The 62,051-nt window shown below is 37.9% G+C and overlaps 7 protein-coding genes and 1 long non-coding RNA gene across 10 annotated transcripts; 2 read left to right on the top strand and 6 right to left on the bottom strand.

Annotated features, from left to right (window-relative positions):
* Positions 1 to 746: 746 nt before the first annotated feature.
* Positions 747 to 2,505, bottom strand: STR18 (sulfurtransferase 18). Its single transcript, XM_068475253.2, has 6 exons — positions 2,250 to 2,505; positions 2,067 to 2,147; positions 1,635 to 1,714; positions 1,484 to 1,554; positions 1,327 to 1,380; positions 747 to 1,070 (listed from the first exon to the last, which is right to left on the bottom strand). The coding sequence occupies exons 1-6, from the start codon at positions 2,264 to 2,266 to the stop codon at positions 906 to 908; spliced, it is 468 nt and encodes a 155-aa protein (XP_068331354.2). The 5' UTR covers positions 2,267 to 2,505; the 3' UTR covers positions 747 to 905.
* A 1,325-nt stretch (positions 2,506 to 3,830) lies between these two features.
* On the bottom strand, positions 3,831 to 7,246 carry LOC137732174 (receptor homology region, transmembrane domain- and RING domain-containing protein 1-like). Its single transcript, XM_088685414.1, has 7 exons — positions 7,145 to 7,246; positions 6,895 to 7,045; positions 6,232 to 6,459; positions 5,627 to 6,025; positions 5,025 to 5,122; positions 4,843 to 4,896; positions 3,831 to 4,477 (listed from the first exon to the last, which is right to left on the bottom strand). The coding sequence occupies exons 2-6, from the start codon at positions 7,013 to 7,015 to the stop codon at positions 4,867 to 4,869; spliced, it is 876 nt and encodes a 291-aa protein (XP_088541540.1). The 5' UTR covers positions 7,016 to 7,045; positions 7,145 to 7,246; the 3' UTR covers positions 3,831 to 4,477; positions 4,843 to 4,866.
* A 153-nt stretch (positions 7,247 to 7,399) lies between these two features.
* LOC137709946 (uncharacterized) lies at positions 7,400 to 10,798 on the top strand. 2 transcript variants are annotated; one of them, XM_068448923.2, is made up of 9 exons: positions 7,400 to 7,687; positions 7,963 to 8,107; positions 8,226 to 8,316; positions 8,682 to 8,879; positions 9,003 to 9,232; positions 9,411 to 9,542; positions 9,787 to 9,854; positions 9,949 to 10,010; positions 10,432 to 10,798. In XM_068448923.2, the coding sequence occupies exons 1-9, from the start codon at positions 7,566 to 7,568 to the stop codon at positions 10,563 to 10,565; spliced, it is 1,182 nt and encodes a 393-aa protein (XP_068305024.2). In that variant the 5' UTR covers positions 7,400 to 7,565; the 3' UTR covers positions 10,566 to 10,798. The 2 variants fall into 2 exon arrangements, with proteins under 2 accessions (XP_068305024.2, XP_088541209.1); XM_088685083.1 differs by lacking the exon at positions 8,682 to 8,879 and having other exon boundaries at positions 7,490 to 7,687.
* Positions 10,799 to 17,691: 6,893 nt separating this feature from the next.
* On the top strand, positions 17,692 to 20,018 carry LOC148690809 (uncharacterized). Its single transcript, XR_015957079.1, has 3 exons — positions 17,692 to 19,441; positions 19,535 to 19,621; positions 19,709 to 20,018. It is a non-coding gene; the product is annotated as an uncharacterized LOC148690809 (long non-coding RNA).
* Positions 20,019 to 20,393: 375 nt separating this feature from the next.
* Positions 20,394 to 22,196, bottom strand: LOC137709700 (thaumatin-like protein 1). 2 transcript variants are annotated; one of them, XM_068448685.2, is made up of 3 exons: positions 21,796 to 22,195; positions 20,986 to 21,658; positions 20,394 to 20,841 (listed from the first exon to the last, which is right to left on the bottom strand). In XM_068448685.2, the coding sequence occupies exons 1-3, from the start codon at positions 21,878 to 21,880 to the stop codon at positions 20,640 to 20,642; spliced, it is 960 nt and encodes a 319-aa protein (XP_068304786.2). In that variant the 5' UTR covers positions 21,881 to 22,195; the 3' UTR covers positions 20,394 to 20,639. The 2 variants fall into 2 exon arrangements, with proteins under 2 accessions (XP_068304786.2, XP_088542666.1); XM_088686540.1 differs by lacking the exon at positions 20,394 to 20,841 and having other exon boundaries at positions 20,982 to 21,658; positions 21,796 to 22,196.
* Positions 22,197 to 39,519: 17,323 nt separating this feature from the next.
* On the bottom strand, positions 39,520 to 41,697 carry LOC137714451 (thaumatin-like protein 1). Its single transcript, XM_068453666.2, has 2 exons — positions 40,905 to 41,697; positions 39,520 to 40,205 (listed from the first exon to the last, which is right to left on the bottom strand). The coding sequence occupies exons 1-2, from the start codon at positions 41,657 to 41,659 to the stop codon at positions 40,073 to 40,075; spliced, it is 888 nt and encodes a 295-aa protein (XP_068309767.2). The 5' UTR covers positions 41,660 to 41,697; the 3' UTR covers positions 39,520 to 40,072.
* Positions 41,698 to 47,620: 5,923 nt separating this feature from the next.
* On the bottom strand, positions 47,621 to 48,880 carry LOC137742283 (uncharacterized). Its single transcript, XM_068482112.2, has one exon. The coding sequence runs from the start codon at positions 48,736 to 48,738 to the stop codon at positions 47,950 to 47,952; it is 789 nt and encodes a 262-aa protein (XP_068338213.2). The 5' UTR covers positions 48,739 to 48,880; the 3' UTR covers positions 47,621 to 47,949.
* Positions 48,881 to 56,559: 7,679 nt separating this feature from the next.
* Positions 56,560 to 59,380, bottom strand: LOC137736122 (ferredoxin--NADP reductase, leaf isozyme, chloroplastic). Its single transcript, XM_068475452.2, has 9 exons — positions 59,060 to 59,380; positions 58,680 to 58,917; positions 58,347 to 58,480; positions 58,060 to 58,138; positions 57,795 to 57,886; positions 57,612 to 57,689; positions 57,358 to 57,420; positions 57,033 to 57,267; positions 56,560 to 56,795 (listed from the first exon to the last, which is right to left on the bottom strand). Exons 1-9 carry the CDS (start codon positions 59,162 to 59,164, stop codon positions 56,728 to 56,730), a joined length of 1,092 nt encoding a protein of 363 aa, XP_068331553.2. The 5' UTR covers positions 59,165 to 59,380; the 3' UTR covers positions 56,560 to 56,727.
* Between the last annotated feature and the right edge of the window lie 2,671 nt (positions 59,381 to 62,051).

Raw genomic sequence — 62,051 nt, 5'->3', positions numbered from 1 at the left:
TCAATTTTAACCCAATTGTAGTAATGGTCCTTCCAACATAACTCATTTTGACGGATTTATGACAGAGTTGACGAAATTGACCATAACTGCATGTTTTGATAAATTAAAGGACCGATAGTCATGAATTTTTAGTTAAGGAACTAATGTTCCAATTAAGTTAAAATTAAAAAACCATGCTATAAATTTTTCGGCCTAGAAAGTCTTTTGCATGGGTACTGGATTGTATTAAGCTCAAGCTGGGCCAGGTGCTTCTCTAATACTGTACAAACTAAACTGTGCCGCACCAGACACATCAATTTTTTCAATTTTGAGGTTTGAAACCGAACCAAGAGCTGAGATATCTTATCCTTATAATCTGGATCAAGACTCGCCTAGAGCTGAAAGATCTTATCCTCTTCAGCTCGTTTCAACATACTTTTGAGATATCCCAGATGTTGAATGAAGGGTTTGCCGTTTCGACAGCTTGCTGCAATGGTAAGACATGGAACTTTCTATGAAGAGTCATCCGTTGGAATTCCACTTTCCGTAGCTTAAATGAATTCAACATAGATTATCCTATCGTTTGTCAATAAAAAGAACTGCAGTTCGAGTCAACAGAATGTTTGCATACTTGTGAATTCATACATTTAATCTAGGAAGGTATTCAATTCAATGTAATCATGGCCGCCTTTGATATTTTAGAGCTTCGTATATTCTTTTTCTTTCTTTTCAAAGTTTAACTAAGGTTCAACGCCGGAATAAGAGGATGAGAGTCAAATTGTCGCCAATATTTGCAATTACGTAACCATGATTTTATTCCCCTTCCTCATACTTGGAAGTGATACATTCTTCTTCAAGTACATGCCATACACCATATGCACAGAAAATCAGAGTACAGATATAAATATTACTTGCTACCCAAGAAATTAGAGCTCTGCTTCTGTTTCCTTCTGCCGGTCCACATCTTCTGCCTTTTTTGGTAGCACATCTTCTGGCTTTTTCTGGTCAGCATCTTCCGGCTTAGTAACAGGAAAATTATGCTCGACCCAAGCAAGATAGCCTCCTCCCATGTTGCTCACATGCTCGAAACCCTATCATTTCATTGACAATCTTCTAAGAATTTGATAGAAATGAAAGAACAAACATGAACACGGTGAAAGGTGGGATCATATGCACAAACAAAACCGGTTACAAACTTTTACTAAAAACATAAAGTAGGGGGACACCAAACCGTGGTTTTTATAAGGCTTATAGTCGGTTTAGTGATCCCCAATTCTATTTTTTTATTAAACATCTGTAATCGGTTCTAAAATATGCACAAATCGAAACAGATTTGAGAATACGAACAGCAGCCTGAAGATCAGCAGTTGCATAAAGGGACCTGACACCACTTTGACAACCCTGTAAATATAATATCAGTCAGATATTTACCAGAAATATGTTCTTGATTCTTAGTAAAACTCTACAAGATAAACCATGAAAGTTGACAGTAAAAAAAAAATACCACAACAAGAAGGTCATCTTTTTTGCAAGCAGATGAAACCTCTTCCAAAAACTGGGGATTTTTTACCCTTCCTAGGTAAAAGAAGACATGAAATTCATTACTTTCAAGGTAAATACGAATAAAAAGTAGTGAAAACAGAAGTTACAGCCACCTTCAGGTGTATTGAACATGTAAGGAATGTTCAAAATCTTCTTTACATCCACATGCCCTTTCTTGTACTCCTCCTCCGTCCTATCACAAATAACATAAATTAAAAACCCAATTGAAAAGTTTGAACTTAGGCTATTTGTGTTTGTTTGTGTAGGAAGTCCTTCTGCTCATAAACGCTTTTACCATAAGTGCACTATTAGAAACACGTTGAAATTTTTATTAAAATTCAAGTAATCCTAGTAAAGCAATTGGAAGTACTTATAGAGAACGCGCTCCTTCGTAACACTTTTAAGTATGCAAGAGAGTTTCTAGTTGTCAGAAAACACTTTTAACTCTTATAGAAGCAGTCCGTAACGTGCCGTTGCTCTCGTAAAGTTCACTAATTTGAGGAAAAAAAAAAAGGAAAAAATAAACCGGAAAGAGAGTTCTTTACCTAACTTCCAAATAACCATAGCCAGATTGAAGCAGATGTTTGGCTTCTTGAACATCAACGGTGACAACCTCCGATCTCGAGCTGCAACATAACAGAACAACACCCAGCAAACCCCATATAAGAATTTTGGAAAAATAAAATTTAGAAAATAATTTTACTGCAAATCTGGATAGAAAAAGTCACCTTCCAAAAGAACCCATGAGGAAGAACTGCTGTTATATAAGTAGCTCTGGTTTTTGTGAGATCTGGTGGCTGTCTGGTTAATTTTCCCGGAAAAACCAGCTGAGGATAGAAAATGTGGGGTGAGAGGAATTTAGTGCTGCTGTGGTAGTTCAATTTTTTTTTGGGGAAGAGTGCCTATAGATAGGGAGTTAGCTAATTGCAGTTCCTGTCACGTAGGGCCACATAACATCTTGCCACCCAAGGATGAGAACCCACCCTTGATGTGAACTAGACCGAATTCATGGCTTCTGTACAAAAGTGGGTTATGTCTGTTAACACCTTATGATAAATTCTTTGTACAGAATGTCCGTTCTTTTTTAAACGGACAACTAAAATTTGAAAGAAATTAGTTAGTCAATAATTGAAATCCGAGTTTGAAAAAGGTTAGTAGAAATGAGATTTTCTTAACATCATTTGGTATCACTTGAACTTAAAATGTGTTATATTTCTTGAATCTTAATCCTAACATTCGATTCTAGAAACATTTTATTTTAACGAGTTATTTTTGTATGTGCGTCAAACTGTGATTCACATAATTATTATTAGGAGAAATTATGTTCGCGTCCTTCATTTTGTTACTCCATTGATTAAAATCTTATTTCTTTTCAATTTTTGATCAAAGTCCTTGGTATTAATAACATCATTAATTATTTCAATAATGAAATATTTTTTTTATTTCTAAATATATTCATTTAATGTTAAAAATGTTACAATTAGTATATTTATATTTATGACTAAATTTTTTATCATATATATTTTTTTTTTAGTTTGTACTCATTTTTAATTTGTAATTCTTTTTTTAACTTGTACCAATTTTCTTTTAAGTTTTAATTTGTACCCATATATTAATTTCTTTTTGTGCCCATATTTTTTAAAGTTTATTTGTATTTGTACCCATATATATATATATTTTTTTTTTTTTATTTGTACTTTTTATTTTGCTAAATGTACCCATGCTAATTATATGTACCCATTCATGTAAAACTTTTTAATCTTAAAATGTACTCATTCTTAAATATACCAATTTGTTATATGTAAAATGTACCTTTTTTTATTTTATATATATATATATATATATATATATATATATATATATATATATATAATCTATTCAGTTTTTTTCTAATCCATTTTTAAACTTATATGGGTACATTCTTTTTTCCTTGATTTTAAAATGTATACATGTCAAGTTTAATCGAAGAAAATTACTAATGTTATTAAGCCTAATATCTTTTTTTTTTTTTTGGTGATGTTGAAGAATGTACCCATGTTTTGATACAATAAATTTTTTGGTTAATTTTGATGAATGTACCCATGTTTATATACACACACACATAGTATATTTATATTTTAATATTTTTAATCCCACAAATTATGGTTTTTTTATTTAAAATCTCATTTATATAAACAACTAAAATTTCTAAATTTTAATTTAAAAAATATAGTAAAGTACATAGAAATAAATTGTCACATTAATTTCAGGGACCTCAATCAAAAATTAAAAACCAACAAGGTTTCAATCAAAGAATATTCATAACTAAGGACCGCATACAAAATCTCCCTTATTATTATTTATTGTAATATAATTATACAGTTATTCAACCAACACGCTTGAGAATCTTTTTTTTTTTTTCTCGCAAACGATAGAGTTAGTGAGTTAAATTGTTAGTTGTTAGGGGAGAGGAGAATCACTAGAGATCAACCCTGCAACAAGGTGCACATGCATCATTGCTTTGCGCTACTTCCGTGAAGTGCCATCTTCAAAGATGGAGTTGGCCTTTGTGCAATCCACATCCACATCCACTAATGACTATCTAAATTATATCAAAGTCGACTATACATTTACACCTAAATTATATAATCCTACTGTGTAATCCATTCAAGAGCAATGGGGCAAAAGACACCTGAGCTTCAAGCAACACATGCGGATTTGCAGAGGATCATTAAACTTTTTGTCCCTGTTTGCTGAGCTGGTGATTCATACGAACGGATTTGCGTAGGAGAGCGCCGATCAATCTTTGTATTCAAGTTGCGTTGAAGGCTTACGCTTTCACGGAAACTTTGAAACAGCAGCTGTTACAGGTATTTTCATGGCAGTGCAGACAGATATCATCCTTACGTCTCTTCAATCCACGCGATGGAACACATTCGGGTGGAGTTATGGATGTTCACAATAAACAGGAGGAACACTGAAAAGAAACCATAGCACAACGTTGGATGTAAGTATAGCAATGGTGTTAATGACAGAACAAGCCTCACAGACTCAAAGGTAATAGAAAAAAGAGCATGCTTTAGGCGAGGATCATGACTAGCAAGCATTTGAAAACCGAAAGGAATTGCTGATATAGATTTGAAAATAATTTTTGCTTTGATTTTGACATCTGATTCACCAAAATGGCCGATGAAATGGTCAACTGGCAACAGAGACACGGGCGTGACCAATTCCGGCCACTCTAAACCGACATTCCATCTCGTTCACAAAAAGGTTATTCATCCTTTTGCGGAAATACGAGGTTAAAACAAATTCAAACTTCAAAATAACTGATCTCGATACCTTGAAAGTCATATTTTCCATTCACTAATTGTATAACCAGGATTTTCTCTTGATCTGCAAGAAGAGAGTACCCAAAATTTCAGTATAATAATAAAAGTAACCCCATAACCTGAGCAATTCAAACGCTAAAAAAGAATCAGCCATCAAACATGAAAAAGTGAGGACGGACCCAATTCTCTTACCTCGGCAGTCGCAATTTTCTTTCGTATATCATGCTTGCACACTGGGCAGTTTCTTCCCCATTTTCTCAGCCATGAATCCACACAACTTGAATGAAATTCTGCAAGCAGATCTCAAGCTGATTAACAGAACTCTACAAACTTCGAATGACAAGGCGAGGAAGCAAATCTAAACTACGAAATCACCCTTTTGATTAAGGCCAAAGTCAATTGCCTAATACGACGATAGTCATTTATAATCAACATTAGAATTTAACAGCATTTGAACAATCAAACCGTTAACATGATATATCTACTTATATGTACTTTATGGCGGACATGGCGAGAATAGCAGCTTCCTTGAGTTCTTTCTTCTTAGACTGGACTCGGTATTCTAATATTTGTGATGAGAACTTGCACATGTCCGCAATATGAAAGTTCATACCTCGAGTTCTTCAACATTGTAATTTATGAACAGTTGGAAGTCTTCTGAGGTGTTATCAAGGTAAGAGGCAAACATGTACTATGATGTCTACAAGTAAGACTTTGTGGCTTGATGAAACTGACACCAGCAACTATGATGAAAATGCAAGGGATATAAACGTGAGGGAACATCTTAAAATTACCATGCTGGCAGGGAAGAACTTTAAGAATTTCGGAATCTTTGTAATTCTCAAGGCAGATGGCGCAAGTTTCTTCAATGTGGGATTCATCCAAACCAGCAGAACTGAATGTGAAGCAAGGGAGAGCATTAACAATCTCGGTATCCGCACTTTTAGGAAGCTGGTTTCTTCCTTGAGAATAGGGCCAGCGCCAGTCTCTCTGAGCACAGTAGGCAATTATAAGGAGACCCAATACGGTTAGAAATGAGATCGATACAGCAAACACCAACCAGGCCTTTTCATTTGGCAATAGGAAGATGCAGCATTCCCCTTCTTCCCCACGAGCATGCTCCTTTAGCATTTCACCAGATGCTTTCGAAACAAATACAGAACGAATTGTAACATTCTTGCTGTTTATCGTCACTGAAAAAAGAGGACAAAAATCATTATAAATTATAACAGCCTCAACGAATATCCACAATTTCACAGCAGGCAAAGGGTAACATGTACAGCAGACTTGGACTCCAATACAATCTTCAACCACATAAGAGCAGCCATAACTACATATGAAACGAGCAAGGAAAATGTAAAAGAAGCAAACAGAAATTTCAAGGGACACGGTTACTCACTGTGAACCAATTTTTCTTTCCTATCATCATAAACAATCACAGCATGAAATCCAGCATTTTGAGCGTGTTGCACTTTATCCTCGAAAGTGCATTCACCTCTTTCTACTAAAGCAAACCTCGTTATATCGGTTTCACTTGCTTGAAGACCATTGCGTAGAGGCGAGCAGGCATGCAAAGGGTCGGACACAAGCAAAACTCCACATATTTCTGAGCTACTGACAGCACCAGCTATCACAGTATTCAGATTTCAATGATTAGTAAAAGCATTTAGTCGAAAAGCGAATTAAGTCCAAATATAATCCTGAAAGTAAAGGGATAATATGATTTTGTTGTTTCATTTAGAGCCCGTTCGACAACCATTTCAGTTTTTTTACTTTCCGAAAACTTGTTTGGCAACATTTTCTAGTTTTCAATTTTCAACTAAAATTTGAAAGCTACTTTAGTGAGTTTTCAAATTTTGGTTTTGTTAGACTGGAAACAGTTGCCAAACTGAAAACGAAATGGTTATCCAACACCTTAGCTTGACCAAAACCCCAAAAATCGAAATTCATTTAATTCAAATCGAAAGCTGATGGCAGCTGAAGAAAACAAAAGGAAGGAAATTTATTAGACTAGTTATCCCACATTTTCTCAGCAACCAAACAGCAAAAGATGGTAAGTTACCAAATTTGGCGGGAAGGTCGGCGACAAGAATTCCAGATGGTTGGAGAACAACATTAGCAGTGCTTAGTTGGAGAAGGAAAAAGCAAGCAATCACAGAGAATCCCACTACAGCTTGCCCCATCTTCCTCTCTCTCTCAGAGCTCCAAATTACCTAAATTAAACACAAAATTAATCAAAATTTAGTTTAAGCAATTAGTGATTAAATAAACCAAAAATTGAAAGCAAAAATAGAAAATAGCAAAGGGCATACCGATTCAGTGAGCTTATGAGACTAGCGAGACTGAAAAACCTCAGAATCAGATGGAGAGCTGAAAAATGCCAAAGTTTCCAACCTGTCAACGGTTTTTTTTTTTTTTGAAGGAGTTTTAATGAAAATTTTTTGATACTGTTTATTTTAACGAAAAATCATATTTTTATATTAAAAAATTAATTTTAGTACTATTTACTTTATCTTTTATTTTGTCCTTATAATTAAAATTCAAAATTTTTAAATCGTTTTTATTAATTTTTATTTTTTCTAATTTATTTGATCCATACGGTGCCGTTTCGAGTTTTAACCTAAAGCGCCGCGTTTGATCAGTAACCGTTAAGCCGCCAGAGTAAAAAATGCTTTGGTTTTCAGCACTGATTTGATTTATTTGTTGAAGCTTTCGAATCTGTCTGCGAATTTCATGGAAGAAGAAGAAGAAGCTTCGAAGCCGGCGCTGCCGGACGCCTTCCTCGATTTTCTGAAGGAGAACGGGTTGGACCCTTCCATTTATTCCGAGAGCCACTCTACCCCTCGTTACATAAGGTACTAGTAATCCTCTCAATGAATTTTTTTCGAGAGAATGTGAACTAATTTAACTGGTTACGAGTTTTTAATAAAAATTTAGAATGGGATGAATATTAAACGGACAATAAATTATATATAAATTATAATTTAGTATTTTTGTAGTATTTTTAATGTTTTGGTTTAATTTTTTATTAAAAGTTTGGAACTTTGTTGATTTGTGCATGTTTACCCTGCTATTTTTTGTTTGTGTTTTTGTAATGGAAGAATTGGGTTTTGTTTGTTTTGGCTTGAAGGTTAAAGCCTGGTTTGGAAGCTCGAATCGAAGAGATTGAAGCTGAGATCAAGTGGAAGCTTGAAGAAGTGGAATGGTTGCCTGGATTTTATGCTCTTCCGCCGGATGTACAGATTGCTAACTCAAATGCTTACCGGGAAGGGAAGGTGAGGGGGAAAATCGAGCAGTTGCGGTGTTTTTTATTTTACCTTATGTGGCAAGAAAAAGTCCCCGAGTTTTGATTTCGAGATTTTGTGTTTGTGTTTGTTTGATTTGGATTTTTAGATATATGGAATCGACGCAGCTTCTGGTGCTGCTGTTTCAGCATTGGATATCTCAGCTGGAGATCATGTTCTTGACCTTTGTGCTGCTCCTGGTAAGTGGTTTCTGGTTCCTGTTTGTTACTATTATATATTGCATTGAATTGGAGTGAATGATTTCGTATATGTTGCAGGATGAGAAAATGCAACTAATTCTTTAGCTGCTATGGTTAAGTAATTATGTAATCTGATTCTAAAACATGAATAGTAGCGAAATTGCAAAAACACCTGTAGAAGTTTGTTAAATTTTATAAAATGGCAAGAAAAACAAAGAGATAGTTACCGTCTATAGTTTCAGAAGCATCCGTACAAACTGTATTTGACAACCTTCGCGTGAGAACAGCAGATTCAGTTGCACTGATGACTTTCATTTTCTGAAAATTGCTCACCATGTTTTCTCCCGTGTATATTTTGGCATTAGGTGCTAAGCTTTGTATGATATCCGACCTTCTTGGTGATTCGGGTTCTGTAACTGGTGTTGATGTTTCAAGCCATCGTTTAGCATCCTGTAGGACAATGTTGCAGAAATATGCATTGGGCAATCGCTGCCGACTATTTGTTGCTGATGGGACAAATTTTTCCCTCATACCCAGAAGAGTTCATTCAGATCCAAAATCATGTAACTGATCTGAATCCACATACACCTGAAGCTTCATATGCGATACAGTGACATCTTTGAGAATGCTATTTATGGGCATATTGTTGTTGTTAATATGTTATCATTCTATCTAGAATCTTGCAGGTGAATCTGCTTTGGAAGAGAATTTGACATTCAAGGAGTGGACATCTAGGAGACCATGGAAAGAAAGGAAACAAGCAGCTAGGATAAGAAAAAGTGATGCCGTGCGGTCAGGGAATCAACTTCCAGACCTCATTTATTATGGCTGCCACTCTGGTGTGGTTGGACTGACTAAAAGTGAATTATACCAAACTTTTCATGACGACGAATATTTGAGCTATGGCTATGACAAGGTAATACTGCATTTTGGTTCGTTATTTAAACCCCTTTACAGATCTCTGCACTCTCTATTTCCTTACGTTTTTGGACAATTACTAACACCCTTTCAATATCAATTATGTTACCTCTTTGTTGTTTAACATCACTTCTAGTTTGGTTGGATTTTGCTAAGTTAGCTGGATGTTTATTCAGGTCCTAGTGGATGCAGAGTGCACACATGATGGATCAATTAAACATGTCCAGAAATTCGAACAGTGGGGCTGGGAAACTCTTCAACGCCGTGTACTGGATGCCGAGAGAAGTGATAGCCTCACTGTGCTTCAGGTATCTGATTTCAGTTTCTTTCAAATGTATTTGCGAACTTTGCTACTTTGCTTATTGTTGAAGTTCCATTAGATGAGGAAACAACATGTCGGTATCAATCCAATGTAGTTTTGTATATGATTATTACTTCGCTATTGTAATTTTTCCCATGTGCATTTCATGGCAGAGCTTCCTTATACATCGTCCCCTTTGACTGATAAAAATGCTTAGTAAAGTGATGACTATATCTGTCTTTGGCTTGCAGTTGAAGCTCCTAACAAATGGTTTTCGATTGCTAAAAGCTGGGGGGATTCTTGTTTATAGCACTTGCAGGTGCCTTTTGTAGTTTGCTCCTTTTAACTTTTAGTACGTTACGCATAAAGGATATCTGCCTGTATTTTGCTAATTTTCGTTTTTTATTGATTAGTTTGACAGTTGCTCAGAACGAAGATGTGGTAAAGCAGTTTCTCGAGGGAAATCCTTGTGCAGGTAAATTAACGGTTTAAGTATTTTACAGCCTGCAATTTATGAGTATGGTGACTGTTAAATGACTAAGTATCATTTTACCTGTAGCGGAATGGCTAATCAAAATTGGTTTACCTTTCATGATGGTTTAAGTACATTGTGTTTTCATTACCTTTTTTCATAAAGAAACCAGAATATAATAACTGATCTGTTGAATAATCCTCACCATTATCGGCTCTATTTGTTTGAAAAACTCATTAATCTGTTAATCCCGTACTATCTAACATTATGAGCCGAAGTTGTTTCTGCTACATTTTCCTCCTCGAGGTTGCTCTTGCATCTGTAGTTCTTACTCTATAAACAATTCATCATTATATCAGAGTCTAATCATATCATTTTACACTTTTATAGGCTTGTGGTTCACCGGTTCCTTGTTATTCTGCAGAATTGCAGGTGATAGATGCTGCTGAAAATTGGCCTTGCAAGAACGGGCGAATGCCGAATACCCTGCGCTTTGATCCCTTGACTTCAAAAACGAGCGGACTGTTTGTCGCAAAGTTCTCGAAATTGACCATTTAATCAAGTTTTTCGTTGTACTACATTTTTTTTTTCCGTTTCCTGAAGCTGCTGATCAATTCCGGCAACCAGTAGGAGAGGAGAGGATCACAATTAACACCAACATATATGCTGTATCTCTTTATATTTCTTTCCAGTAGAAAGAAATCATACAAAAGCAGTGAACATTTCATTCAAGCAAGGCAAATGGCATTGCTGGTTTCTTCCTCTTTTTATGTAAATTTTCATTGATGTAATTTCTCGGAGATTAGCGTAGAATAACCAAACCAATTCGGTTAGACTTTGTCAAGTTAAAAGAGAAATACCATTAGAGCATAGAATCCAGTATCAATCACCCAGACATTGTTATGTTACCATAAGACCTAAACTAAATGAAACTGAACTGTAATTTAATATTAATTTAACTGCTATTTGAGGCTTATATCGAACCAAATTAGATAACGTTCGGAGGGCGCATTTAGGAAGTTTTGTTTTTTTTTTTTCCTTTCCCAAAGTTGGTATCCCAGATCATGAAAGGTAGGACTAATCTTTTTACCAAAAAAAAAGGTAGGACTAATCCCCAATGGGGGCCGAAAAGGCTAAAGACATTTCAACCTACCACATGGCATGAACTTTCGACCAAAAAATCACCCGTGTTTTTGTTAGATTCGTTCCTCGAACCTTAAGACCAAGAAACAAACATGACTTGAAATTTTACCCGCCATGTAATAACAAGTGGACTTTACCCGCCAAATGATTGGAACGTGTTTTTTGGTCTATAAACTAGTCAAGACTGAATCTGAATCAGGAGATGTACGTCGCCGGAAATCAGTACAGATTCACCGCCGACGTCTCTCAAAAATAACTAGTCAAACCCAGATTATTGCTAAACAAACCCACACACAAGCTCCGATCAAAAAGCCTGGAATCCTTGTTTTTTCGGAATCCAAAACGTCGACGTTTCATATTCTCGTTCAGCGGTCGGAGGAGCAGATGACCAGCGGCGGCAGCGGACACGAAATCGCAGCTCCACCCAGTAAGCACACCCTCAAATTACAAATTTCTTGTTGCGTATTTTTGCTCGACTCACGCGGACATGTTCAGGTTTACAAATTATGCCTTGCACTGCTCTTTTGGAAGTTTTTGTTTGCTTGTGAAGTTTCGACATTTTGGTGGCACTCTCAGTGTCCATTTTGCTTCGGCATCAGAAGTTGGAATTTCAGATGGGAATCAGCTGTCAAAAAGATATGGTCGATCCCTTCTTTCCATCTGAAAGATATGGAATTTAGACTTGGTTGGTGCTATGGTGTTGTCGCTCATGATACCCCAACTTTGCAGAAGACCACTTTACATTCTTGGATGGATATGGTCGATTCCCTCTTTGTTTATTTTTAGTTATTACTTTACGATGAGTTTGGGAGATGATTGGTGAGGAAAAGTTGCTTGTTGGTTGCAATTTTTGGTTGACCCGGGGAAACTTAACCTCTTGGTTTTCTTCTCTAACTGACAAGAGGCACTTGTACGAAGTATGTAACATAAATGCACCGTAATGTGTTGCTAAATCTTTATGTTGTGCTAGGATAGCACCAAATCAATTTTTTGGAACCAACTCAAGCTAACCCACAGGAAATATATCAAATAAAATGCAAGAACAAAATATAAAAGACACAAAGATTTTAACGAGGTTCCTCCACAGTCAGTGTAACTAGAGTACGTCCTCGGAGCAATAGGAGCTCACCCAATAATCCACTATCAACCAAATGGGAGTTTACAAAGTGTTGGCAATCTCCCAACCCAAAAACCCAATACACCCAATAGCTCTCACACACCAAAGAAACAAATAGAGAAAGAAATATAATGAATAATTTCTTCTCTATACATATAGCTCAAAGCTATTACAACAACAACTATTTTGGTGGATGATACCAAATGAAGCAGCAGCTTCTTCTTCCTTTTGGGCTCTCTGCAACTCTCCTTGCTCTCTGCAGAAAAATGAGCTCCCTCTTTCTTTTTTTCTGCAAAACCGAGCTCTCTCTTTTCTCCATCGGTATCTATATTCACCAAAGGCAACAAGTGGGAGCTAAAAGCCGAAATCTCTGCCAACAACAAAACCAGCCTTCCCTTTTTTCCCCCAAAACAAGGAAGGTGTTTCCCACCTTCTTTTTGTTTATAATTTTTTATAGCCAAAGTTGTTTGGATTGTTGTGTAGCCGAAAGCAATGCAAGTTGGCCACTATCCAACAATCTCCACCTTGGCCAAATTCCGAAAAGCGCCATGACAAGCCAACCAACACAATTAACACACAACATCACTCCCAATCACTAGCAAGAGAACAACTCATGCCGAGCCAAATACTCCAAAACTCCTACTGCTCAACGCCTTCTTTATATAGGCAAAATGTGAGCCAAGTTCAAGCAATGAACAAACTTGGCTACACCAACAACCTTAGTCAACATATCAGCGGGGTTGTCTTTAGTTGGAATCTTCTGGAGAATGATTTCTCCTTCACCAACAACTTCACGAACAAAGTGATATCGCACATCTATGTGCTTGGTCCTCGCATGATGAACCTGATACTTAGCCAAATAAATGGCACTCTGACTATCACAATGCACCTCCACCTGCTTCTGATCAACCCCCAAATCTCTAATCAGCCCATGTATCCAAATGGCCTCCTTTATAGCTTCAGCAACTGCCATATATTCAACCTCTGTAGTAGACAAAGCAACAGACGACTGCAAAATGGACCTCCAACAAACTGGCCCTTTAGCCATAGTAAATACATAGCCTCTAGTAAACTTTCTTCCATCCAGATCACCTGCATAATCTGAATCAACATAACCAACTGCAAAATGACCAATACCAGAGTCATCTCTCTCAAAGCATAAACCAACGTCTCGAGTACCATGGAGATATCTTAATATCCATTTAGCTGCTTGCCAATGCTCTTTACCTGGATTATGCATATATTGACTCACCATGCCAACTGCATGAGCAATATCCGGTCTAGAGCATACCATTGCATACATCAAACTACCAACCAAATTTGCATATGGTATATCTTTCATTTGCAGCTTCTCTTTATCAGTTTTAGGACACTGTAGAGAACTTAATTTAAAATGAGGAGCCAAAGGGGTACTAACCGGTTTGGTTGAATCATGAACTCCAAACTTCCGAATCAACTTCTCAAGGTATTGTCTTTGATTCAAGCATACCAAACCTTTCTCTCTGTCTCTAGTGATCTCCATGCCAAGGATCTTCTTTGCTTCACCAAGATCCTTCATCTCGAACTCATTCTTCATTTGCTTCTTCAATTTCTCAATCTCTTCAACATTCTTTGAGGCAATCAACATATCATCAACATATATCAACAAATAAATGAAAGACCCATCTTGCAACTTCTTGAAGTACACACAATGATCATATTGACTTCTAGAATAATTTTGGCCTCTCATAAATTTATCAAACCTCAAATACCATTGTCTTGGAGATTGCTTCAAGCCATAAAGTGATTTCTTCAACTTGCAAAACAAATTTTCTTTCCCTTTCACTTTATACCCATCCGGTTGACACATATAGATCTCTTCATTCAAATCACCATGTAGGAAAGCCGTCTTCACATCGAGTTGCACAAGCTCAAGATCATATTGTGCAACAAGAGCTAACATAATACGAATTGAGGAGTGCTTCACAACTGGAGAAAATATTTCGTTGTAGTCAATGCCCTCCTTTTGTGCATACCCTTTAGCAACTAATCTTGCTTTGAATCTCACATTGCTTTTCTCATCAGCATCTTCCTTCTTGGCATACACCCATTTGCAACCAATAGCTTTCTTACCCTTAGGCAATTTAGCTAACTCCCAAGTCTTGTTTTTCATGAGAGAATTCATCTCGTCGCCCATGGCATTGCACCACTTCTCATTTTCCTCACTCTCAATGGCTTCCTCAAAATTGGATAGAATCTCATCAGTGATAATAGGAAGAGCAAAAGCAACATAGTCACTATACCGAGCTGGCTTGGTAATTTGTCTTTTTCCTCTGTTCTTGGCAATAGACTCTTGAGGTGAAACTTGCTCTTCAACTTGACTAGAATCTTTAAGTTCAACTTCTTCAACATCCTCATGGTCTCCCACTTCTTCACTTGTAGTGGTTTCGACATCAGCGGAAATAGGATTTGAAGTACTAGAGGCAATTTTCTCAAGCTCCACCTGTTGGACATCTTTCACATTCTTCTCAGAGTCTCTAAACATATTTTCTTCGTCAAATGTCACATCTCTGCTGATTACAAGTTTTTTCATCTCTGGGCACCACAACCTGTAACCTTTGACACCACTACTAAAACCAAGAAAGATAGCCTTTTTGGCTCTAGGATCAAGTTTATTTTCAGTTACATGAAAATAAGCAGGTGAACCAAAAATACGAATATAGTCATAATCAGAAGAGGGTTTTCCAAACCATACCTCCATTGGCGTCTTACCCTGAACAGCAGCTGAGGGTAATCGGTTGATGATGTGACATGCATAAGTAACTGCCTCTGCCCAAAACGACTTGCTCAAACCCGACTGAGACAACATGTATCTAACCTTCTCAAGCAAGGTTCGATTCAATCTTTCTGCAACTCCATTTTGTTGTGGAGTTCCCCAGACACTAAAATGTCTCACAATCCCTTCCTCTTTGCAAACTTTAAAGAAAGGGTCGGATGTGTATTCACCACCATTATCCGATCTCAAAATCTTAATCTTTCTCCCAGTCTGGTTCTCAATCATTTTCTTCCAACCCAAGAAAATGCTCAACACCTCACTCTTGTGCTTCATAGTGTAGACCCAAGACCTTCTTGAATAATCATCAACAAAGGTCACGAACCAATGTCTACCACTCAAAGAGGGAGTCTTTGTAGGACCCCAAACATCCGAATGCACATAATCAAGAATGCCCTTCGTCTGATGTACAGCAGTACCAAACTTCACTCTAGTTTGCTTCCCCAAGACACAATGCTCACAGAAATCAAGCTTACAAGTCGTGGCACCTTTTAGAAGACCTTGTTTCACAAGCCCTTGTAGAGCTTTCTCATCGGCATGGCCTAATCTCATATGCCACAGTCTAGTAGTATCAGAATCGGATGTGCCCATATTTTCTGAGACTACAGATGCTTCACCTGTCACAGTGCTTCCTTGCAATAAATACAAATGGCCACATTGAGGAGCTTTCATCACAACAAGTGCACCATAAGTCACCTTCAATGTCTGCCCATCTGAATGAAACCTGAAGCCCTTGGCTTCCAAAATTCCCAAAGAAATAAGATTTTTCTTCAAATTCGGTACATACCGAACACCTGTCAACTCTTTAACCATGCCATCATGCAACTTCAAACGAACTGTACCAATCCCTTTTGTTGTGCAAGGATTGTCATCTCCCATGAACACAACGCCGCCATCAAACTCTTTCAAGCTTGAAAACCAATCCTTGTGAGGAGTCATATGATGAGTACAACCCGTATCCAACACCCACTTAGTAGCACAATCAAATGATGATGAAGTGGTTAAAGCAAAATCAGGAAAATCTGTTTCAACTTCAGCAACATTAGCTTCAGAACTTTCTTTACCTTTGGTCTTCAATTTAGGACAATCTTTCTTCCAATGGCCCTTATTACGACAAAAGGCACATTCATCCATTTCCAAAGGTTTTCTACCTTTAGAGTTTCCTCTAGGTCGAGACTGTGATTTTTTTCTACTAGAAGATGATCTTCTCTCCGATGATCTACCTCTAACAAATAAAGCTTCCGAGGTACTATCATGATTTTTATCTCTATGCCTCATTTCATAATTCATCAAGGCATTTGACACATCTTCAAATTTCACAGTTTCTTTACCATGCATAATAGTGGTAACAAAATGCTCATAAGAGTCTGGCAAGGAATTCAACAATATTAAGGCCTTATCTTCATCCTTAATATCCTCATCTAAATTTAACAAGTCGGCAATCAACTTATTAAAAGCATCAAGGTGTCTAATCATTTTTGTACCTTCTTTGTATTGGAAGCGGTAGAGCTTTTTCTTCAAGTGTAGCCGGTTCTCTGCACTCTTCGTCATATACTTGTCTTCCAATTTTTGCCACAACACACTTGCCAATGTCTCCCGCATCACAAAATACTTCTGATTTTTTGCAAGGCACAACCGAATTGAAGAGCAAGCCCACAAATTTAATTTCTCCCATTCCGGCTTCGACATAGCTTCCGGCTTCTCTCCCAAAGCGGCAAGTAGATCTTGTTGAGCCAACACATCTTTGACCTCACATTGCCACATCCCAAAGTTGTTTGTGCCATCAAACTTTTCAACTTCGAACTTTGCGTTTTGCACCGTAGTTCTTGCAAATCCGGAGCTGCTTCCAAAAGGATTCTCATCTTGCCCGTCTGACATTTTTGGCAATTAGACAGTACCCAAGAGCAACCAGTGCTCTGATACCAATTGTTGTGCTAGGATAGCACCAAATCAATTTTTTGGAACCAACTCAAGCTAACCCACAGGAAATATATCAAATAAAATGCAAGAACAAAATATAAAAGACACAAAGATTTTAACGAAGTTCCTCCACAGTCAGTGTAACTATAGTACGTCCTCGGAGCAGTAGGAGCTCACCCAATAATCCACTATCAACCAAATGGGAGTTTACAAAGTGTTGGCAATCTCACAACCCAAAAACCCAATACACCCAATAGCTCTCACACACCAAAGAAACAAATAGAGAAAGAAATATAATGAATAATTTCTTCTCTATACATATAGCTCAAAGCTATTACAACAACAACTATTTTGGTGGATGATTACTAACCAAATGAAGCAGCAGCTTCTTCTTCCTTTTGGGCTCTCTGCAACTCTCCTTGCTCTCTGCAGAAAAATGAGCTCCCTCTTTCTTTTTTTCTGCAAAACCGAGCTCTCTCTTTTCTCCCTCGGTATCTATATTCACCAAAGGCAACAAGTGGGAGCCAAAAGCCGAAATCTCTGCCAACAACAAAACCAGCCTTCCCTTTTTTCCCCCAAAACAAGGAAGGTGTTTCCCACCTTCTTTTTGTTTATAATTTTTTATAGCCAAAGTTGTTTGGATTGTTGTGTAGCCGAAAGCAATGCAAGTTGGCCACTATCCAACACTTTATGCTCTATCTTGTTTATATTCATTAACTTCTCAAATTCTCAAATTCCTGCTGGGAAAAGTGCAGCCCTCTGAAGCTATGTTCTTCGGTCCTAAAAGGGGCGACTCCTTGGACGAGTTCTTAGGGAGAATCAAAGAATGTGGTTTGCGCTTCAGCGTAACAGAGAATTATGGTGCAGAAATTTGGAAGCATCATAAGGAGCTTTTGGATGGTACTGGTTCGTGGCCTAGCTATCAAAAAGATCACTGCTATCCCTTATCGATCAAAATTACAGTATGAACTTTTGAACCCATATTCCTTCTTCAGCTGCTCATATTTCGGGCAATGTAGATTCTGTGTGGTAGCATGGATTGTGTGCGCGAATTGTTTTGTTATCGTAAGGAACAGGAAATGGCATGTACAGCCAAAGTGTGATATTGTTGCCCCCGCAAATGGTGGTGGATACAGATCCATAGTCACTAAAACACATTATTCCTTCCTTATCATTGCTTCGATCCTCCCTCATTTGTAGCTACCAATTGGAATGGAAAGAACGGCATTACCCATTTTGGTTGATGTAAAACAATTGTGATTTCCATTTTAAGTCTATAGGTAATGGCAGATTTATAGTTTACCAATTGTAATGGAAGAATGGGATTTTGCTTTTTTTCCTTATTGATATTAAATACTGTTGATTTCCCTTTTAGCATGTTCTGGGAGGGTGCAATGAAAGTTATAAACTTTCGTCTGAAGATTCCTTATCTTTATTTGAGCATCAAGTCACATATTTAGCTTTAAAAATATAGCCATCCCTCACTGAACATTGACATGGACAGTAAAGGACGCTGCGGAACAATGTCAAAAGCGATATACTCTTTGGATCGGTTAAACTAACTTATCATGGAAATGGGAGATTACTTGTTTGCTTTGAAGCTATATGTCACTGCTGGCTCACAGAAAGGAAGAACCCTTGTCTGCATAGTGTCAAGACGACACGTCCCGGATCAAATCCAAAGCTTTTTTAAAGGTGAATCTATCTCTATTCTCCTTGCACTATTGCTTTACGCTGGTTGGTTCCGAGTGCCACTTGTTCATATGAAATTTTGCCACTTAACTCAAAAACTATACTCAAATTCGCAGTGCACAACTTCTTTGAAGAGGTAATGAAAATTTATGAGCGTTGATTGATATGCATGATTCGATAATAGCGTGCAACTTTGGGAATGTTATATTAGCAATTTTATTGTGAATAATACCGTGGCTCTCGTACTCTTGCAGTAACTTAAACTGCTTTCCTCTTGTTAGTTTGATCACTTAAATTATATCACGAATTAATGTTTTCCTTCTGTTAGTTCCTAACTGTCTTTACTTTCAACACTGATTAATGCAAGAACGGATTTAAGATGGCGTTACAGGGAAGGGGTGTCCCTTCAGATGGTGATCCCAATATATAGTATTTGATTAAAATATCCATTGCTGGGTTCACCATCACACCTTCTCCAAATTATGTTTGCATTTCTGCAGATGGTGATTTTCGCATTCGCATTTTATCCATATGCCCGCCGCGCTCCCTTTTATGTCTGTGCTTTCGTAACTCAGTGAATTCAAAGGAGAATCAAAGAAGAAAAACAAGGAGTGCAGATGGACAAAATGGGTGTGTAAAAATCACCGCTCTGCTGCTTAAGCTTTACCAACAGTGCAGGTGGATTACGAATCGTCGTTGAAAATGGACCAGTCATGATCAGATATCAATCATCTTATCCAAAGGAAAAAGGTGGTTGTTCTCTGTCTTTGTATTGCTTTGCTTTGTGCGGTTTCCCCACTCAAGTTGTTGAAGAATCACCTCTTTGTATACATGTACATCCAGGATGTCGAACTCGAAGGAAATCATCGTCATAGGGCGGCAATTTGGAACATACTTACGTCTGCATTTTTGGGCTTGTTTGCTTATCTTGTTAGTAATCATAACGAGAGAGAAGATGCACCATTCATAATTGCCATTACTGATTGAAATTACATCATTTCTTTTTGGCTTCTTCAGGTATGATGATCAGAATGGGAGACCCCTACACGCACTCCTTTTGCTGTCAATTCATCAATGCTTATTGCTTACTGCGCACGCCTATTCATCGTGCTACACGTTCACATCAAAAAGTGCTTGTGTAAGTGGATTATGTGGTGGTTAGATTACGAGTAATTTTTCTGTGTAATTGTCGCATTATCACAAAAAAGAATGTGGAACCTACAAATAATTGTATATCCCTACTACAAGAAAGTGGTCATGGAAAAAAAATATGTAGGGAAATGAAGCACATTTTTATTTCTAAACAAATGCTTATGCGTCATGCATTAATATACGTATAAATGTTTGCGTAAGTGGATTATGTGGTGGTTAGATTATAAGTAATTCTTCTGTGTGATTGTCACACTATCACAAAAAAGAACGTGAAACCTGCAAATAATTGTAAACCCCTACTAAGAGAAAGTGGTCGTGGTTAAAAAAAAATTCTGTAGGGAAATGAAGCACATTTTTATTTCTAAACAAATGCTTATGCGTCATGCATTAATATATGTATAAGTGCTTGCGTAAGTGGATTATGTGGTCGTTAGATTATGAGTAATTCTTTTGTATGATTGTCGCACCATCACAAAAAAGAACGTGGAACCTACAAGTAATTGTAGACCCCTACTAAGAGAAAGTGGTCGTGGTTAAAAAAAAAAAAAAATTATGTAGAGAAATGAAGCACATTTTTATTTCTAAACAAATGCTTATGCGTCATGCATTAATATACATATGTGTATGTATCAAACACCGAATATTGTGGGATTTGGACGTGGGTGGTTTACAATTGATTCTCGTCAACTTTCCTTCACTATCCCCACCTTGGCATCTCTCAGTTGCATGTATGTTTCTCTCCTCTTGACAATGCCAAGCAGTCGGCCATTTGAGGCAGGATTGGCTACTATAACTGTCAAAATGTGAGAGCCAAAGAGATGACCAAAATCAACATACATTGAAGAGCCATGGAAGTGGAAGGTTGAGTTTTGGTTGAATCTCCAGTGGCCAAATCTGCTAGCAATGAAGAACCTATTGAGTTCGACCCAGAATCTGACCCTGACCCCGACCCTGATTCATCAGTTGTCTGTGGAGACGAATCTCTTGAAGATTTTAGACTGCACAAAAACATATTCCGGAACCAAATCAATGTCAATTACAAGCATATTTTGCAATCGTTAAAGCTGATTAATGTGGATTTAAAATTAATAATCGAATGACAAAACATGTTAAATCGTTTTAAAAAAATTTGAAGCCTTTACCTCGAAGTGAGAGAAGCGCAAAATGTGATCGTATAATCAGCATTCGTACACGTAAATGTACTTGAGGCGTCATCGTAAGCATAGCTGTACGACTTGGGACACGCGGACTTAAACAACTGTGAGTACATGGACGGCTTGCATGTAGACGGTGAACCATACGCGCCGTTGCAACAATACTCCGGACTTCCAAACGCGTCACACGCGCTCTTGCACGCGCCGCCACCTTCGACTTTGAGCTCAGCAGGGCACCTACGGTTGAGGTCCGTAACGCACCCGGTGGACGCGCACGCACCCGATCCCGCACTCCCCTCGACGATCATAGGTAAGTTATAACCGTCAACAAGGCTGACATCATAGAAGTCTTGAGAACCCGAACCGAGTGTGAACTCGGCTAGAGTGGCTGGCGGGGCTGCTCCAGCTCCGTTGCACTCGAGCTCGCCTGAGCCGCAGTCCCCGGTTGAACACGAACCGCGGCCCGAACCGTCGAAGCTGCAGCCAGTTCGGCCCCAGAACCGACCGGACCAGCCAGTAGGGGCTTGGAAAACGCGGGAGCTGCCTTTGGGGAGCTCGAAGCCGGTGCTGTCGAGCTTTTCGCTACCGGAGCTGGCTAGAATTCCCGGCCATACTGTGAAGTCACACTTATTTGTGAACGTGAATGTGGCTGCTGAGACCCCTGCAAACAAAAACAGAAAAATGTATAAAATTATTGATAATTCCATTGAATTACGAAAATGTAATAACAACCCAAGTGGTAAAATTGATCGAATTGTTGAAATTTTGTGTCTTTTTTTTTTTTTTTTTTTTTTTAACCTCTGGTAATGATTAGAAGAAGGAAGGTGAGGTGGTGAGAAAATGGAGCTGCCATGAGGATTTTGGTCAAATTTGGGGGAATCATAGAGGTTGCAAATTTATTTGTCAATGATTGTTGAAAATCTTAAATGGCAGAGAATGTTGGGTTTTTTCTGACACAAAAACAGAGTCTGCAAATGGCAATTGTTGTGTGAGAAAAAGGAGTGGGAGAAGAGGTGAAGGAGGAGGATGGTGGAGGAGGAAGTGGTGGGAGAGGAGGAGGAGGAAGGCGGAGGGAGTGGTGGGAGAATCTGAATGATCAGCTGAGGGTCTCTATTTGTAAGGAATTGATACACAAAAATGGAAGATGGCAATGTGACTTGTGAGTGTCAGCTATCACCGACTCAGTATCACGGGAAGAATTTATATATATATATATAATTTTTTTTTTTTTTTTAATCGATAAGACGGTGTGCCAATTAGATTTGAGGTTAGTGTTGGGTAAAGATGTCTTTTTATATGGAAATTAGCTGGAGCTTTGCTCGCGTGGCAGCTTATAATTGGCGTACCGTTTTCTTTTGACAGTAGTCAAATTCCCACAAATTCAGTTGGTTAGTTTCCTTTCGTCTCATAATGCGGGGGAAGAACACTACAAAACCAACATTGACGGTAACCAAACATCACCCTGTTGAAGGAGAAGTGACTGCAAAGATGGAAAGCACCTAAACGTTCTCGCACATTTGAGAATTTGATCATGTCCCAAATCTCAAATTTCGAATTTGATTGAGGACGGCCACAAGAATGCTTAATTTTTACTGTGGTACTAATCCTCGTCTTATTCTTAACATTTAATAGGCATGTTGATGCACAAAATCAGTGAAAATTTTGAAACAACGTAAAGTGTCAAGTTTGTGACATTCGCTCGGTTGTTCCTATCACTATTGAAGATAAATATGTAAAGAGATAGGAATAAGAAAGCAAACATAAGATGTACGTGGTTCACCCTAAATTTAGCTACGTCCACGGAGTAGAAGAGTTCTCATTAATAATGAAAGGTTTGCACAAATACATAGGTTTAAACATAATCATCATTAGTGAGTTCTAATGACTAGTTTAAGTACAGTAATGACATTAGGGATTAATTGTAGGAGAATGGTCTCCTTTTATAGTTGAGGAGAGCCTTTAGCTTTTGTCCGCGGTTGATGTGAGAACCTATGAGCTTTATTATGATGTTGACATGTGTTGTGCTGTGATTGGCCTCCTAGTTGGACGAAAACTCTTGTGCTTCGGCAGGGGTGCCTCAGCATGAACCCTTTAGTGGGTCCTTGAAGGTATGAAATTGACCAGTACTTGGTAGTTTCGAGATTGGTTAAGTATGGTACAAACAATGCTCTTCTAAGTACCCGAGTGAGGAAAGTTTCTCGGTTGGAGACTTGCAAAATCCAAGTTACTAAGTAATCACGAAATTTCTAAGTACTGAAGTGTAGTAGCATATAGTGGAAGTCCCCCGAGTCTCTGAGCAAGGAGAGTTACCAAAAGAGGTATCTTACTAGTAGCCAAGTTGTCAAAATAAGAAGAGGCCCACGCTTCCTTTCTTTTGGACCCATTTCCCTTTGTCAAATCTGATAGGGCCAGTGCCATTTGATTTCCAAGACGCAGCAAGTTCAAAGCTTGCTGTGATGTTGCACAGGTTGAAAATAAATTTTGGTATTGCGAAAGTTGCATTGTGAGCTACAAAGTCTGAATTGCTATTCATGATGCAAATAAATATATTTTCAATGTTGAGTAAATATATAAATACGCTTGTGCAACCAATCTATGATATGTGTTATAGTGCAGAATGTTTGTCACGGATTGAAAAGAAATTTTGGGTTTTGTGAATTTTTATTTATTTTTATGTTTAATATTTGTAGCAAATGATTGTGTTTGAAAAATAGTTTAACAGATAAAAGCTCGGGGTTCTGGGTTAGTAGGAAGGTCTTTTAGTTGTAGTTTTTTGCTTTTTCGTGTGTATAGCTTGTAGTTCGAGTGATTTAACGTGGGACAAATTATAAATAGGTTTTGCTTCCACATTCTTGGGGAAGAGTGTTGAAGGCTTTGGTGAAATTATTTGTTGAAACTTTCGGTTGAATTTTTTTTTTTTTTTTTTGGAAGCACATAAATAGATTTTGCTTCCACACTTTTGAAGAAGAGTGTGGAAGGCTTGTTGAATTTTTTGTTGAAGCTTTCGGTTGAAGCTCTTTTGAAGCACATAAACAGATTTTGCTTCCACACTCTTGAAGGCTTTTTGAATTCTTTGTTGAAGCTTTCAATTGAAGCTATTTTGAAGCACATAAATAGATTTTGCTTACATACTCCTGAAGAAGAGTATGAAGGCTTTTTGAATTTTTTGTTGAAGCTTTCGGTTGAAGCTCTTTTGAAGCACATAAATAGATTTCGCTCCCACACTCTTGAAGAAGAGTGTGGAAGGCTTTTTGAATTTTTTTTGTGTGGAAGCTCTCCCTTAGATGTGGGAAGCTCATACCCTTGGGTGTGAGAAGCTCATACTCTTGGGTGTGGGAAGCTCTCTCCCTTAGGTGTGGGAAACTCATACCCTTGGGTGTGGGAAGCTCTCTTCCTTCAAGAGTGTGGGAAGCTCTCTCCCTTAGATGTGGGAAGCTCTTTATAGGACCTCATAAGTTGATTTTGCTTCGACACTCTTAAAGAAGAGTGTGGAAGGCAATCTACATGTTATAGTTATCTCTTATGTGTTGAAGCTTTGTTGACCTTCTCCACATGTAATCATTAATAATTAATGAATTGCTTAATTAATAATTAACAATTAATTAATAATTATCGAAATAGTTATTAATTAATTAATTTCGTTTTTTTTTTTTGGCATAAGTGGTTTTTTAACATATTGTTTTTTTTTTTTTGACATTTTTTTTTGTTTGAACTAGGGACAATAATATGTGGGAGAGACCACATATATAGATTTTGCTTCTACACTATTGAGTAAGAGTATGGAAGGCAATCTACATGTTGTAGTAGTTGAAAGTTCGAAGGAAACTGTTTGGACCCAAAATTACACCATCGGCTCATGCAATCAAGGCCATTGAGTAAGCATAGCTCCATACCGTCGGATAAAAGTGAAGATAATTTTGTTATTGTTAAAGGATAACATTATGATTTTTATCATAATTATCTTTTAATAATGATTTATCTTGGCATTTTCTTATGAAAATAATATATCTCTAAGCTAGGAAATAGGCGGCACAATTCAAGACAATTCAAGTTGATGTGAATGTGGCAATGTCGTGTGGAATGATACGACTGCAATTTACAAGGCACGACATTAGATGATGAAGCATGCAAGATAGGGTAATTATCATCACCGAATATCCATGGTATTTATTTAAATGGGATAATGCAATTGCATGCATTATCACATCTACGGGAAATAAGGATTGCATGCAAGACTTGGAGTTGAAGTAGGACTGCATCAGGTTGTTATGAAGGAACACGAGGACTTTTTGGATGATGGTGATGATAAGATGACAACAATAAGATAATTAACCTTTGGTTTTTTATGCTAAAAGATTTAGCATATTAGCATATGCTTTTATACAGTGAGTCAGCATAAAGACCTTTATGAGGCCAGATTCACTCAGCATGAATATTGGGAACTCGTTCAGCTATGCATGCTGCGAATTTTGTTGATAATGATTGCTCAATTTGATTATCACACAGTGGTTGATTATCCTTTATTATCAATATGTGATTTGTTATTCACGGCAAAGGCTCTACAAGGTGGCCATCATGTGGTTCGGTATTATAAATACAAAGCTACACATAACGTAAAGGGCCCCCTCTAATTCGACACACAACTGCCCTGCGCAAACCTTTCAAATATCTTGAGATTTTTTTTTATTTTCTTTTTCGCTAACAACCATTCTATTTGGATAAACAGCACTGTGAAGGCAACCGGTGACATCTTCAGTTTGGATAAATAGCACTGTTGCCGTAGAATCAGCCGTTCCCGGAGCACCTTCAGTTTGGATAAATAGTATTGTGTCGAGGTCGACTGATTATCTATCTAAGTCTCAGTCGAGAAGGATTTTCGAATCCTTATTGGCAGAGGTCATCTCATTAGCCTTCTCGGCAAAGTGAGGTGTTACCATGTTACTACATTCGGCACCCTGAGAGTCGAATTTGATATTGAACTTCGCAGAACTAGCAGCCTTATCTTCAAGCTCTAGAACTCGAAGGCCGAGGCGTGTTCTTTCCTCGGCCGTAGTCGCAAGATCAAGAAGTCAGCAGCGTGGTCAATGCACCATCAACATATTTTACTTCTCGGCCGAGCTCGGCCGACGAGTTAGCATGCCCCGCATTAACCAAATGACGTAGTTAGCTCATTAGTTACCCGGCCTGCGCGCCATATATGCTTTGTAATTTTTAGGGTCAACAGAAACATAAATCCACAAGTGCAGGATGTACTGTTCTTCCTTAGTTGGTGAAAAGAAAGTAAGTTCTTTCATCATCCGTTTGGTGAGAGGAGTGGTGAGTTGCTGAGGCAAAAATGTTTATTAAAGTACTAGTTGTATCTTCCACCACCTTCCTTCATCACCTAGTTGGTAAGAAGAGTGGTGAGTTGCCGAATCTCAACATTGTTTATTAGAGTACTGGTTATGCTCTTCATCACCTGATTGATGATACGAATGTGAGTTCCTTCATCACCTGGTTGGTGAGAATAAGGGCAAGTTGTCGCAGCACATCGTAGCAAGTGCCGATGGCAAAATGCATGTTGACACCCTTTCGAAGCTTAGTTAGCTTATGTATGAATGTGTTGAAATGTATGATGTTTATGTTGATTCACATGAATGATGCTTATGAATGTTTTGCTATGCATGAAGAAATCCATTGTTTGGATACGTGAACAATGTTGGTTCTAACACTTAGTCTCACTTACTTTGTATCAAAGTACGCATGTTGAAGCTTTGAGTTAGAGTACGCAGGTAGGTCAGCATAGACCAAGTGGTCAGTTCTAGGAATGTAAAAGATTCATACGAAGTTGTCTAAATTCCCTCTTCATTAGATATTTGCCGAATGATTTGTGTTACAAAAGATCTCAAATGGTTGAGGGTCAAAACATTTGTAATGTGTATGCCTTCTTATAATAGCATTTCCTTCAGGACCTAGTCCATCATTTTGAAAGAGTGAGGCTTGACCCCCTGGTAATAATAGTTGAAGGTACGTTCATCCCTGATATCTAAATGAGGCAGGAGATGATGCAATAGGTGTCTGAATGGCCAAAACCTCCTTACTTGGTAGAACTTGACCTCTAATCCCCACTTGTTGATAGAGGTTAACCATAAGAGGGTTCCCTTAATGTGTCCTTGCCTCGGCAAAGGCATGATTGTAAGCTTGCATCATCACCTCAGAGTAAGTTTTCCAAGAGTATGTTTTATCATCTGCCTTAGCGCAACGAGAGTACTCGTGGCTGAAGCAATTGACATATTCACGCAATGACTCGTCTGATTTCTGATGAATGGTGTATAACTCATCAGCAGAATGTAAGTGATTAGCTTGGAAAATGTGTTGAGCCACGAAGAGTCTTCTGAGCTCAGCGAAGGAATCCACAATATTAGGTTGAAGACGACAATACCAATTGAGAGCTCTACCAAAGAGGGTTAAGGGGAATACGAGACATCGTTCTTCATCATTGTGTCTTTGTTATGCCCGACGCCAAATGTTTGTTATCCATTTAAATAGGTACACGTGGCTATACACAACTCTTATCTTAATAGGTAAATAACGAGTTTAATTGTTCGTTATCCATTTGAATTGGTAGCCCACAATCTTAAATCCTATCATAACACTAGCACTATAGTTTATTAAAATGTCATTTTCTCAATTGCAAGTGAAAAGTCTTAAATTCAATTCTTATAAAAAATGAAATCAATATTAAATTACTATTTACCTATTGAATGACTCAATCTCATCTATAACTTCAACTATCGTTGTACAAAAAATAACGAATATAACAAGACCAAAGCATTGGGCCATGAGGAGCATATTAATGAAGTCAAAGGCAATACGAGGCACCACGTGTCCTCTCATATTAGAGAATAGGAATCACATGCAATTATTGGAAAATTGAAAGTGACAATGTCCTTTGTCTAAAAAACACTAGAAAGAACACCGTTAGCTAATTAGTTTGTTACATGGAGGGGTTTGGTTTTGAATTAGGAGGCAAGCCACATGGTATAATTGGTATTAATGTGGGAAATCTGTATTATGTTGCCCAATTGAGGTTGTTGGTTTCAAGTGCTTAGTGTTGTAAAATCAACTTCAATTGAAAGACCTTCCACCATAAGAAAAAATATTATCCGAATCTTATCCGACTGACACCGATGTGGACCTGTGGTATCAGCCAATATTATATTATATTTGAGATAGTCTCATTTATTTTAGAGTTTTCATACTAACTTTGCTTCTGATTTTAATTTGTGTTTGAGAAATTTTATTAGAGATAAAAAAAAAAATGCACGAGAAAAATGAGGCATCGAAGAAATGTGGAATAAAAGTGATTGGGGATGGGAGGATGTGAAGGAAATATGTATGGAATGAAACTAATCTTTTACTGACACGATAATCAAATTACTTAATTCATTATAACATGTGTGTTATTACTTTAACTACTGACTTGATCATCGAAGTACTTAGACTAAAACAACTACAACATCGGGGTCTTCGATTTTTGTCAGTACTATTAGCTAGTCACATCATCCCAAGAGTTTCTTACAGTTAAGATCATAACTGGCTTATCCAACTGAAAAAATAATTTTTAGGTCTATAATCTTGTCCACAACATCAGAGACGAGAGAAGTTAATTGGGAATTGGGGAGTGATCAACAAAGTCCAACAAGTCCACATGGCTGATGTACAAATTGCAGAAGAACCTTATGAAAAGGGGAAAATGATTCTCTTCGTATTCATTTTGTGGAGATCTTAGGGATCTGCACATTTTAATCGTTTATCGTACATCGTGCGATCAGTTTTTGTTAAGTACTCTTTGCGTTTAATTTTAAATAAAAGAAGTTAAATGATTTTTGACCGCACGATGCACGATAAATAGCTAAGATGTGAGGATCCCCGGATGGGATCAAAATCCATGAAAAAGGGTCATATAACCACTTGTACCTAAGTTCGTTGGTCGTTTCAGTACTCAATGTTTATTCTTATATTTTTTTTTAATCTTTTCAGTGGGTGCGGGAAGCTCATACCCTTGGTTGTGGGAAGCTCATACCCTCATACCTAAATAATTAATAATTAATTAATTTCAGTTTTTTTTTTTGGCATAAATTGTTTTTTTTTGACATTTTTTTTTTGTTTGAACTAGGGACAAGAATATGTGGGAGAGACCACATATATAGATTTTTTTTCCACACTACTGAGCAAGAGTGTGGAAGGCAATCTACATGTTGTAACAGTTGAAAGTTCGAAGGAAACATAAAATAAATTTTGCTTCCCCATTTTTGAGCAAGAGCGTAGAAGACAACAAACGTGTTGTAGCAGTTGAAGGTTTGTTGAACCATATAATATGATTTTGCTTTCACACTCTTGAGCAAGAGTGTGGAAGGCTTTGTTGAGTTTGCATATGTCTTTTCCGAGTTATAAGGCTTGAAAATTTTTGACTGCTTATGAATGCTATAAATCCATAAGTGCAGGATGTACTGTTCTTCCTTAGTTGGTGAAAAGAAAGTAAGTTCTTTCATAATCCGTTTGGTGAGAGGAGTGGTGAGTTGCCAAGGCAAAAATGTTTATTAAAGTACTAGTTGTATCTTGCACCACTTGGTTAGTGATACGAAGGTGAGTTCCTTCATCACCTAGTTGGTAAGAAGAGTGGTGAGTTGCCGAATCTCAACATTGTTTATTAGAGTATTGGTTGTGCTCTTCATCATCTGATTGGTGATATAAAGGTGAGTTCCTTCATCACCTGGTTGGTGAGAATAAGGGCAAGTTGCTGAGGCATATTGTAGCAAGTGCCGAATGGCCAAATGCATGTTGACACCCCTTCGAAGCTCAGTTGACTTATGTATGAATGTGTTGAAATGTATGATGTTTATGTTGATTCACATGAATGATGCTTATGAATGTTTTGCTATGAATGAAGAATTCCATTGTTTGTATATGTGAACCATGTTGGTTCTAACACTTAGTCTCACTTACTTTGTGTCAAAATGCGCATGTTGAAGCTCTGAGTTAGAGTATGGAGGTAGGTCAGCATAGATCGGGTGGTCAGTGCTAAGAATGTAAAAGATTCGTACGAAGTTATCTGAATTCCCTCTTCATTAGATATTTGCTGAGTGACTTGTGTTACAAAGGATCTCAAACGGTTAAAGGTCAAAACATTTGTAATGTGTATGCCTTCTTATAATAGCATTTCCTTCAAGACCTAGTCCCCCACTTTGAAAGAGTGAGGCTTGATCCCATGGTAATAATAGTTGAAGGTATGTTCATCCCTGGATGTCTTGATAGGAACATGTATCCCTCTTGTTGTAATGAGCTTGCTGAAAGTAAAAATATTTCCTATTACCAAGAGAAGAATACATTTGGTGACTTAGCGAGTAGCTAAATGAGGCAGGATAAGATGTAATGGGTGTCTGAATGGCCAAAACCTCCCCACTTGGTAGAACTTGACTTCCACTCCCCACTTGTTGATAGAGGTTCACCATAGGAGGGTTCCCTTAGTGTGTCTTTGCCTTGGCAAAGGCATTATTGTAAGCTTGCATCATCACTTCAGAGTAAGTCTTCCAAGTGTTAACATTGATCATGTACGTGACGCATGCCTACCGTAAAGGCCTTGAGTGCTGTTTTATCATTTGCCTCAGCGCAACGAGAGTACTCGTGGTTGAAGCGATTGGCATATTCAAGCAATAACTCCTCTGATTTCTGACGAATGGAGTGTAAGCGATCAGATTGGAAGATGTGTTGAGGCACGAAGAGTCTTCTTAGCTCAGCGAAGGAATCCACAGTATTAGATTGAAGACGACAATATCAATTGAGAGCTCCACCAAAGAGGGTTGAGGGGAATACGAGACATCGTTCTTCATCATTGTGTCTTCGATATGCTCAGCGCCAAATGTTCGTTATCCATCTGAATAGGTACACGTGGCTTTGCACAACTCTTATCTTAATAGGTAAATAACGAGTTTAATTGTTCGTTATCCATCTAAATTGGTAACCCACGATCTTAAATCCTATCATGAGACTAGCACTATAGTTTATTAAAATGTCATTTTCTCAATGGCAACTTAAAAGTCTTAAATTCAATTCTTATAAAGAATGAAATCAATATTAAATTACTATTTACCTATTGAATGACCAATCTCGTCCCTAACTACAACTATCGTTGTACAAAAAAAATAACAAATATAACAAGACCAAAGCATTGGGCCATGAGGAGCATATTAGTGGGCCATGAGAAGCATATTAGTGAAGTCAAAGGCAATACGAGGCACCACGTGTCCTCTCATATTAGAGAATCGGAATCACACACAATTATTGGAAAATTGAAAGGGACAATGTCCTTTGTCTAAAAAACACTAGAAAGAACACCGTTAGCTAATTAGTTTGTTACACGGAGGGGTTTGGTTTTTAATTAGGAGGCAAGCCACAAGGTATAATTGGTATTAATGTGGGAAAGCTATATTATGCTACCCAATTGAGGTTGTTGGTTTCATGTGCTTAGTGTTGTAAAATCAACTTCAATTGAAAAACCTTCCACCATAAAAAAAAAATATTATCCGAATCTTATCCGACTGACACCGTTGTGGACCTGTGGTATCGGCCAATATTATATCGTATTTGAAACAGTCTCATTTATTTTAGAGTTTTGATATTGACTTTGATTATGATTTTAATTTGTGTTTGAGAAATTTTGTTAGTGATAAAAAAAAATATGCACGAGAAAACTGAGGCATGAAGAATTGTGGAATAAAAGTGACGGGATGGGAGGATGTGAAAGATATATGTATGGAATGAAACTAACCTTGTACTGACGCAATAATCAAATTACTTAATTCATTATAACGTGTGTTATTACTTTAAATACTAACTTGATCATCGACATACTTAGACTGAAACAACTGCAGCATTGCAACCTTCGATTTTTGTCTGTACTATTATTAGCTAGTCACATCATCCCACCTGCCATTCAGAAGAGTTTCTTACGGTTAAATCATAATCCAGCTGAAAAAATAATTTTCAGGTCTATAATCTTGTCCGCAACATCAGAGACGAGAGAGAAAATTGGAAACTGGGGAGTGATCAACCGAGTCTAACAAGTCCCCATGGCTATGTACAAATTGCAAAAGAACCTTATGAAAAAAGAATCTGGATTCTGGCAAGATCTTATAAAGATGATTCCGGAAATTCATGAATCGTGTCCGTTTACCGTACATCATGCGGTTAGAAATTATTTTTAAGTATTTTTATTTAAAATTAAACATAAACAGTATTTGATAAAAACTGATCGCACGATGTATGATGAACGAACGCGATTCACAGATCTCTAGGATCCTCACCAAAAGAATATGGAGAGGATCCTATTGGTATGAAAAAGGGAAAAGGATACTCTCCATATCCATTTTGTGAGAATCTTAGGGATCTCCGTATTCTAACCGTTCATCGTACATCGTGCGGCCAGTTTTCTTCATGTACTCTTTGTGTTTAATTCTAAATAATAAAAAAATCAAATGATTTCTGACCGCACGATGCACGATGAATGATTAAGATGTGAGGACCCCTAAGATTTCCACAATTTGGATCTCCAAATGGGATCCAAATCCATGAAAAAGGATCACATAACCACTTTTGTACCCAAGTTCGTTGGTCGTTTCAGTACTCAATCTTTATGCTTAATTTTTTTTTTTTTAGCCTTTCAATGGGACAACGTTATCTAGTCGTCGTTTTAAGTTATAAGAGATTTTTCGGTGTACTACGTGATTTTATTGTTATAATATGTGTCATTCCTTATCCTACAAGCAAAATGTATTATATTCGTGTTTATTAAATTATAATACGTTAAAACTACACAACGTGATAACTGACAAGTGTCTCTGATGATATACGTAAAACATCTGTCCATCTCCTCCTTCAGATTGAGTCCATTAAAGTTTAATTAATTAATGGACTATTAACTTGTTTTACCTAATCAATATAAGGACACCCCTACCCATCTCTAGTTTTCTGATTTAGTTGATTTTGGACCTAGCTAGTTTTTCTGGTGACGCAAATGCATGCTTTTTGTTCAAACTCGATCAACTAAATAAATGGGACTTTGCATGCGCACGTTGTCGCCTTAAGTTATTATCTGACTGTGTAATTAGGGTTAGTGTGTGCAAAACGCCAAATGTGACTATAGGTCAAGAAAAAAAGTGAAAAATGTGAATGTGACAGGAGTATATATTACTAACTTATGTATTTTATCTTCTTTCATTCTCAATCGAAATGGTTGTCAAAGTAGCACGAATTAAGATCAATTACCCCTAATACAACCTCGGGTGGCTATATGACTGAGTTGATACGAACAACAAATTAAATCTAACATTTGCATATTAGTCTTGTTGGGTCAATACAGTTCTTTAAGTTTTGAGGGTTTATTATCTGTCGTGTTTTGCTTTCATTTGTGTTCCTATGTATAATCAAACATCGTTACTTTTGGGGGGAAACGGAATATTATGTCGTATTTTAAATAGGATGATTCTGTCAACCCCTTTAAGCCTCCAAGTGACAGGTTATATGCCGTGTAAAGTAACAATCTGGATAAGATTTTTCAACTTTTGTTCTTCTTCATCAGCATCACCATTCGATCGATCATCTCTTGGTTTTGTTTTTGTTTCAGCATCTTTTTAGGGCTGGTTTGGTATTGTTGTGCTTTGAAATAAAAATGGTTTCTGCTGTACTGCCATAATAAACAGCTGTGAAATAAAGCAGTAGAATGTTTGGTAAACTTTTTTGTAAAAGTGCTTTTAGCAAAAAAAAGTAGTGTTAAAGTGTTTGGTAAATTTTTATGCAAAACTACTGCGATTGTGTAAAATGACTAAAAAATATATGATGTTGAATATTATATAATAATTTTTTTATCTTTTCTTTTTTTATGACATTTATAAGATTTATATAAACTATTTATAAATAGTTACGAGCTTTGAAGAATGTACTTTTACCTTTTTTTTTATTAAGATATTTATAATTTTTTTTATTCTATTCTTTTCTCCAAGAGTCGTTTCTTCTTTACCTTATCCCTCTTTTACTTTGGCAGAACATGTGTCTATTCTATCTTCCGCCACTCATTCCTTCTCTCCCCCTTCTCTCTTTGTCTCTCTCTGCTTGATCCTAAGGAAGGCTAGGTCGTGGGGAAAGGAAGGTTTGGTCGCATCAATTGATTTGCGAAAGATGGATGAACTCCGATTTCAGGACTTACCGTCGGTGTTAGCGGCGCCGGTGAAGGCGCCGTGGCTTTCCCGTTGAGATTTTGGGTGTCAAGCAGAAAGGTGCAAAACTAGCATTCTTTGTGCAACCCAAATTTTGACAAAGCCTAGAAATTCAACGAAGAGGCCTCAAATTTCGACAAAACCCAGAAATCCTACGAACCTGCTGCCGCTCCTGTCCCAGAAATCTAACAAAACCCAGAAATTCGACTAATTAAGATCAATTACCCCTAATACAATCTCGGGTGGCTATATGACTGAGTTGATACGAACAACAAATTAAATCTAACATTTGCATATTAGTCTTGTTGGGTCAATACAGTTCTTTAAGTTTTGAGGGTTTATTATATGTCGTGTTTTGCTTTCATTTGTGTTCCTATGTATAATCAAACATCTTTACTTTTGGGGGGAAACGGAATATTATGTCGTATTTTAAATAGGATGATTCTGTCAACCCCCTTAAGCCTCCAAGTGACAGGTTATATGCCATGTAAAGTAACCGTCTGGATAAGATTTTTCAACTTTTGTTCTTTTTCATCAGCATCACCGTTCGATCGATCGATCATCCGCTGGTTTTGTTTTTGTTTCAGCATCTTTTTAGAGCTGGTTTGGTATGCTGTGCTTTGAAATAAAAACGGCTTCTACTATGCTACGAGAATAAACAGCTGTGAAATAAAGCAGTAGAGTGTTTGGTAAATTTTTTTTTTTGTAAAAGTGCTTTTAGCAAAAAAAGTAGTGTTAAAGTGTTTGGTAAAATTTTATGTAAAATCGCTGCGGCGGTGTAAAATGACTAAAAAAGATATGATGTTGAATATTATATAATAATTTTTTTATCTTTTCTCTTATTATGACATTTATAAGATTTATATAAACTATTTATCAACAGTTGCGAGCTTTGAAGAATGTACTTTTACCTTTTTTTATTAAGATATTTATAATTTTTTTTATTCTATTCTTTTCTCCACGTGTCGTTTCTTCTTTACTTTGTCCCTCTTTTACTTTTTAGAACCTGTGTCTATTCTATCTTCCGCCTCTCATTTCCTCTCTCCCCCTTCTCTCTCTGTCTCTCTCTGCCTGATCCTAAGGAAGGCTAGGTCGCGGGGAAAAGAAGGTTGGGTCGCATCAACCGATTCGCGAAAGATGGATGAACTCCGATTTTAGGACTTACCTTCGGTGTTAGCGGTGAAGGCGTCGTGGCTTTCCCGTTGAGATTTTGGGTGTCAAGCAGAAAGGTCCCAGCTTTTTTTGATACCCACTTTTTTCAGAAGCACCTCAGTACCAAACAAGGGCTTAGTAAAGACAAGTACATCACCCAACCACCATATATAGCACTTTTGATAGTAAAAACATTCTTTCTAAAAAGGTTTATGTAAATCGGGAATCCTTGGTTTTTTTTTAAACCTTAATTTTCCTCCCCCTATAAACTTGTTTGTTTAGGGGAAAAGCATGAATTGTATTTTTATGATTAATGGTGAAAAGGGAAAAGGTTGATTACACTAAATTTTAAACATGATAACTATATCAAGAAGAAAAGGATGCCTTTCGCTACAAGAAAAGTAAAATAATTGTTATCCCTAACAGAAACGATACAAGTTGCATGGGGTCAATTAAGTCTGCATGGAAGGGGATCAGGGATGTGAAGGGGCAGTGAACATGGAGGAGGGAATAAGTGATAAAAAAGTAGCTTTAGTTTTGCTTATCAAGATATGGTTGTCAAAAGTGTTTTAATCTATGCTTTATGACTTTGTTATAGTTTAATAATTGTAGGCTTGTAGCTCATAATAATTAACGGTTGTGAGTTCTGCATGAATGATTTAAAAAGAAAGGTCGCTTAAGTCACGAGAACAATACTTTGGTTCCTATTGCATATATTTCCTATTGCATATATTCCAGGAGTTTTCAAAAGCTATAATCCTAATATGTTCGTACACTGGAACAAACAATTATTTAGTTTTTGGGGATTACAACAAATCATTCAGCAATGCCAATAGGTACAAAAGTTGTGGAGAATGCAACGCAAGAATATACAATTAATTAAAATGATCTTTGAAACTATACTTGATTCTCTAAAGTTCATATTTTGTTTTTCTAACGAGAATAAAAGATGATTAGATGATATTAACCCTTCGTCAATAATCGCGAGCAACACACCTCCTCTTCTCCGGAGGAAAAAAAATTGCACCAAACCTCCCGGTGTGCGGGGGCCCCTTTCTTTTTTGATCAATGACGATGAATTTCATTCCACACCAATAAAGCATTACACATTTGGGATGGGTTGACTGGAAAATAAAGCAATGGCAAACAAAGACTTCAAAAACCCCCACCTGGTATAACCATCTTCAAGCAGAGAAGGTCCATCAACAGGAAAGAAGCTCCCTGTTTACCACCATCTGAAATCATATACTCCAAGTTTCCGACTCAGCCTCCAAAATTGCCATTAGCCATGGAGGAACCTCCTCAACCCAAGCCATGAATTCATTAAAGCTTAATGCAAATTGAGCCACTGAATGTGCCGCCATGTTTGCTGCTCTTGGCTGCCATTGGCACGCAAAGCTTCGAAAGCAATTTCTTAACAACTTAATCTCTTCCACTAAATTCCCGTCCACTCCTCTATCATCTTCAACGTCCAAAATACTATCCACCGCTGTTGAAGGATGACAATTTTCATATTTTGTCCAAGTTGAAGGTTGTTCATGAAGAAAAAATATCCCTTTACTAATCCCCACAAAAATATTAGGATTAAAAGACAACTTTTTGTCATGAGTAGCCTTCAACTTGTACAAAATAAGGAAGTTGTCATCCATTTCTTCTTTCAAAATGCCTTTAATATAGTGAATAGTCTTATCCAAATTAATCCTCTTTAACAAACGAGGCCTTAAGAGGCTAAACTAATACCCGCACAGCAAGGATAATTAATGAAAATGATAATGTAGGGCAAAAAGATAGTCTAATTGTTGATTCTCTTGAGATTGTAAGAATAATTAACTTCAAAACAATGAATGCTTCCTGTGTAGTTGTTAGAGGACTTATATGTGAAACCTTCTAACCCTAAATTATTTTCGATAATATATTGTAACGTATAGTTCAACACACACAACAAGTTAACACAACCATCTTCTGTTTGATGCTTCAGTCGAACAAGCATGCATACTAATTCGAGATGGTAACATAATAACGTCAGAAAACCATCGACTTTGGCAAACTTGTATGATTCTTTGACAACTCAAGAGGTATTGGACTTAATTTTTCCAGCCAAGCCCACTAAAATGTATGCTAAAAAGCCCATCACAGATTAAAACTTGCCTCTCAATCACCTGTCCATAAATATAATTTGCTTTTCAAAAGCTAGTCGTTTATATATACCTCTTTTTTTGTACTCACACACAGCCGCCAGAAATTTTCAAAGCACTAGGCAAAATTCTTGGTCTGAATGAAAGTGATTATGTTGGATGACTAAAAGGAAAGGCTAAGAAAATCAAGTGTGAAACAATAACTTTTCTGTTGCTAAGTTCAGCATTACAACGCATAAATGCACATATGAAACGATAGATACATGTTTTCAACAGAGATAAGATATATACTTTGCGTAAAGGCATAGCCAAATTGAGTTTTCAAGTTCTCACTGAGTAGTAGGAGAAAAAATTTCGTTGCGATTGATAATATATCTCTATCATCTTATCTTACTCGTCATGTCATAACTTTTTTATTTAGTATTTATTCCATGTGCAGGGCAATACTTCGATGAGTATTAGCTTCTTCCTCTCCAAAGTTGGAAGAAAAAGGAGCATGTGACTAATATATAGGGAACATTTGGAGTTTTTGGTTTTCACTTCCTACTGGTGATAGAAGGCAAATGCATAGCGAAGGGGATGAAGAAGAGTAAATATATCCCATCATAATTCTTCACCCTCGCATTTCTTCCATATAAATTTTCCTCACATCTCAAGTGTGAAAAGTGAATATAAAACACTAAAAACAAAAACGTTATCAAACAGTCTCTTTGAATATGAATCTTTTTAATTTTCCTATGGATGATTTGCATTTGCATGAAAAAATTCACGTTTAACTTGCCTTACAAATGTGTATGTGCATGAATGGTCCTGCCGATACTCTTCCTAGGTCTTATTTTTATCGCATCAGCAATGAAGTCAATGTGAACATTTTCTTGATTTGATCACAAGTAAAGAATCTTTTGTAACTTGTTCAACACAAAATCTTGATTATAATTAAGGTGACTCATTAAGATGTTTAGAATCTTAACTTAATTATTCAACACGTACACTAATTAAGCTATGATCTGGCTTGTTTGTCCTAGTTTGTGTTAAAAGTCTTTTTATCAGGAAAAAAAAGTTTAGGAAATTAGCTAGAAAGAAGATAAAGATTTACAGATTATATCTTGCAACTTTTGGAATTAAAGTTCTTAAGAAAAATAAATAAATAAATAAATGAATAGAAATTAGAAATCGAAAAGAGCATAGCCAAGTTGGATTGCTTTCGTGCATGTAGCGTTGTAATGTCTAGGTGTAAAAGCTACGTAATTGATCGAACCTTTTTATCTACAAGAAATTGTTGCAAAGGCAGTTTTTATCTACTCACTTTGGCTGTTTAAAAGTATTAGAGGAGTTGACTGATACCACATTATTTATCAAATAACATCCTCTAGTTTATAGGGTTTTGAGGATATCATTTTGTTCGGTTGAAGGAGTGTACTTCTACAACTTGATGGTTCAACACATCTTTGGAATCAACCTTAGTTACACATATTTGATAGTTTGTTAATTGATTGTTAACATGCTCTTTGTTGATGACTGTTTAGGTCAACAAACAAAAGTGTGAAATAAAACTATGATCATATTTTGTTCGGGCTTCTGTGATGCTGACCAAAATAGGCATCAACAAACAAAAGTGTGAAATAACACCATGATCAGATTTTGTTCGGGCTTTCGTGTTTTATCATTCCTTTCATTTTTCATGCATGGATCTCACGTCCTGATAGTAGAGGTGGCAAATTAATCCATAGTTGTTAGTGAGTACTCATAAAACACATTTAATTTGATATCGCCATCATATAGAAGTCAAATGCTAGGGTTGGTGATAGTGTAAAGTGAAATCAAGTTAAATGGGTCTTAATAAGACCTATTAACAATGTATTGAGTTGATTTGTCTCCTCTACATGGTACTATCAAGGAAAAACAGGCATGATGCATGCTGCATCACAAAGCACAATTAATCTACTAATTAAATGCGTATAAAATGCTTCGTAACAAGAATGTGACAACAAATTAAGGCATATATGCAGTCAACTTCTGATAAAGCAATTTGGAAATCACATCAACGCCACGAACAAAAGAAAAATAATAAAAATTAAAATACCAACTCATATAACATATTAAAAAAAAAAGAACATTAACCCATATTGTTGGATGTAGCAGCAAAAGAATTACATTTCCAGCTACTAATTATATCTGCTCCTCTACTATATAATTATTTACATCACAATCTAAAATCCGAAAATCGACAATAATTAAGAAAACACAAATGGAAAACGCTTCGTGATTGTGGCGGCAAAAGCAACGCTCATGATTTGTCCTTTTATAATCAGACGACGTGGATCACATCATCACATGGGACCATAGGCTTTGCTCGACGCCGTATAAACCCAAATGCAAAGTTGTAACCTCCGATGGAATCGTGGGGCCCATTTCCTCCGGCGTCGGCTTCCAGAAAATGTCAAGGTGTTTGGGTCCACCACGTAATCTCAACAGTCGAACTGTTAGGTCGGATCTCCGATGAGATATTTTTAGTGTGAAATCTGCTACAGAGAATCAAAATAGCGGCAGCAACCGCCAAGCTGCCGCCATAACAGTGACGGCCATAACGACGAAGTTGGGCATCGTATTACATAAACTAGCTGAGACATCGACTGCACCAGGGACCTGCCCATTCGACGATTTCACACTGCAAAACCCACAGCCAAAAATTCATTAAAAATCAATACATTTTAAAAATAAATATGATAAAGATAATGTAATTAAATACTAATTAAATAATTAGCAAGTGTTGCATGTTGTGCCAATTACTTGCAATCATAAAGCAAGGACGGTGCCTGTATTGATGCATGTCAATTATTAAAACAAAAACGTGACGGCCATATCCTAACATGTTTGGCTGACAATCAAAAAATGGTCGAATCACAACCCAGCTTGTGAATTAAAACATAAACATTTTCGCTAACTTAGGCATACAAACAATTTCATCAATCATTCATACAATTTGGCAACATTGCATATTAATTTTGTTCATTTATATAATTCTTTAATGCTACAATAACGCTGCATAATATGTTATAAATGACCTAAATAATACATTTAGAACTTTTCTTTCGTAAGAAAATATCGAACTTGAGACCTGTTTTACTACTATTTACAATGATCATACTATAATAAAACTAACTCAGGCTTAACATGTCACCCGCCATTACAGCAAAACAAATACAGCTCGCTGAAATGAATGTGAGATACAATCGTTTAGTGGGTTATTCAACACTAATTAACTACGTAAAACACTGAAAAATGTGGTCAAATTTCGATTTAAATCTCTAAAATCCAAGAAAGTATTAAGCAAAAAAAAAAAAAAAAAAAAGTGAAAGATATTTACCTTGTTGAAAGAGCAGGGCAGAAAGTGATGATATAATTAGCGGAAGCACAGGTGAAGGTGCTGGTGCCGTCATCGTAAGCATAGCTGTAAGCTTTCGGGCACGCAGTCTTAAAAAACTGCGAGTAAGAACTCGGCTTGCATGTGTCCGGCGTAGCGTAGGCCCCACTACAGCAGTATTGAGGGTCCCCGAACGCCTCGCACGCGCTTTTACACGCCACGCCCTCGTCACTCGCTGTCACCTTCAGCTCCGAGGGGCACCCGGCGTTCAAGTCCACCACGCACCCGGTGGTAGTGCAGTTCCCTCCGGTCCCACCCTCAGCCACCACCAACATGGGGAGATTATACCCGTCGACCAAACTCACGTCGTAGAAGTCCAGCCCGCCCGCGCCGTTCAATGTGAACTCCGCGAGAGTAGCAGGCGGAGCGGCTCCACTGCCGGCACATTCGACCGTAGAAGATCCGCAGTCGCCTGTCACACAAGTGAACTTTCCGGTGGTTGAGTCCTGGGAGCAGAGCGTCCGCCCCCATAACCTACCCGACCACGAGGTGGGAACAGAGAACGTGTTAGACTCTCCAGGACCCAAGGCGAATCCAGTAGTGGGTAGCTGGTCCGTCCCTGCATTCGACAAAATGCCCGGCCATATGGTGTTGGTGCACTTGTTTGTGATCGTGAACGTCGCCGAGTAACCGACTCCAATGGATTGAAGTAGACAGAGAAGGAATAAGAAGGATGAAAAGGCTTGATGGGAAGCCATTGGAAGTGAAATGTTTTTTTTTGTACGATTTTGTTTCAGTTGGCCATGTGGGAGATGGGTATTTATAGAGGGTAAAATGATTGTCTGCCCTTTCACTTTGGGTACCCTCTTTTGTTTGTGTGGTCACGATTAAGTCGCGTTAATATTTTATATTATTATTTATTTTTATCTTATTATATTTATAAAAAATATAATATAAAATATTAACATAATTTAATCGTGATCATACAAAACAATAAGGCACAAAAAACATCAAAAATGAAAGGGTAGACAATCCTTGCGGAAGAATATGGGTGGGGCCTTGGTGGGGTCAGGACCATGTTGTCACACGGATGGCAGAGATGTTTGAGTGTCTCTATTTTTAGTGGCGGCAACTTGTGCAGAGAGAAGGCATCGTGATAATATGTTTAAAAAATGGCATACGGGAGAAGAAAGCGCTTTTCGAGGCCTGTAAGATCATTTTCATCCGTTCTGGTCGATTTGAATTTAAACCACTTATTATAGTAGTTATTATTTACTCTCTATTTATTGTAATACTAACTATCATGGCAGTAATTATTTTCAAAAATTTATTTAACTTTTTGGTCTAATTCAATTACTTAATGATCATTGAACAGATTAAATTAATTTAGAATAAATGATTATTATTATGTTACGTGACATATCTATCGCAAAAATGTTTAGATTCTCTAATAGAATTGGCAGTCAACAATGTGGATTCGGCTTTGACTTCATTTTCGACGAGAGATGTCAATTTTGTAAGCAAAAATCAAATAAGAATGTAGAAAATGAATAAAATGTAGAAAAATAAGAATACAAAAGACGTTGGTGTAGGAAGTAAAAAAATGAGTTAGTATCTGTTAGGAAAAATTCAAGTTGGTGTTCAAAAATTAAGAGATTTTTCAAAGCATTAGGAATACAAAGTGCATTATATGTCATTATATAAGTTGAAAGAATTCTTTTTTTTTTTTTTTTTTTTAAATGTCTCCACTTGTATTATAAATTACACCGAAAAATCTCTCGAGAAATTCAAATGTTTGGTTTGGATTTGGGAGTGATTGGTAGGGCTGGAAAAAAATCCCAAAAATCCCAAACCAAACCGAAAAAATCCCGATCCCAAACCAAAAAAATCCCAAACCAAAATTCCCGAAAATTTCGGTATGTCATCCCGAACCAAACCGAAATTTTCGGTATGGGATTCGGTATTACATCTCCATTTTTTCGGTATTCCCATACCGAATAGAAATAAATATTATATATATATATATATTATTTTTTAATTGAGGTGTTTGCAAAGGGTGTGGAGAAAGATCATGTCATTCTTCTAGCTGCAAGGTCATCCAGAACTGAAAACCAGGATGCCATTGATGCTGCTATGGTTGGAATGCTTGCCGACCCAAAGGAGGTATAAATCATTTCCAACTTTTCTTGTATGCCCTATAATTGATTCTTCATTAATTCTCGGACGGAATTTTCAATGGATATGCTCATCTTAATGAATTCATTTATACGCAGGCCCGAGCTGGTATTAGAGAGGTGCACTTCATACTCACAGACTAATGAATTGATTTCTGTAATTAGATTTTGGACCTCTGCCTCTGCAAAGAAGATTTCAAGAAGAAGGCTTTTACCATTATTGACAAATATGCTGGACGTGGGCTTCGGTCATTGGCTGTTGCTAGACAGGTTTTATACTCAACCTTGACGTTTTTAGCATCTCTTGCACTTTTTTCAGTTTTATAAGAAGTAGAGCACTGGCTTATAATTGTGATTGGTATATGTTTACAGGAAGTGCCGGCGAAAACAAAAGAAGGTTCTGGTGGTCCAGGGCAGTTCGTTGGATTGTTGCCTCTTTTCGACCCTCCAAGACATGATAGTGCAGAAACCATCCGCCAGGCTCTTAACCTTGGTGTAAATGTTAAGATGATTACTGGTAAATCGGTTAATATTCAACCTACTTTAATGGGTAGTGGGTAGTGGGTAGATTGAAGCTTAATTTTAGCCCAAAAATATAATATGTCAAATTTTAGCCCAAAAACATAATATGTCAAATTTTAGTCCAAAAGCCCAAAAACATTTCGGGATTCCCGATTTTTCCCGAAATCCCGAAATTATTTTGGGATTCCCGAAAATTGGGATTCCCGAAAATTTGGTTTGGGATTGGTATTGAATTTGGGATTCCCAAAAATTTCGGTTTGGGAATCGGGACAAGGGTTTCGGTATGGGATCCCATACCGAACCACCCCTAGTGATTGGGTAGGGGCGCCAGACTCATGAGCTTTCAGCATGTGAGTTGAAAATATCAGTCCAGTGACTAGTCAACGGAGGGAGCATATATCCTACTTACACGTGGACTATTGGGACTACTGTGTCAGAAGCAACAGGAGTCATTCATTATAGAGCTGCCACGTGTTTGATAAATCCTGACACCAGTCTTCCTACCTGGGGGAAATGTTCCTCGCCTCATCCTTTTCCTAGGGATCCCGTGATCTCATTCATTTATTATATATTATGCAGTCAGTTTTTATTAGGTAATATTTATATTTAATTTTAAATTTTAAATTTTGAAATGATTTATGACTGCACGATATAAGATGAATAAGTGAGATCACCAAATCCTAAGGAAGAGATCTGGCGAGGATCATTTCCCCTCCTTGGGTGTAGGCAACACGGTTACGTAATCGGAATCAAATATCAAACTCTTCGTTTGTAAAACGTGCGATGTATTTTTTTCAAGCTCAAGTTAGGCTTGACTTGGCCTTTATACGAGCCCAGTTCGAGGGAGCTTAAAAATTTTGAACCTGATACCAAGCTTAAGCTGTTTCGAGCTATTTCCGATACTGAGTTGGTACAGTTGTTAAAAAAATTTGCAATATCGTGGTAGGCTTAGGCTTAAGAGCTGACTATCAAATATTTTTAATATGTTCTTACGTAGTAATCACTACTATACATATAAAAGCATTAAGTTTATAGCAATATCTTACTTCTAAAATGTTTTGAAGCGTATACTAGGACTGGGAACAATGAACAAATCGGCAGTGCTTATGTTGTTTTATGATTTTGGCTTCTTTGAGCGGCAACCATGAAGTTCTATTTGTACTTAGTTCCCCAAGAAAGAAGAAATCCCATCAAACTATATATTTACACTGAGTGAGTGGAAGAACAAATTGGTTGCAAACTTGTCATTCTCGAGATTCCCTCACACTAGTAATTTTCGAGTGGCAATAATGATTTTCTAATATTTAATTTTAGTTGGCGAGAGGTGGATTAGTCTTCAACAAATATAAAATATGTGGGTTACATGAGATCATCAATTAGAAAATGATATGCAACCTTAAATTTCAGTGACCCCGAGCTCGCAAACGTTGCTTTCGTTACAAGTAGGCAACTTGACAACCAGCGGAGGCCAAGGTTTGGGTAAAAAACAGAAGGGTAAGCGTCCTTTAGAAACCTGAAGGGCCAGAACGACAGAGATCCAAAACATTTACCAAAACCTGAAGGGCCAGACAGACAGAGACCCAAAACATTTACCAATTGCTGCAACCCATGCTCTTTGGGTCACTTCAAAACACAATTTCAGGTTAACCCAGAAAGTGAAATTAGATGACAAGCATCCATCTCCATCAGATTTGGAAACAAAATTAAGACCAGATGTTCACATTTAGCTGTACCAAGAATTATGTTTAATTAATGGGATGTGCTAGCGAGACTCGTCCAAAAAGTTATTCCGCCAAGACTCGCTTAGCCACGTAGCCTTTAAAAAACCCTCATTGAATTTTATCTGGCACCCACATTTTAAACAAAACAAAAATAAAACTAAAATGTTCAGTGTCATACCTTGGAGATGTAAACAACGGGTTTGGGCCGTTGCTATCGCGACTCGAATCAAAATCCTGGTTCAAGCACCTTCACGAGTCAAAATAGAAGAATATGACATCCAGCTAAAGCTCCCTGTGATTTAAGATCATCTGAGATTTCCAAATGCTATCTCAGCTAGAAACTATCCCTATTCCCTAATCACTATCCATACAAAACAATGAGCAGGGATTAGTCGAGAAAGAAAAACGATTCACTTCAGGTCTTTAACGCATGTCCCAAGCTAACTAAAACTCTTAGGATGCGTTTGTTACACCAGACTGAACTAGCTTCAAGGACTAAGCTGGACTGACTAAGCTCGACTAACTTAGTGAAACGTTTAGTGCATCATCGAACTAAGAAGCAAGACTATAATATTATATTATTTAATCTATATTTATTAATGATTTATTTTTAATTTAATATATCAATTAATATTTTGTATTACTTTATCTTTTTCCCTATTTTTCTAGAACCATCTTCCTCTCCAATCTCTTCATTCATCTTTTTCTCCGCCACTCCCTCCCCATTCCCCTTTTCTCCCATTTTTGTCCCTCCTTTTCTTTGTACCAATCTCTTTCCCCCCAATTTTTCATAGTTGTGTAAGAAAAATCACTCAAATTCACTTCACCCAACACTAAAGTTTTCAATCTTGCACCAATCCTTTGCACGAAATTTCCCTAACTATGTTTCCAACCCAACCCTTTGCACCCAAATTTTTTTAATTTCAAAATCCAAGGTCACAATCTCTGAGCAACGATGTTGTCGACGGAAGAATCTAGGTCACCATGAGCAACGAGGCTGTTGTTGTCTAGCCACCATGGCTAATGTCGATGGTGGAAGAATCTAGGTCATCACCTCTAATCAATGATGCCAAGCAGCCCAGCCAACATGAACGTCTGAAGCTTCAAGCAGAGAGACGAAATACAGAAAGAGATAAGAGAGAAGCGGGGACCGGGTAGGGGCGAAGCGAAGAGAAGGCGGTCTTAGCAGTCCACTCCTTCTCGAGGGGTCTAGCTAAGACCACCTAACGAGCGTTTTGGTCAGAGCGAATCCCACCTAGTCTCATTAAACTTAGTCCCTCTTGCAAACAAACACTGGACTACACTAGCTTTTAGTCTAGTCCAGTCCAGTGAGGCCTAGTGAAGCTAAACAAACACGCCCTTACAACTACAAGGAAAGTTATACTGTAACCTTAAAAACATGAGGTTGTACATGAAGGAGACCAGACATAGGCAGAAAGGATCAAGAATACATTTAACAGAAGCAAAACTCTAATCTACATTTCAACATTTGAAGGGGTACGCAAGCCACAACTGAAAGGGTTAGCAAGCGTGTCAGTTCCCATTAAAGCTTATGCTACAACTTACCTCATGATATACTCACGCTTCGCCTGGAAGGCTTAAAAAGATTTTGCTGGGTAGAACCAAATAGACCCAGATGGGGGTGACAAGCTGCTTAAGTTTGCAGCGCTGCCCCCCACCATCACTTAAGCAACAGCAGATGACAAGCTGCTTAAGCCATCACTTAAGCAACAACAGATGACAAGCTGCTCAAGTTCATTATATCACATGTATATAAACAGAATACCTATGCATACTCATGAACATAAGGATCATGATCAGCTCTTCGCTCCCGAATACATCAACTGCAATGATCACAAATCCTATCCCTTATTAACTAGTAACAAAAATGCAAGTGGTTCATCTCTTTTTCTCCAAATGTTGGAAACACCTAATCTCTCAACATCAACAAGATGTAACAAATAGCAAAGTTAAACAGGATTCCGGTACACAATGCAATATCAAGTTATCAACAACAATGAGAAAAGCAAGTGGCAATTGCTAGGCTGCAAACAAGACGATAATCAGCTCTATCGCCTAAGGTTAGAGACAATTGAAGACATTTAATTCAACTTCTGCCAAACCGAAAATAACACAACAAAGTCAAGCCACCACACCAATACATTGGAGATACCATAAATTCACAGTTGAAAACAAAATCAAGAGCATGCCACAACATTTGAAAATGTCTAATTCAATTTCCAATGAAAAGAACATCATCAAACCACACACATTGTTCAATTATCGAAAGTAGAGACCAAAGTTAACACTCAAAATAAAAGGCTTTCAATTTAATAGCTCCGAGCGTCACCGATAACATGATAAGAAGGATTAATATGAAAAGGCACCTAGTTCTATAGCCGAACCGCCACATATATGCATGTGAAAGGGGAAAACTTGTTCGCCAAACAACGGCACTTATCATCGATCAGAAAAATTAAATCCCTTTTGCAAAAACCATCATATGTATATCCCACCAAAACGCAAAATTAAGAGACCCAAATACTAAAAAGACTAATGATTTAGCAACAAAAAGATTAAAGATTCTTGAGGAGAATATTTACTATTACTCTCTCTCCTCTTTTATTTCCTTCAAGCGTTGGGATTAGGAGGATTAGCACACTCCTTAGCAAAATGCCCTGCTTCCCCACAGTTATAACAACCTGATCCAGAGCTCAATCCATATCGTCCGCCTCCACGAGCACTGCTATCGCCGCCGCTGCTGCAATCCCTCGCCATGTGGCCATATGCCCCACAGCTATAGCAAGCACCAGAACCAGCACCAGCGCCGCCGCCTCCACCAGTAGCACAGTCCCTCGCCATATGCCCAAATGCACCACACTTGTAGCAGCCGCCGCCGCCGCCGCCGCCACCTCCACCACCACCGCTAGTCCCATTAGGGCAGACCCTTGCCACGTGGCCATACCCACCACAAGTAAAACAGCCACCACCACCGGCTCCGCCACCTCCACTGCCCTGACGGCAATCTCTAGCCATGTGCCCAGGCTCGCCGCAACTATAACACCCATCGCCACCGGCACCGCCTCCATTCCTCCTATCACCGCCTCTCCATCCACCTCCAAATCCAAAACCGCCACCACCGCCACCGCGGCCCCCAGAGCGACCGAAGTTCTCCTTCTTGTTACCGACCAACGGCGCGCCGTTAGGTCCTGTCACATCGACGGCTTTGGTCTTGCCGTCGTCGCCGAAGTCGATAAAGAACTCGACGGACTCGCCCTCCGCGACGGTGCGGAAACCGTCGGATCTGATCGAGGACTGGTGGACGAAAAGGTCCTCGCCTCCGTCGTCGGGGGTGATGAAGCCATAGCCCTTGACGTCGTTGAACCACCGCACCTTCCCGGTCGATCTCTCCTCCGCCATGGTTAAGGGTTAAAATTCTGATATGGATTTACGCGAGGGTTTGAAAGCGATAAACAGAGAGAGAGAGACCGATTATAGAGAAAGAGAGAGAGAGAGAGAGAGAGAGCAGAGTTGCAGTGAAGGCAAAGGCAAATCTAAGTAAAAGAATTTTATTAATTTTTATTTATATAAAATGAAAACCCTAATCCGTGTCAGGCCCGTTTCTTAATTCCCTTTGGGCTTCTTTTACTTTAAGCTTTTTAGGTGCTTGGATCAGCTGCTCCTCCATGTACTACAACAATCCTTCAACCTCTAAAATTAATCCTTTCCTATAAAATATTCATTTTTACTTTAAGCTTTTTAGGTGCTTGGATCAGCTGCTCCTCCGTGTACTACAACAATCCTTCAACCTCTAAAATTAATCCTTTCCTATAAAATATTCTTTTTCTGCAATCTTATTAGATTAGAAATGTGATTGTGTAAATCCTAGTATATCTAGAAATATCTCTTATATTTCTATTAGGAATTGATTACCTATTAAGAGTTATAATCCTAAAAGCGTAAGGAATTAACATTCCCTACTACTATAAATAAAGGCATAATGAGGTGAAATAGAACACACCTCACAATTACACATCTCTCTCTTTTTCTCTACTCTTGCCGCACCCCTCTCTCTAAGGCCTTCAGAATTTTTCACGAAATTATGTCTACAACACGTTATCAGCACGCTCTTGACGCTACACTAAAAAGAGTTTATTCTTCAATCAGAGGAGTATTACGTTTTTATCATTTTTTTAGTTAATTAATTATTTTATTGAATTGATATACATGTTATTGATTCAATTTAATTTTTCTTTGTTGAACGTGATACAACGCATTGAAGATGTAATTCCAGCTTTCTGAAAATGATCTTTTACAAATTCAAAGGTTTTTGTTGTTTTCTACCAATCAGGTACGCTTAAAATAAAGTAAAATATTTGAAACGACCAAAAAGCATGAAAATATTCCGCATGATGCATGAACCCCTACATTTATATTTACCTTCCGATATATATATATATATATATATATATATATATATATATATATTGTATATGTTTAATATATTTGTCAATATATATATATATATGTATGTATACACACGTTTCATGCATTATCCAATTTTTGCTACGTGTAATTTGTGAGTCAAAGAATATAAATAAATTAGAAGCATATTAGGATTTTTCAAACCCTAGAAATTTCGAAAAAAAAAGGAAAAAAAATGGACATAGTGCGGTACCAGCGCCGTGGCACCATCGTTGGCAACACCATGCACCGTCGCTGGCCTGAAGCCCAACTGCATGGACCACCGTAGCAGCCCTTTGGGTTTACTGCTCCTACACGCAGCAACCAAGCTTCGGCCTGGGGTATGTTTCGACGGGGGTGCTTGCTAGGCCTGACCCGCCAGCAAGCCTCTGTGCTTGCTAGGCTTTATTTTTTGCCCCGGCCCGCAACCAATCAACCAGCCCAGTAGGCTGGGTTTCTTCCCCCAGTCCAAGAACAAGGCTCCAGCTTTGGTTAGGCCTTCCGTGTGCTAGCCCAGAAGCCTGCTTCGACTGGCCTTGTCCCACGCGCCCCTTTTTCCCAATACCAGTAGCCTTGGCTACTGGGCATACTCTGTGCAGTTGGCCTGTGGCCTGCAACCACCCGTGGGCTGCCTTTTGCAGCCAACTGCAGCCCAAATTTTTTTGGGCTATGTTTTTTCGACCCAATGCTATTATTTAGCATTCTAACTAATTTTAACCCGAATGTTATAATTATTTTTGCTTCTGTGATCGATCCTGTTTGGTCCCGATCTATTGAATTAATTAAAAGTGACCTACAGTCCATTAATCTGATAATGAATCCGAAATTATTGACCTGAAGATTACTTTTGGACATTAACGATTCAATAATTTATTTATCTTCTTTGAACTGTGACATCCTTTCGTAGTCCCGAAGCGCTCACACTTGAGTTCTTGAAGAAACTCAAATCCACTACACTTAAATTGGCATATTGCATTATATATTCTTGCAGGAACCTCTCTTTTATAAAATAAACGTTCATAAAATAAATTGAACATGTAGTTTCAAATTTAATGCCTTTAAAACTCACAGTTTTCATAAAATAATACACCCATAAAAACCCGATGTTTTTCATGAAAACCATGTCTTAGAATTCAAATGTTCTAACTTTGATGCTTATGGATGATTCACTCCCATAACACCAATCACAATCTTGTTCTTTCCAATTTAGTGGATTGTCGAATCGTCACAAGTTTGATTTTCCTTGATTTGGATGTTTCTAATAAAAACCATTTCATGTGGGGTACAAAACGTGAATCTCCACTTAACTATCAAGTAGTTGAGAAACCATTGAAGCCAACAATGGCAAGGAAGAGTTGAATAGGCCTCCGCCATGATCTTCATTCGAAGACTTATGCCTGAAGCATTACCCACAGAAATACCTCCCGAACGAGGATTCCATGGCTCTTTGGCTCGCTTCTACGGACCGTCTAATCATGAAAAATATTGCCTAAAGCACATCATGATTACGTCCATGACTAAGTACAATTTTGAAGTTTATAAATCCGATAGAATTTTGACTGGAGAATACTTTTTCTCGTCATTCCATGTTTTTAACTCCCTCTTGAGGCAACAGTGTAGAAAGTGGAAGTTTACCAAATTCTTGGATCTGATTACTATCATAAACGTGAGAGAAAGGTATAGACCCAGTTCGGCTGGAGTCTACTGAATGGGCTGACCTAGTTCGGTCAAAACCTACCGAATGATGATGCCTTGCTTTGGCAAGGATGCACCGAAGGGCAAGCTCTGCTTCGGCAGAGGTGCACCGAACAATACTACTCTGCTTCGGCAGAGACCTACTGAACAGAACCCTCCATCTTCGGCTGAAGCCTACTGAACCCAATTTGGGGTCTGTCTCTCTCACAATCCAATTTCAAGTTTGTTTTTACAACATATGGTAGAATCAAGGTTGGCCAAGGTGTGGCATTATGCCCGAAGCATGATCTTTGGCACCTAAGACCTAAAACTTCAAGAATAAGGGATAATATTCCCGAACCTCAATCCTACATAATCTACTTTCGTCTAGATGGAATAGATCATTGGTTATGCACATGTTCGTGCCTCTACCAATGTCGTTGAGGAGTACCATTGTTGTAGTCAATATGTGAGACTAATTTTGCTCCACCAAACATCGTTGGAAAAGCATAATTTTGACATGGATGGCCTTGATGACCCAATCCTTTCAGTAAACCATTTACTTTGTGAACATTTTTCCATGTTCTTGGATTCAAGTTTGGTGTATGTTTTACTTATGGATAATTTTATTAATATTGTCTAAAAATATGAGTTAATTGAATCATGTTTCTTAATACATGTGACCCAATTCAATTAAACATTTGATTAGGTAGGAATGTGGGAAAGTTAGTTGTCTATGAATGCGATACTATGCACACTAACTTTACACCTAAATCACATCTCTAACAATGACTTCAGGTTTATCCAACCTGATTAAGAGCTTTGGCATGCTCCTCGTTGTATGAATGGTAATGAATTACCATTTAAGGGACCTTAAATTCTCCCTATCGTTAAGTTTTTAAGGATTTTCGAGAGAACAATGATCATCAATGAAACCACTGAAGAAAATAGAGTGAAATATCTTTGCACCACCTCCAAAAATTAGCTCGAAGCTTTCATTTAGGGCCAATGGGTTGTCTCCCAACTGGAAACACACCACATGTGGCCAGCTTGGAGCCTAGTGATTGAGCAGTTTACTTGTTTTGGTACGACCATTTGGAACACTTTGGTCGAACAATGATGCTACGACGCATCTCCTTACCCGAAGTAACGACCTTGTGCCTACAAGTACACTTTGCTAAAACCCGCTCGTTTTGAGAAATTTGATTTCTAAATCATTCCTAGTAAAGATACTAAACAACCCTCTTTCCATAGTGGATTCAAGGGAATATATGTGGACTAATCCAACCAAAATGCGGACCATATAAATACTTATGATTTTGGTTGATGAATCAACAAACTGGTCACATGTTAGTCCACACACATTGCTGCTAAACCTCCTGGCCAATTAAAGGCTCACCACCCTACTTATCCCTTAAAATCCGGGAGACTGGATAATGCCAGAGAGTTTATATCGACAATTTTCGATAAAGTATTGCATGTCTTTTTGGTTTATAATTGAACCTTGAATTCCCATGTATACCCCAAATAGCCTCGCCTAGTGATCATAAAGCACAATTTAAATGATCACCCCAATTTTGGTAAACGTACCAAGTTTTCGGTTTTTGCTTAGGGCTATGCAGTCTTGTACGCAGTTATGTTGGTCTGCCTTGAGGCCCATTGCCACCCAACCTATTTGACGTTACAGTTGGTTATTGGGTACGAACCTGACGTTTATGATTCTCCTTCAAAGAAGGATGTGAATCTTTGTCGATTATGATTCTCCTTCACATTAGCTCTCTTAGAGCCTTGCATACGATCTCTTAATCGCTCATTTACGGGTTGTCACTTCAATGAGATGAGACAGTCTTCCCATCATTAGGGGCAGATAAGAACGTCAACGTTCCTATAGAACGACTCGAAGTTGTGTGGACATTGCCCACTATGTCTCATCTCGATACGCATACCGCATAAGTATGATTAGGAAGTGCGATGAATTCTAGCTTTCAGAATGTTGCTCCAGACACATTCCTCTGATCTAGCTTAAGTGATGAGATCATATACCAGCTGCAAACATGCCTGCAAGGATAGACGTACTTAACGGACGTTGAGTCAACATCCCTGGAGGGTGTGCCGTCCCTATTAGACGATTTAGTACACCGGTGGATAGCCAATCAATCTGTCTTGGCCTGGAGCACGACAGATCACTCGGTTTGTAGGATTTACTTCCATAGAAGAGGAAGACACGGCGCAAAAATGAATCTATACTCTATCACTGTCTTAAATCATTTCCATTTCATGAGATTAATCCGGATTACTCCTGAGACTTGAAGTTCTTGGTCCAGTATACTAGTTTGGATGAGAAAATTGAATTGAAATGAGATTACCATCAATGATGTTTTCACTTATATGGTAGCTACCGACATAAATGAAAAGCAACGATATCAAACCGTGTTCCGTTGATTAAGTGACAACGTAGAACTGATTCGACAACTGAAATTACAATCCAGGTCAAATTCCTTACCAAAGTGTGTTTTGGACCTATCGTTCCTACACTGCCCAAGGTAACCCTATTGTGTTACAAGTGGGAAATGACGCATTATAAGATGAATGAAATAGTGCGATATGATGCACGCTTTATGGCGCAAGGTTTCTCTCAAAACATCCTGTGATTGATAGTAGCATTATGAAATGTGGTTAGTGTTTCTCCATGGGGATATAGATACAGAGATTTACATGTAAGTTCCCGAAGAATTACATGGATTGGTTCAAATACTTCCAAAACCACGGAACACCCTCTTAACTTGTTTGAGGCGTTCACTTACAATCCGACGGATGTGGTATACCCGTCTAAGTGATTATATGATGAGTCAGGGATAAATTATGCCCTTGCATGTTAAACTATGAAGTCTTATTCTGAATTTCTAGAGTTACAGTTTATGTCGTTGACACGAATCTCACTAAGACTTCGAAAGAGCTTGAGAAAACTACGTCGCACCTGAAGATGAAATTTGAGATGAAGGATCTTGGGACAACTCGTTTATGCCTTGACCTAAAGTTGAAGCATTGTTCTGACAATATTTTGGTCTACTAGTCGAACAACACCCCGAAAGTATCACTTTTGAGTATACCTTTGATCGTCCATACGTTATATGCAAATGAGATCCTTGAAGAGGTTACAGAATCTGAAATTCCATATCTAAGTTCAACTTTGCACTTTGTTGTACTTAGCTCATTGTATTTATTTAGACAGGATATCTCCTTCGTTGTTGATCTATTGGTAAAGATGTAGCACCGCGCCTACACATAACCATTGAATTGGTATTAAAGACGTACCCTGAAGGTACTATGAATTTAGGCAAATCAAATCTCGATGCATCTCGAGCAGATCCAACCCCCTGATCCTCGGAATGATGCTTGCCTTGTTTGTTATGTAGGTTACTTATCAAACCTACACAAGGCAAAATCCCCGATGGTTATGTCTTTATCGTTAGGGATATCGCAATATCTTGAAGGTCCATGATATGACCTTAGTTGCGAAATCTTCGAATTGTTTGAAGACTCACCTTACTTCACTACGCCACAATTGATACATGGTTAGGAGTTCTTGTTGAACATATTCGAAGTACTTGATGTTTTCATCCATCGTTAAGTCCCAACAACGATCTATGAAGACTATGCCGAATATATCCACCCAACCAAGATATGATGCGTCAACAAAGGCCAAGATATATTGCATCTACATCTACATCAACAAAACATCAAGAGATTGAAGTCATGCAAACCAATCCCAGACAACCTTGCCTACCTTTACAAGACGTCATTGCCAAAGTCAACCTTCCAGAAGTTTGTATGAGGAATTGGTATGCCTAACTATCATATGCAATGCTTGTAGTTCTCATTTGGAAGTTCTGTCAAACTCAGGGGGAGTATCCAGAATTACACTCACTTGATTTTAATGTACTCTTTTTCCCTACGATTAGGAGCATTTTTCCTATTGGGTTTTTGCTACGTAACTAGGGTTTAACGAGGCACCCATCCTGGGCTGATCATACCCTTGTGAGCTCTTCTACTTGTGTCCAGAAGACTTATACTTTTGACTTAATGCAACTTATCATTTTTCTCCTTAGTTTATGGGTTTTTCTCCCACCTTGGGTTTTACCATAGCGAGGTTTTGTGAATTTTACTTTTTTATGCATTCTTCCGTTGATTTGAGACTCGCATTTGCTCATTGTGCCGACAACTTCATCAACTATACTTACTTCATCGCTGAAGACCTCATGCGTCATTTACTTGAGTATTTACACACTCAAGGGGGAGTGTTGCGGTCCTATTAGATTAGGAATGTGATTGTGTAAATCCTAATATATCTAGGAATATCTCTTATATTCCTATTAGTAATTGATTACCTATTAAGAGTTGTAATCCTAAAAGGGTAAGGAATTAACCTTTCCAACTACTATAAATAAAGGTGCAAAGGGGAAGGCCTCCATAATTGTTCAATAAATTATGCTTACAACACTTTTAATTATTTTTCTTGTTATTTAATCCATTTTGAATTCCCTTTTTAGATCTATCATTGGCGGCAAACATCTTTGGTTGGAATAGGAATGAATTTCTTTTCAATAAAAGGGAATGGAATTTAGATTTTATTTTTTGACAACCGATAACTTTAGTAAGTTAAATCGTTAAATGTAGAAAAATAGCAATTGTGCTGTCAAATGATAAAACAAGGCGTAATCAAATGGTCATTGGTGCGATTCTTTCTAGCCATTATCATATGTCAAGAGGACAAAGGAAAAAGGGCTCTGATCCCCTCTTTCGAAAGGCACTACTATATTTTGGTTTTATCCGGCCTCACATAGTCCCACTTGATACAAAAATTATCTTAATTAGGCAACTTTATGGAACATCTTCAAAGGAAGACATAGACAATGATATGAATTTAAAGCCATGGTAGAAAAACCAAGTGTGGAGAATTAAAGCAATGATAAATCTTCTAAAAGTTCCTAACTCCCTATTTCCCTCTTTTTTCACTATTTTACTTTCATAAACAGTTAAATCAATAAAACCTTATGAGATGTTTACTTGCTTAAAATGAAAAAATAAATATCAAGTCTCGACTAAGAAGACAATTCGATTTTCTTCTTTTAAATCAAGAGTATAAATTTCCACCTTGAGAAATAAAATTCTAGTGGCCATTTATAATAGTATGACAATGGAGTGAAAAATTGCTGAAGGGAAAAAAATGCAAAGACCTTTGCCTATCTACATACACAACATGACAAGAAATTAATAGACTTCCACATTCCATTGCTCTGCTTTCTTCAACTGCTTCTTGTAGTCTGTCCAATCAATGCCTGCAAAAGTTTATCAAACACAAAATATTAGTCTTTGGCCATCAAAATCTTGTCAAGATTTCAGAGAGACGGACCGGTAACTACCACCTATTAGCACAACAGGTGTGAGTTTCATTGCAAAGGCTTCGGTGCAATTAGTATTAGAACCGTTCGCTATGTAGTAGACTTTGTTTTGCCAATTTTCCGATGTGATATTTTACATTTTTTCGACAAATGTGGTGCAATCTATTATCTTACCGTCTTTCGCGGCCAATGACACCATGATGTCATCAATACCCTTCTCCATTCCCTTGAGACCACACATGTAAACGTAGGTGTTGTCTTTTTTGAGTAACTCCCATAGCTCTTCTGCATACTGAGCCATTCTGGTTTGGATGTACATCTTCTCTCCCTTGTCGTTGGTTTGCTCTCTGCTGACGGCAAAGTCAAGCCTGAAGTTATCGGGGGCCTTCTCCTTCATCTTCTCGAATTCCTGTATTCCACAATCGTTTCTCACTGAGTCAAGTTTTCGGCGAATTGCAAAGGATTGACTGAGAATTAAGAAACTCTTGACATGACTTACCTCCTTGTAGAGCAATGAGCTACTTGTAGGAACACCCAAGAAGAGCCATGCCAAACCGTTGAACTACACCGTCATGTCAAAATTTGATCGTTTGTTAGACACAGGGCCAATCAAAGAACGGATGAGGATTCACCGATCAGATATGCACTTGAGGAAATTATGTTGTGAGTGTGTTATTTTCATGTATGCTGCGTGCCAAGTGTTCTATGTCAGGAAACTTTCTGAAGGTAAAATCAAGAAGTACTGATGCTTACCTTGTAGTCTTCGTGCTTCTCGAAAAACATTTTCCACAAGAATGATCGAAAAGGAGCGATTCCAGTTCCAGTTCCAAGCTGCATTAGTAAAGAAATGTCAGAAAACCGGAACTATTCATGCGGGATTAAACATTTGAGCGTCCTGTTTTCTTCCTAAATACATAACCTGACAAGTATTTATACCATGATGATGGTTGCATTAGGATCCTTTGGCATAAGCATTTCTTTCCCAACTGGTCCAGTGATCGTGACATCACTCCCAGGCTTCAAGTCACCTGAAACAGAGAAAATTTACACCAAGATGCACCAGCCGGCCTATTCAAACTAGAATTCGAACTACTACAACAAACAAATCGTTTCCCAAAGGAGCCGAACACAGCCTATGTTTATTCTTAATCGAATTGCCTCATGAAATAATTTAATCAGAACTAGGGATATATGTGCTTACACAAAAAGTTTGAACACACTCCTTTAACAATTTCGCCTGCGTCATTGGTGTACACAAGACGTTTCACACAAAGAGAAACCTGGATGGAGGCAATCAGTTCAGACAAAACCACCATCAAATTTGAAGCAAAGATGGAAAAATTTGGATCAGTAAAACGTGTTTACTAATAGCCTAAAGCGGCAATACTGCATGTCAAAAATGCCAGCAGATTCACACCAATTCGTTAAATAACATGAGCATAAAATCCAATTGATTCAACATTTAATTGGAAAAGTGTAAAAATTCACAGTTTTGGAGTCTCCAAAGTCACCAAGGGCACTGCTGGCGATTGAGTACAACCTCAGCTTGTGAGGCTTCCCATTTTTGTCAATACCGTCTGGAATAACTCCAATGGACTGCCCTTCTCTGTAGGGCACCTCTCCTACAAGCAAATAGAACCGTATTAGGCATTTTTTCTCTATACGGAAAACAAACTAGGAAATATGCACAGATAGAACTGGTTATAAACTTTTAAGCAAAAATAAAACTAAGATACACTAAACATACAACAAGCGGCATGTAAAAATTTATAACCGGTTCTATGTATGCATATTTCCTAAAGAATTGGGACTCCAACATACCTTCAGTGCTAAAGACCATGTGCCACGTCTCACCAGGTGCATCATCAGCAGTGATCCTAGTGTTGAGAAGGACTCTGCCAGTGTAGGGATTCTTGGGCTTGAATTTGTTGACAACAACCCCTTCTTCTTGCTTCTTGGATTCCTTCACAACCTTGGCAGGTGGAGCAGGCTCGGTGGTGGTCACCTGGGCTCTGATCAAAGCCACTCTCCCGCCAGCATTGTTGTTGTACAAAGGAACCTGGAGAAACAAACAACCCCCCATGTCACAAAACTTTGTTTCGTACAAGGCGATATTCTACACTAATTTCATCTAAAGCTACATGAAGCGGAACTCAAACTTGGTCCCAAGTGATTAATTTACCAGGGCTAGGAATTTGTACCTTTTTTAGGGTGATTCTGTCAGGTGAGATTATGGAGGTCCTGGTGGGGAGGGCGGAGGACTTGGAGGAGGGGAAGGAGACAGCAGCAGTTACAGCTGCAGCCATGGCTGTGGAGTTAAAATGCTGAGGAGGAACAGGGAGAAGAAATAAAAGAGTAGCAAAAGTTCGATGTTTTATGAGAGAATTGTGTGAAATGTGGGATCTTTTTGGTGGGTTTTGGATTAAAGATAGGTGGTAGAGATTTGAGGGCAACGCAGTGGCAGATGTAAGGATAAGTCTTTTGTGTAATGTATGACTCTCACCCAAACTTTGATTTTTTGATTCACAAAGAGTGCACTACCCAAGCTTTGTTGTATTTAGTATGGACTGAGACCCCTCTCAAAAGATGATAGTGACTTTTGGTCACATACTATACAAGTGTATTGTTACACAACATAACTACTTTGTACCATTGTTCTAAAACACCCGCCTAATGCTATCTAGGTACTAGGCGGTTGGCTACCATCCCGGTTAATCATTAGAAATTTGAAATTTAAGGAGTGTCTAGACTTGCCTAGGTGCTCGCCTTGACCCACCTAAGTTGCAACTCTCACTTAAACAGAAAATAGATAATTTTCATTTGTATTTTATGTTTTCAATCAATTGAAAGAGACTTGTTCAATACTTGGATGAACATCCATAATATTTTTTTTTTTTAACAAACGATATTAATTAGACTAAGGGGCAGGGGGCGGGCTAAGTTTCAAAATGGGCTAGCAATAATAATGTGGTTCAAATCCGTCTTAGGCGAGAATCGAACCTAAGACCTCTCACTTATAAGTGACGAGGAATACTACTAGACCGTAGTACTAAATGGCTCTTAGATGGACACTCATTATATGTTTGATCTCTGTGTTCTCATTATGTTTTGATACTTAATCTATATGTCATTTTACAATTTTTGTATCTCTATACATTTACGTAATTATTTTAAGGGAAAAATTTTAAAATGTCATATGAACTTGTTCATATTTTCAATTTGTCATATAAACTAAAATTTTAAGCAATTTGTCATACCAACTTTACAAAATGATTAATTTGTCATCTCACCCTAACTCCGTTAAGTATTCCATCCAATATAAGTCACGTACCTCACACATGACTTGTGTTCGAGGTTATTTAGGTCATTTTAACATTTTTCACAAGTTTTTTACTTTTCTTTAGTACAAACACTTAAATTTTTTATTTTTCTTTAGCGAATAAGCTCCATTTATAACACCAAACGTCAACCTGTTTCTCATTTATAGAGTCCATATGAAATTATGTCTTTGTGACATGCTAAAATGCAAACTCCCACTTGTGTATGATTACATATTTGGAATAATCAGAAGATAGTGCATTGCATGATCATTTCATTGCTATCATATCAAAAATATTGTTCTATTGCCTGAGAAATCCTATAGTTTTTTGTCGAATACAACTTAATAAAAGGAAAGTAAGACATTAAAATGATCGAAATAACCCTAAACACAAGTCATGTGTGAGGCACATGACTAATATTGGATAGAAAACTTAATAGAGTTCTTTCTGTAAAATACTCGTTTGGGTGAGGGCTTCCAAATACATCGTAAGCTAAACCCGTGTTGACGAATAACCAACCTGCAATAAATAAGGAAGGTATTCCACCACTTCTCCGTTCATTTCCAATACTGATCGTGAAACACCATACGCAACAGGATGTTGAGGTCCGGAATTCGAAGTGGAGAGATAACAAATTAATGATTTCTAAAAGTTGGTATGACAAATTGCTTAAAATTTTGGTTTATTTTCCTAAAAATTTCTAAATGACATGCTATTGTACACATGAATATTCAACAATGCTATATTCTTGTGACTAGTACTACGATTTAGTGTTATTCTTATTCACTTGTAAATTAGAAATTTTAAGTTCACTGTCCGGGGGTTTAACCAAATTTCACATTTTGACCACACGAAGAAGAAAAAACATTTTCACAAAAAAAAAAAAAAAAAAAAATTAGAATTTTGGGCTATGCGCCCATGAGTAGCAGACTAGGCTTCCGGCATTGATATTGGACTGGGTTCACATGAGAGCCAAGTGGACCCAAATGAGTTTGATCCAAGCCTGATCCAGTATAGTCAGAATTCAGAATCAATAAACTCTTTTGATTTGGTTTGAATCCAATTTTTTATGCTATGGAGGACAGGGTGAAGAAAATGTTTGCGAAGCCGATCCAACTAGCCGGCCGAGTTGCAAAGGATTTGGACACGGCCTTTGCGATATCCAAGCAGGACGACGAGCGGGGATGCATCATATAGCTCAAATTCGAGGCCAAGACTGTCAAAGATGTTCATCTCTGAGTGTCCAGATCGAGCTATGACTTGGCCGCCCTAGGTACGTACGATCTCCCCAAAAGTTGGATTGACGACGACATGGAAAACGTCCGAGCAAGAAAACTGCATTGCCTCATATGCTATACATAGCACTGCATGTACCGAAAAGCAATGTATTAAAAGCGTGAGGCGTGGGCGAGGCGTTCAAGGGATAGCCCAGCCTAGGCGTGAGGTGAAGCCTTACGGGACCTTAAATAATAGAGGACTGCTGAGAAAAACAGAGGAAACAAGGACTCTTGGGGTTTTAAAAATAAAAGAAAAACAGACTTGGCCAAAACGACGTCGTTTTGGGCCAAGTTATTTAGAAAAAAATTAAAAGACTTGGCCAAAACGACGTCGTTTTGGGCCAAGTTATTTAAAAAAAAAATTAAAGACTTCGTCCAAAACGTTGTTTTGGACCAAGTCTTTAAAAAAAAAAAAAAAATCCCTTTTCTTCTTCACGGTCGTCTTCCTCGTGAAGATGCCGCACAGCTTGCAACCCTAAACCCAGATGGCAGAGCTTGAAAACAGAGCAGTCGACTTCAATTTTGGGTCGCGGATGGATCTGGGAACGCCCGCCAACCACCTTTAGGCGTGCCTTAGCCGCCTAGTCTCGCCTCGG

This window comes from Pyrus communis, chromosome 15 (genome assembly GCF_041283825.1).
Source record: "Pyrus communis isolate YQ-2024b chromosome 15, ASM4128382v1, whole genome shotgun sequence".
NCBI classification, from domain to species: Eukaryota; Viridiplantae; Streptophyta; class Magnoliopsida; order Rosales; family Rosaceae; genus Pyrus; species Pyrus communis.
This window is presented reverse-complemented; position numbering and strand designations above follow the sequence as displayed.

Excerpts from the sequence above, each read along its gene's own strand:
- STR18 (XM_068475253.2), bottom strand. Across the intron at positions 1,715-2,066 it reads TATGGTTATTTGGAAGTTAG|GACGGAGGAGGAGTACAAGA; the intron begins GTAAAGAACTCT and ends TATTTGTGATAG. Across the intron at positions 1,381-1,483 it reads AAGATGACCTTCTTGTTGTG|GGTTGTCAAAGTGGTGTCAG; the intron begins GTATTTTTTTTT and ends TTATATTTACAG.
- LOC137742283 (XM_068482112.2), bottom strand. The coding sequence starts at position 48,738 with ATGGCGGAGGAGAGATCGACCGGGAAGGTGCGGTGGTTCAACGACGTC.
- LOC137732174 (XM_088685414.1), bottom strand. The coding sequence starts at position 7,015 with ATGGGGCAAGCTGTAGTGGGATTCTCTGTGATTGCTTGCTTTTTCCTT. Across the intron at positions 6,026-6,231 it reads GAAAGAAAAATTGGTTCACA|TGACGATAAACAGCAAGAAT; the intron begins GTGAGTAACCGT and ends CTCTTTTTTCAG. Across the intron at positions 5,123-5,626 it reads AGTTCTTCCCTGCCAGCATG|AATTTCATTCAAGTTGTGTG; the intron begins GTAATTTTAAGA and ends ATCTGCTTGCAG.
- LOC137709946 (XM_068448923.2), top strand. The coding sequence starts at position 7,566 with ATGGAAGAAGAAGAAGAAGCTTCGAAGCCGGCGCTGCCGGACGCCTTC. Across the intron at positions 8,880-9,002 it reads TCATTCAGATCCAAAATCAT|GTGAATCTGCTTTGGAAGAG; the intron begins GTAACTGATCTG and ends AGAATCTTGCAG. Across the intron at positions 9,233-9,410 it reads TGAGCTATGGCTATGACAAG|GTCCTAGTGGATGCAGAGTG; the intron begins GTAATACTGCAT and ends ATGTTTATTCAG.
- LOC137709700 (XM_068448685.2), bottom strand. The coding sequence starts at position 21,880 with ATGATTCCCCCAAATTTGACCAAAATCCTCATGGCAGCTCCATTTTCT. Across the intron at positions 21,659-21,795 it reads TCTTCTAATCATTACCAGAG|GGGTCTCAGCAGCCACATTC; the intron begins GTTAAAAAAAAA and ends TTTTGTTTGCAG. Across the intron at positions 20,842-20,985 it reads TGCGCTTCTCTCACTTCGAG|TCTAAAATCTTCAAGAGATT; the intron begins GTAAAGGCTTCA and ends GTTTTTGTGCAG.
- LOC137736122 (XM_068475452.2), bottom strand. The coding sequence starts at position 59,164 with ATGGCTGCAGCTGTAACTGCTGCTGTCTCCTTCCCCTCCTCCAAGTCC. Across the intron at positions 57,268-57,357 it reads GCTCATTGCTCTACAAGGAG|GAATTCGAGAAGATGAAGGA; the intron begins GTAAGTCATGTC and ends TGTGGAATACAG. Across the intron at positions 56,796-57,032 it reads GTCATTGGCCGCGAAAGACG|GCATTGATTGGACAGACTAC; the intron begins GTAAGATAATAG and ends AAACTTTTGCAG.
- LOC137714451 (XM_068453666.2), bottom strand. The coding sequence starts at position 41,659 with ATGGCTTCCCATCAAGCCTTTTCATCCTTCTTATTCCTTCTCTGTCTA. Across the intron at positions 40,206-40,904 it reads TGCCCTGCTCTTTCAACAAG|TGTGAAATCGTCGAATGGGC; the intron begins GTAAATATCTTT and ends TGGGTTTTGCAG.